General features: G+C 39.3%; 1 long non-coding RNA gene across 1 annotated transcript; it reads right to left on the reverse strand.

Annotated features, from left to right (window-relative positions):
- Positions 1-26,478: 26,478 nt before the first annotated feature.
- On the reverse strand, positions 26,479-47,117 carry LOC141583739 (uncharacterized). The gene is made up of 3 exons (XR_012516607.1): positions 37,163-47,117; positions 33,950-34,044; positions 26,479-28,337 (listed from the first exon to the last, which is right to left on the reverse strand). It is a non-coding gene; the product is annotated as an uncharacterized LOC141583739 (long non-coding RNA).
- Positions 47,118-67,487: the final 20,370 nt, after the last annotated feature.

Raw genomic sequence — 67,487 nt, forward strand, 5'->3', positions numbered from 1 at the left:
ATAAAAGAGTACAACCACTTTGGAAAACTATTTGGAGCCTGGTGTGGTAACTCAACACCTATAATCCCAGTACTTTGAAAGGCTGAGGCTGGTGGATCACAGGAGGTCAAGAGTTTGAGAACAGCCTGGCAAATATGGCAAAATCCATCTCTACAAAAAAAAAAAAAAAAAACACACACACAAAAAAATTAGCCTAGCATGGTGGGGTGTGCCCCAGTCCCAGCTACTTGGGAGGCTGAGGCAGGAAGATCACTTGAACCCAGGAGATGGAGACTGCAGTGAGCCAAGATCATGCCATTGTATTTCAGCATGGGTGACACAGCACAACTCCATCTCAAAACAACAAAACAAAACAATTTGGCAGTTTCTCACAAAATTAAACATATACCTGCCATATAACTCAAGTATTCCACTCCTAAAAATTTAAGGAAGAGAAACAAATATATATGTTCACACACAGACATCAAAAAATCTTCATAGCAGCTTTATCTGTAATGGCAGAAAACTAGGAACAACCCAAATTAACATCAAATAAATGAATAAACAAATTGTAGAATATCCATACAATGAAGTGGTACTCAGCTACAAAAAGGAAATTAATGATACATGCAAAATGGATAAATCTCAAAATCATTATACCATGTGAAATAAGTTACATGAAAAAAAGTATATATAGTATTTTTCTATCTATATAAATCGTAGAAAACTCGAACATTAATCTATAGTGGCAGGAGGCAGATCAGAGATGTTGCCTGGGAAGGTTTTGGAGGGAGGAATGGGTTCCAAATAGGCACAAGGAAATTTTGAGGGATGGTGGTGATGTTCATAGCAGCTTTATTTACAATGGCAAAAAACTAGGAACAACCCAAATCAATATCAAATGAATGGATAAACAACTTGATGATATAGATAAAGATGGTGGTGATACAAAGATGGTTTGTTTTCTAGATGTAGTGATGATTTAACAGATGGATTCATAGGTCAAATCTGAATTGTACACCTTAAATGTGTATAGTTTATGGTACCTCATTTAGCTATCAAGTATAACGACAAAAAACATCTCCTTTGTGAATGTCTCTTTCTCTGTCTCTTACTTTGCTTCCTATATAAATAGGATGGACACCCACTAACAGCATCTTCATTTCCCCTTGAGGAATATGCTTTCCTGATTCTCACTCCTTCAATTCCTGCATTGTGGCAAGCAGGACAGCCATGTGACTCAGTCTTGGCGAGAGGAGGATATCTTTCTAGCCAGAGTGATCGTTAAGAGACGAGGTGTACCCTAACCTTGGCCAATGACATCAGACTAAGGAGTCCTGAATTAGGATTTCTCTTCAGATCACAGAGAAAGAGCCTGACTTGGAGTGTGAAAATGTAAGCATGGAACTGCAGGCGGACATCTGGTTCCACCAAGGGAAAGCCTGCCTAAAATGGAGCCAGCACAGAGGAGAGATGGCAAGATACCATGGGAGCTGCTGAGTTCAGATGTGCCTGAAGGCAGACCTATCTCTGTACTTTCAGTTCTGCAGCCAGTACATTTCAGTTTTCATTAAGCCAATCTCAGCTGGGTTTTTTGTCACTTGCCATTCTCTCCTTTCCCCCTGGCCAAAGAATGATGTATGATGTCCATCGGAAAGTATTACATATTTGGTAGTTTTCCCATCCATGAAAAACTGATGGGAATGCTTAAGTTATTTTAAAACTCACTAGTTAACTCTTCTAAAATTTGGATGGTGGTAAATGAACAGATGATTTGACAAGCCAGAGAATGCTCATGGTACAGTTCCCTCTGCTCAATGTATCTTAAGATAATCCTAGAAAACATGAACACAAGAAGCAAAATAACTCTTATTAGCTGTGTGACTTTAGGCAAGTTGTTTAACCAGAGTCTCAGTGTCCTCGTTTTAAGAGAAGGCTAATGGCAGTATCTACTTCTTGGGTTTTTAGGACAGTTACATTAAACTATGCACATAAAGTCCTTGCCCTAAAGTAAGTCCTCAATAAATATTTGTTGTATTACTCTAAGACGGTAGTAATCTTTACCTATACTAAAAAGCCCTAATGGTTCTCCCTTCTCTTAACACAAATCCTATAAATTCTTCAAGTCCCACCACCTCCTCCAGGAAAATCTCCCTTGATTACTTTAATACACAATGTAGGGATTTTTTTTTCCTGGATTTCCAAGCCATTTACTACAAATGTGTGTCTGATACCCCTATCTTATTTTGTCATAACTCAATTTCCATGGTAGGCTGGAGCAAGTTCACATTAGATCGTTGGTGTTAATTACTACATTTTCAGAAATTTTTAGAGGCGATTCTTAAATATCCAATTATTTAAAAATTAAATTACATAAAATTATGGATATAAATTATATTAAAAACAAACGTAATACCCAAAACATAATACTTTGTATTATTTGTATGACATTTATGATATTTTACTATTATCTATGCTCTTGAAGTTATGTCTGTTATGTGTATATAGAAGACACTAAAATGGAGTGTTACTGTGCACTGCATTCTAACTGAGTTCGGTGTCATCATGTCGGCAACCTATAACTTGCAATTGGTCATGGCAGGAGAATGCACACCTTAGAAATAAGCAAATGCTGCAAATCAGGATTCTATACTCTACATTTTTTTGAGACACAGTCTCACTCTCTCCCCAGGCTGGAGTGCAGGTGGTGTGATCTCAGCTCACCGCAAGCTCCACCTCCTGGGTTCAAGCTATTCTTCTGCCTCAGCCTGCTGAGTAGATGGGATTACAGGTGCATACCACCATGCTCAGCTAATTTTTGTATTTTTAGTAGAGGCGAGGTTTCACCATGTTGGCCATGCTAGACTCAAACTCCTAACTTCAAGTGATCTGCCCACCTCGGCCTCCCAAAGTGCTGGTATCACAGGTGTGAGCCACTGTGCCCGGCCTCTACACCCCGACTTTCTGGTGCCAGTTGTTAAACATTTAGAGGCACACCACTGGTTTTAGCTTTTGTACATTTTAAGTTGTTCCAATAGGTTGATTCGCTCTTTGCTCATAAGAATGTTTCACATTTGTCTTTGCCCTCTGTTTTTTCCAACATATACAGTGGATGCTAAACATTTTGCGGCTGATAGAAGCCTAGAAAGAGGCAGTCATTTCACGAAGACAGCTTTGGTATATACTATTAATCTATCTGACCTTACGCATTTACAACTACCTCCAAGCACACACCAAAAGGCCTTGCAGGTCTATCACTGCTGGAGTTGTAAACAATGGGGAAAATGCCAAACATGAAAATAGAGTAAAAATACTACAATGGAACAGTCAAAATGAACACATACTGATAAATCCTTACCTGCTACAAAGAGCTGAGATCAGTCAAATTCATGTCACAGGGAACTGGTCCAAAACATCAGCAATGTTTCACTTACAGAAAAGAAAAATGTAGGTGCACAGAGGGCAATAAAAAAAGGGTCTTCAAATAGCTGAAAGGCTATTACAAAAGAAAAAGACTAGGTATGTTCTGTATTGCACTAGACAATAATACACCAGAATCAATGTTTAGATGTTAGAGAGAGATACATTTTTATATAATGAGGAAGAACTGTCCTACAAAGATGGCCCAAGGTGCAATGGTCAACCTCAGGAAGTAGGCAAATTCCTGCTCCAGTGTTACTCAAGTACGAGGTGTGGCATACAGCAGCAATTTAACATTTTTACATGAATGAATGAGTGAATGGGCTGGCAGTGGTTCTCAACTGGGGCTACCACTTCTTCATAGAGGGTGTTTGGAAATGCACTGAAAGATGTTAAACAATGCAGGGTAAGGATTACTACAACACAAAAGGCTAACAGCATCTCTATTGAGAAATATCGAGCTAGACAAATCCTGGAGGGAATGTTTTACTCAAAGATCAACATTCAACCATGAAGTGTTTACGAAGTGATTGGCAAGTTTCAAGCACATAGCTAAACCTTTAGAGTTAAAAGGCTGCACAAGATAAAGTTTCTTTTTACAAGAGGCTCAAAACTAATGAGAAAGAAAAAGTAAGTAACCAATTTCAAGAGAGTGAAAAATAGCTAATCTAGAAATCTGAAAAGGCATTGATAGGGCAGAGGGCTCCTCTAACTATTGGAGTATGGGGCAGTTCAAAGGATAGGGAGGTCTTGAAGTTGGGTTTTGTAGAATATGTATAGGAATTCACCAAGATGGAAGAAATTCCAGATGGAGAAAACGCTAGGAGTTAAGGAACAGAAGTATGAGAAAACATGGCGCTAGAGGTTTGAGAAAGCAACCCACGTAGAAAAGAATTATTTTTGCAATAGTTGCATTTGGGCAACTAGTATATTTTGTAAACATTCCCAAATGCAGCATACTATGAGAACCTAAGCAATGTTTGAGTGAAGCTTGAGAATGGGCACTGGTGAAAAATGAGATTGGGGAGTTGAGAACATGTTCTTTGCATCCCTGGGAATTTTTGACTTTTTAGAGGAGAGGGGAAGAGTTATCACTGGGTTACCATAGGATGAGCAGAGACCAAGGCCCTCATCTTACACCACTCTCCTCCTTCTCTCTGCTCCCTCTGCTCCAGCAACATGAGCTTGTTTTCTGCAGCTTGAGCTCACAGCTAAGCTTATTCTCTCTTCCAAGTATTTACATGTGTTCTTCCCTCTATGTAGAGCATTCCTTACCAAGCTTGAGGTCTCATCTCAGTAGCACTTACTCAAAGAGGGCTTCTCTGTCCACCCTATCTAAAATAGCATCAACTGAAATGTTCATATTCCTTCACTTTATTATTATTTGTCTTCACAACTAAAATGCAAGTTTCATGAGAACAAGACTGCCTCTGTCTTTTTACTTGTATAGTCCAGAACTATGGGTACCACTAGGCCATTTACTCACACCTGGCCATTTCAACCTATTACCTGGGATGGTTAGGAGACCCCACACCACATTATACAAAGAAGCAGCTGATGTCTAGTGATCTAAAAACCTGAATGAGACTAGAAAAAACTTGGCAAACATGTGCTTTGGGAGAAAGTTGTGGGGCCTGGGATTTTCAGCCCCAGTAAAAAGTATTCCCAGATGGTACATCCTCTTTTCAAATGTCTGGAGGTGTCATGTGAAAGAAGGGCTGGAACTGCTCTGGATGATATCCAAGGAGAAAGACCACAGGGTAGAAGCCAAGTGAGAAAGTAAGATTTCAGCTCCACATGAGAAAATAGTAGCAGGCCAAGCAATAGTCAAAAGTTCACAAGGGCCTTTCAAAAGGTTCCTGGTTCTCATAAGCAGAGTTGTTTAGGCAGAAGCTCACTAACCAAACCAATAGGGATGGAAAACTCAAGCCTTAGCTGAGAGAACAGACCAAATAACTAACATTTGCATGTCACTAACTGCATGCCAGGGGCACTCTTTGAGGTACATGACAATTATTAACTCATTTAATCCTTACAACAACCTGGGAAGGCAGGTGCTTATGTTATCATTTTACAGCGCAGACTAAGACACAGAAGTCAAAGAACCTGACAGAGTTCACCTTGCCAGCAAATGGCAGAGCCAGCTTTTTAAATGACCTTTAATGTGTCCTCTAAATTTCACAGTAATTTTTTTATGCCTCAACTAGAAATGAGTTACTATCCTATTTTTATCATCTCCAGGGAAAAAGCTTTCCAAAATGTCCAAATGTGACTGTCCAGCACCATGGGGGCTCAGACTGTAGGTGGCACGTAGCACTGTACTTCAATACTTGCATAGAACAGTCATTCGGAAAAGCCATGCTAAATGAGGGACTCAGCCCTTGGTGTAGCATGCATTTCTTTATTTTTGTTGTCTAGCTCCCCATAACCTTCAGATCCACAAGGATTTTTGTTGTTGTTGTTGACTGCTATATTCCCAAGTGTTAAATAAATATTTGTTGAAAATAGAAAGGAAAGAGGAGAAGGAGGAAGAAAGTCAGTATCTTCAAGAATTCTCCACCTTGGACTCTGCACATTAGCTTCTTTGTGGACCTTTTCATTTGAACATATCAAGAGAAAGAAACCACTAGGACCCCAGATCACAGACACACTAAACATGTAGCTTTTGTGGTTTTCAAAAGAATCCATTGCAAATGGTTTGGTTTCTGGGTTAAAAGAAAAACAAAAACAAGCATTCTTCAAGCAAGGTAGCTGAAGCACAGATAAAAGTAGAGAGTACATCTCTGGATTGCTGTCAAAATCCCATTCTGATTAAATGTAATAAAAGAGAGTCAATACTAAAACGTTAATAAAATGCTGTTTTTCCCCTAGTCACTAGCATCTAATAAAGGTGTTTTGATCCTATTTATGAAATAAATTATATTACTTAGTACTCAAAGGTGTGATTTTGTCTGTGGGAGGTAATCATATTCTAATTTAATGACAGAGAGGAAAAATCATGCATGACTAAAATAACTATAACACAGGCTATCCAGCTTTAAGAAGACTTACATCTTGAAAGGGACTACAGACATGCCAATGCTTGTTAAAGTATTAAAATTAACATGTTTAAATTTTTTCATTTACTATATATTCAGTGTGCCTTCTTCCAGATCCCATAAGCCCACACTATCTTTCTCATGAATATTTAATCTTTTTTTTCCCTGGGAAGTCAACTCCACAACCACCCCTCCAGAAAAAGAACTGTAAACAAGGCTGAAGGGAAAAGTGAGACAGGGAGATGAGGCGAGAGCAATGCAAAAGGACAGATGGCTAAGAAAAGCAGAGCATCCCAGAGTCACCCTCAAAGGAAGAGAGAGACAATTAGAACCAGAAGGGAGCAGACTCATTTTGGAGGCATTTAAGGTTCTAATACCTTCCCCAAACAGAGAAATGGGTTCTATTTTGAGGCAAAGGGGAGGCTTATGAATACTTTATAATGTTTGCATTAGACAGCCTATGTCAGCATGAATAAATTGCACCCTTTGGGTGAGTAAGCCACTCCCTGGTCAGTGGTTAGAAATTTTAAATGTCTTCCCCGAAGCGAACTTCCTGGGAGTAGTTGAGTCACCAACTAAGGTAATTTAGAGGCAGACAGAAAACCTTTAGTGGAGGAATAATGAACTACTTTGCATGCATCCATTAGGCCCAAGAGTAAAGGAGGCCTCCCAACAGGGTTGAGCAGAAAATCATTAGTGCAGCCAAATTTTGAACTGTATGAAAACAACTGGGGAAGAACCTAAAGGGTGAACTCTCTCTTCAACCACACCAACATCATTTTCTTCCTTAAGCTGGGATGGCATAACTGGGATGTGATTTTGTCAGAAAACAGTTAGGGGTCAGCAGGGTTAAAATTCTAATAATTGAATCAAAATTTCTGGAGAGAATTCCCTTGTCTAATACTTGGGCAACCATAACTGAGGCCATCCTGCTGTACAAGCACATTTTTCTTTGAATTGAGTAAAGGGAGTGCTGGGCCTGAGTTATATAGGAAATCCATACTTTCCTATAAGATTACTGGGGGCTAACTAAATTTTATGCCTAATTAATTTCATTAAAATGACATTTGGTTGGAAAAATATTTTATAGTTTCGGTTCCCCCAGAACTAGATCAAGAGGAGAATATTAGAATGCAAGTGTGAGGCGATTTGGGGCAACTCCAGCAAAAACATGAGACAGGAAAAGGGAAGTGAGCTAATAAAAGGTTCATTGTCAATAAATTACCACAATGGACAAGTGGAGCTTCATCTCATTGGGGAATTCTAGGAAGTGGCATAGAAAATGTGCCTCAAGGCTGGGCACAGTGGCTCATGCCTTTAATCCCAGCACTTTGTAGGGAGGGGGGATCACTGGATGTTGGGAGTTCAAGATCAGCCTGACCAACATGGAGAAACCTTGTCTCTACTAAAAATACAAAATTAATTAGCTGGGCATGGTGGCCCATGCCTGTAATCCTAGCTACTTGGGAGTCTGAGGCAGGAGAATCACCTGAACCCGGGAGGCAGAGGTTGCAGTAAGCCAAGATCGTGCCATTGCACTCCTGCCTGGGCAACAAGAGCAAAACTCTGTCTCAAAATAAATAAATAAATAAATTAAATAAATTAAATGTGCCTCAAAACTTAACCCACCTGAGAGAGGAAGTATAGTCATATACCAACTCCCATTATGGGATGCTGGGGGTGGGATAAAGCCTTAATTGTCCAGCACTCTCCAACCTGCTGCCTGCCCGAGGGTGGAGGAGTGGGTGGTGGTTGAGGGAAAGCTGAGTGGGCTTCAGCAATCATGGAAAGCACTTAAGGAAAGAGAAACTGGTGCTTGCACCAAAAGTCAAGCCCAGTGTGCACTGAAATGGCAGAGGTCTAGGGCAGCAAGAGCAGATGCTTCTGCAGGAAGAAAAGTCAAAAACAAAGTAAGTTCCAGTGGACTACAGCGAACTAGAAAACATGGGCTTTCAGTGTCACTTACAGATAATGACATTTGTTACAGGCTTCCATCAAATTAAAAAAAGTTACTTATATACCCCCAGCAGCTGCAGCCACACAACCACCACCACCCAGTGCCCAGAAAGCTTAGGTGGAAGACAAAGCCGGAGTACTCTGCTTAATAAGGGGAATGGAACTTACAGTACCCTAAGGGAATTTAGGAAAGAAGACAGGGAGCCAGATGCCTAGGAGCCTGGGTACTATGTGAAAGTTGAGGAGGAAAAAAACAAAAATCACCATCCCTACTCTCCATTCTGCTCTAGGAAGAACAACTATGTATAAAAGACTGGAGAAAAGAAATGTATAATAGAGCATTTTTAACAGTTTCTTGTTTCTTAATGTGAGATGTGCATAAGCATAAACAATAAACTTCCTCTCCCATCTATTCTTAAAAATCTTCAGTAAAAACCACATTATCCACTAACACTTTGGTAGGAGGTGACTCTAGAGGCACTTGGAAAGTTGCCATGCTCTACATCTGAGGTAGGCATTGACAAGGGGACAGTGGACATTCAAGCTATATCCCTGTTCAGAGCACTTTTTTTTTTTTTTTTTGAGACAGAGTCATGCATTGTTGCTGGGGCTGGTGTGCAGAGGCGTGATCTCAGCGCACTGCAATCTCCGCCTCCCAGGTTCAAGTGATTCTCCTGCGTCAGCTTCCCAAGTAGCTAGGACTACAGGCAGGGGCCATCACTCCTGGCTCCAATATACCAGAGCTCGAAAACAAGTGAGTCACTCACTGATTCAGTCTCAGGTGGAGATTTTGGTATTTCCCCCCAAATCCCCCACCAGATGTTTTTAAAACTGGAACCAACACTAAACTTAGACTTCTGGGGATAAAATCCCCCAAAAGTTTTACAATGTTGGGATAACCACCCAGCTCTAATCAGTTACAGTGTGTATTAAGATTGCCACAATCCCCACCACTTTTTGTTTCCCAAATATTATACTTGCACTGATTTTTCCTTTCCTAGCAAAACATATGTCTAGCAAACATGGAAAAAGGAAAACTACTGCTAGCCAGAGAACTGTATGATTCTAGAACAAAAAAGAATGTATACTTCTCTGTGGAAATAAAGAACAATCCTAAGTCTAAAACAAAAAGTGTGTGTTGTGTATAAAGTTTTTGGTGTCCTTGAGATTGACCTTTATGCTCAGAAAAGATTAGTCTGAAGGCACTTTGGTTTTAAATATTAATACTTGATTTTTCAGGTTATAAATTTAAAAGTCTAAAATAAATTTAAAAGTCTCCTTTTTCCTTAAGCTTCTCATTTCAGCTCACAAATGTAATTCTGTTTATAATCTAGTAAAGTTCAGCAATTGCTTTTAAGGGTACTTACAGGAATATTTAGCACCATTCATAAATAGTTAATTAAACCTCTTCAAACATTTTTAAATTCATTTATAAATTTAATATATTTGATTTTCTTTAAGTACTTCAATTGTCTGACTTTAAACCTTCCTGGGTTATTAAGTAAATCTCTGAAATCAAATTAATTAAATTTATAAATATGGTAAATCAAATTCTTTTAAATATTCCAGCACTGTAGGTCAATTTAGTAATATTTCAACCGAAAACCATAAGCCTAAATCAATTACTCAATTATGCATTTTATATTGAAATTATGAGGCTGGTCTGTTTAACAGAATCAGTTCTCTTAAGCATTACAAAAACTTTAAATACCAAATAAACATGGATTCCTTTTTAACACAAAAGCAACCTGTGTTAGTTTTGATTCTCTCAAATACTGCTGTATTTAATTTAAACTTTTATTCTTTTAACTCCCTAGTAAAAAGAGATGATGACTGCTTTCCCAACTATGAACACGATTGTTGATTTTGACCAAGTTATTAGAGTCTTGGCAAAACTGATGGGAGATCATGAGCACTATTTATAGTCTATGTGAGGGACTTCAAACTAAAGTTGGTGGTCACTAGGTTCCTAAGATTTGAGTCACACTGTAACCAAACTGCAACTGAGATTAGAGTCTGTAACTGTCACTCAGGTAGCTATACCACTTAACTGAATTGTATAGTTCTTTGGCTCTTAACATATATAACATATGTCTCCCCTTTTAAATCTAAATACCTGTGATATAATGGCAGAATACTCACCTTTTCATGTATTTCCCAACTCTGCCCTACCATATAATGTTCATTATGGACATTAAAATGATAATGTCCAAATGGATTCCTGACACTTCAAACAGACTGTCTATTTGGTCATGATATCCAAGACAGTCTTACTGACAATGCTATGTGGACAGACCACACCAAGTCCCCTCTACTTTCCAGTTCCTGGTAGGTATCTGCTATGATCACCTGTGAGATACACCGTACTATCAGATTGGAAATCCAAAGGCTGTTAACGTATGGACTTCAGGCCAACTGTATAAGCACTCGAGTTAAAAATGAAAGGAAGGGATGGATGTATTGTTTAATGATTTTGAACTTTTTAGATGTAACCAACACTTTAGATAATCTGATAAATGTTATGAACCTGCACAGAAACACACAAACCCTGTAGTTTATAATGTCCAAAATTTTGTGTTTCCTCTGACATTCACCAACAGGTATCATGATACAAGGAACAACACAAAACCTTGGACTAGATGGAACTTTAAGGTCCTTTTCCCAACATGGTCCTGAAAAAAATAATCTATCAAAGTGACATATTACAGAGGAGAGATCAGAAATTTGTTTCAGAGGACTGGTTTTCACAGTGACTGATACAGGGCTTATCATAATCAAAGCAGAATAAAGTTCAATGGAGATTCAATGGACTAAGTTTTCTTTTTTTTCCAAAAAGTTTTTGTAGTCTGTCCTAATTTTCATTGACATGTATGTCAGAAGTAGGGTAGAGTGAAAAAGTGACCTACAAGGTTAGAAAATATAATTTTATTCAGCTTGGAGATGTAGCAGTGAGGAAAATTTTAATGATGAGTATTTCAAGTATGTAAAGGGTTTTTAAGATAATAAGCTTATTCTCCATTGTCACTGAAGATAAAATATAATTTCAAGATAATAGAACATTTTGGGTTTTGTTTGGTTCGTTTCGGACGAGTTACTTAAGATAATAATGGAAACAACTTGTCTGGAAATCACAACCTCCAGTGTTCCTTATCTGTCTGGGATAATTAAGGACTGCTAATCAGCAAGGGGAAGAACCACATGTTTTGTGAATGAATGAATGATCTCTTCTTTTCAAACTGATAAGTCAACATATTTCATAGCAAATTATGTGGTTTTTCTGTTCGTTTCACCAGTTGTTTCATCTATACACCCTATGCTATTACATTTACTAACTAGAAATAATCCTATATCATATCATTGCATTTCTTAGAGTCTACATTTTATTTGTTAATATCAGTTCTGTTGAGTTTACATTCCCCATTGATAGCATAAGTTTAAAGAAAGAGTTAAAGCTACTTTAGAGTCTCTTTGTACCCTCTACGTGCTAAAAGCTAAAGGCAAACTTCTAACATGGTTTTACTTTCTGGAGTATTTTTGGAGGCGTAGTGGGTTTTGAAAGTATTTTATCTGTAGAGTCCCCCACTAAAGTCAAGCCTCCTGCATCAAACACATTGAAGTCTTGGGTTTAAGGTGGCTCTTAAACAGAAAACAAAGCTCTCATGTATGAGGCCGTCAACAAAAGCAACACACTTTCTTTAAAGCTTCAGTTCAATGAATGTTTGCCTTACAGGGAAAGATCTTTTTGCTTTTTAAGACTTTTTGACTCCAATGCTTTCATTTTAAATCACCAAAAATTTGCCTTTATTGTTGTTGCTGGAGATGGGACTCTCCAAGGTGCCTACAAAAACAGTGAGGTTGTAGTGAATTGAAAGGCAAAAGGCTTGAACTCCACGACCATGGGTAACTCCTTATACCTCTATGGTAAGAGGTAATGGGAGTAAGATATATAAAAACGGATAGACCTAACACCATAAAAACCCTAGAAGAAAACCTAGGCAATACCAATCAGGACATAGGCATGAGAAAAGACTTCATGACTAAAACACCAAAAGTAATGGCCACAAAAGTCAAAATTGAAAAATGGTATATAATTAAACTAAAGAGCTTCTGCACAGCAAAATAAACTATCATCAGAATAAACAGGCATGGGAGAAAATTTTTGCAATCTATCCATCTGACAAAGGACTCATATCCAGAATCTACAAGGAACTTAAACAAATTTACAAGAAAAAAACAACCCCATCAAAAAGTGGGCAAAGGATATGAACAGACAGTTTTCAAAAGGAGACATTTATGCAGCCAACAAACATATGAAAAAAAGCTCATCATCACTGGTCATTAGAGAAATGCAAAATAAAATCAGAATAAGATACCATCTCATGCTAGTTAAAAGGATGATCATTAAAAAGTCAGAAAACAAAAGATGCTGGAGAGAATGTGGAGAAACAGTAAAGCTTTTACACTGTTGGTGGAACTGTAAATTAATTCAACCATTGTGGAAGACAGTGTGGCAATTCCTCAAGGATCTAGAACCAGAAACACCATTTGATCCCGCAATCCCATTACTGGGTATATACTCAAAGGATTATAAATCATTCTACTATAAAGACACATGCACATGTATGCTTATTGCAGCACTATTCACAATAGCAAAGACTTGCAATCAACCCAAATGCCCTTCAATGATAGACTGGATAAAGAAAATGGGGCACATATGCACCACGGAATACTATACAGCCATAAAAAAAGATGTTCATGTCCTTTGCAGGTAGAGGGATGGATGAAGCTGGAAACCATCATTCTCAGCAAACTGACTAGGAAAAGAAAACCAAACACTGCATGTTCTCACTCACAAGTGAGAACACATGGACACAAGGAGGAGAATATCATACACCACGGCCTGTCAGGAGGTGGGGGTCTACAGGAAGGATAGCATTAGAAATATCTAATGTAGACGACGGGTTGATGGGTGCAGCCACCTACCACAGCATGTGTATACCTATGTAACAAACCTGTACGTTCTGCACATGTACCCCAGAACTTAAAGTATTAAAAAAAAAGTGTGTAAAGAAATGGATAGACAGAATGGAGGGAGTAAATGTCTTTGGAAGTCGGGCAGCTATCATAAAAATGTGACTTTGGAGACTGCATGCTTCCTCTAATGGCATTCAAATCTGAATTTTTAAAAAATGCAGCAAAAAAGACGTCCATAAGGTGGATTAAATCCGAGCATTCTGAGGTGTTTTTGTCCCCTCCTACACTAAGATTCCGGATCTATAAAGAAGTTGGCAAATCTCCATGGATCTTCTCCTTGTAGAAGTGGCCTAGAAGTAAAAATAATTTCTATGAAGTTCCTCAGTGCTGCTATAACCAAACCTGTCAATATGTTAGTAAATGTTTCCATTTTGCCCTCGCTTTAAGGCCAAGTCCCTTTTTTCAACACCGCATATTTTCATAGAATACTCCAATTACCAATTGCGAAAAAAATGCTTCATACTTATGCTCAACTAAAACATGCCATATACTAGAACTTAAAGTCAGAATATGCAAATCCATAAAATAAAACAAAATGACAAGTCACCACAGGAGATATATTTTAGTTCAATCATATATAAAAAACCAGAAATTATGCTAAGCTGGCAATCACTAAAAAATGCATGTATTCCTCTATTCATTCATCCAATTATCCACTCACTTTCAAAATTCAGTCATCATATACTGCAGTCCTATTATGTGCTAGGCACTGAGGATAAAAAGATGAAAGAAACAGACATGTCTTTCAAAAGGATACTGCCTGGAGTCTCACAAGAGACATAGTGTTGATCACAAGACAGTGCACTGGAGGATTACAGACGCCATTTTGAGCAAAGAGAAGGTATCCCTTGCTCAGATAAGGAAGGAGATGGGAGCTCTAAAGGTTTCTTGAATAAAGAGTTTTAAATGATAAGCAGGAGACCATTGGGTAAAAAGGAGAATAGTATTTTAAAGCTAATAGTTGCTTTTCACATATAACAACAAAACATTCCCAGTATGTAAAAATTTTCCACGTGTTTTATATCCATCAAAAACTCAGATCAGATCTCAGGCAGCACACAAAATTCTCTCTGAAGCTCATGGAAAGTTGGCATGATTGTTCCGAACATGAGCCCCACTGATTCCTCTGATGGCACTGGGGACATACAGTGCAAACTCCATGACATCTCAAATACATGTATCTTGGAGAAGACAGCAGTTAATATCTTCTCTTTTCATTCCACGTTCGTTGCGCGCGCACAGACGCACACGCGCGCGCGCACACACACACACACACACACACACACACGTGAACTCACTCTTATTAAAAATCCTGGAGTCTTAAAAACCTATCCTTGTAAAGGAACATTCAATGGCCCTTTCAACCAGTGAACTAAATTTAAAAGAAACTATCTTAAAATAGTTATACATACACTTAGCAAAGAAGATTAATTCTTGACACTCCTTCCATATTCCAAGTGAGCCAGAGGAGCTGTACCTTTATCCTTCCTCCTTGCTGAAGTTACTTTTGTTTTTAGCTCACTGTACTTTTATCAGTAGTAATTGGGACATTCTTCCTACCAGGGCTTAGCATTTTCAGATTTTTTTTTGTAGGTACTGATTTAATGGCACTGACATTAAGGTTTCTATCCACTGGGTCACATAAAAGCCAACTAAAACAGGCTGCAAAAGAAGAAAAGTGTTGAGTATCAAAAGGAGTGGGTGGGCAGGAAGAGGACTGTCAATGTGCTTACCCCGCTGTAGAGACATGATAGCTGGTGCTGGCTCTAGCTATTAGCACAGCACGTTGAAGGTCTACTGAGGATTTCTATTGAGGCTCCTTCTGACGGGATAAAGCTCAGGAAGGAGGAGAAGGCTACAGTCTATCTTCTTTCATTTCGCAAACACTGAATCAAATATTCCCATCTCAGTAAAATAGCAGAGACACAGACCAATCTCCAAATCAGCTTTCTGAGTCCTTCCCAAAAGGTTCCCATCGATTTAGCCACCCTGGTGAAACCTGAGCATTGCTATAAAAAATACAGATTCAAAGAAAGACACAGTACTTTGAGGAGGAGAGAGCAAAGCTATGAGGTATGACCAAGAGTAGAGTTTTTAAGCCAGCCTCGAATCAGTTGCTGCCTAAATTCGGTGGGAGCCAGACAAGTATTTGAGGGAAGCAAGCATGGGAAATGCTTAGAGCACAGAGAGAACCAGGACAAAGTGGCAAGTCCAGGCCCTATTCAAGGGGCAGCCACTCTTCAGCTCTAGCCCAGTGTTTGGCCATGACAGCATGCAGGTCTAGTATGGGAAATGTGATATTTCAAGAGATGTGAAAATACAAATTTTACTGTGAAATCCCCCAATTTTGAAATGTTGGCAATGAAAATAAAAGTCATTCAGGTCAAAAAACACACCTGGTACTAGATGCAGCTGAGCAACCACTAGTTTGTATCATCTGATCCAAATTTTAAAGTTTGGAGATCATCTCTGTAGCAGAAAGTACCATAAATTAGAGACCCTACTAGAGCTTAGGCACCTGAACTAATGCTACTTTTTTAAGCCAGAAGGGCCCTACGGGGCATTACCAGTTGGCCTTGGATATAAACAAATTTTATGTTTTCTTCTCTCTTCTCAAAGCAAACTTAACATTAGGTTCAAAATTTCCAAGGAAGAGAAATAAAAAGTGAACTGATGTTGATATTCTGGCTTTCTTTTAAAGGTTTTAGAGGGCATGTGGGACTAGTAAGTAGTTTGCATTTGATCTCTAGTCTTATTTATTAAAATAAACTTGCCAGTTCTTATTTATTGAAATATGTTTGCTCTGACTCTCAGATGGCTTACTTTCACAGATATTAGGACTGAATTATCTGAGTCTCCTGGTAAGTATTGTAGATAAAATGAGGGTTCTTTAACCTGGCTTTCCTCAGCATTTCAGGGAGTTTTAAGAACAATTTTATTATACAAGGACATCCTAGGTGAATTTCTTGATGGTCAAAAGGAGTTCAGGGCTAGAAATTACATCCTAAGTCAGACAAACGTTTCATAACCACAGGGCCTGCTTCTTCAAAGTGGGCAGTCAATGAGCAAGGATAGAAGGTGCTCTGTCCTGGGTAGGCAGGGGCAGCAGCCTTCCCTTCTTAGAATCTCCAGCCAGTGCAGAGCGTGGGGGTAAGTAAGCGGCCTGAAGCAGTGGAGGAGGATGAATTCATGCACTCATTCAGTAAATATTTATTTAATGCCTACTGGAAGCCAGGTATTATTCTAGGTGCTGTGAATAACTGTTAAGTAAAATTTCTACCACCATTAAACAAAATTCTAAATGAACAGACACATATTATAATGTTGGACAGTACCCAGTGCCACGAGAGAAAGGAGAGAACTAGGAAGGATAAACAGTTCAATATGATAGGATAACAAGGCTGCTTCTGAAATGTTTCCCTAAGGGCTCCTAAGAGTTTCCTGAATAAGAGGAGCACGAAACATCAATATACTTTAGTATTCATAACTTGGTTCACTATGAGAAAAAAAGAACACCAATTTGAAATCCAGCCAAATTGGCTAACACTTGTATTTTTAGGCTGCCTTTAATTCCTTATGTCTCAGTTTTTTTACCTGTAAAATGGCAGTAATACCAGCTACTCATCTCAAAGGATTAAATGTAGACTACACATGACAACCACCCAATGTGCTATACAGTGAGCTCGGAACAGAGTCAGCATGGTGCCAGCCACATCGTGACTATCACTGGTACCTAGCACAGTGTCTGCCTCCAAGTAGTTACTCAGCTCCTTTTCCCTCCTCATCTCCCTTAGAGGGAGGCACAGGGTGGTTACGAAGTTGCACATCTGTGTTCCACAGCAGAGATGCTGGGGTTGAAAAGCCCTAAGCAGATCTTTTGGAACCAAAGGAGAAGAGTTTCATATTATCAGCTTTTTTCCTTTTTCCCTTCCACACCTATTTCATTCATTTATTTTTGGAGAGACAGGGATCTCACTATGTTGTCCATGCTGGTCTCAAACTCCTGGCCTTAAGCAATCCTGCCTCAGCCTCCTCAATAGCTGGAATTGCAGTCATGCGCCACCATGCCTGGCTCCTTTCCACACATATAGTTAAAATGTATATATTAATAGAAGAATTAGCAACTTTGGACAGCATTTGATGGACCATATTATTTCCTTCAGATAATCTTTCATGGTCAAAAGAAACTTGTTTCCATAAAAAAAAAAGCTATGAAAAAATAAACACTTTTGTTAAATAGTTGTGTTTTAATCCTTTTTTGAAATAGTATGGCTATAATGGGTCTTTACAATGATTTATACAGGTTGATGACTGCCAAAAAGTCAAATAAAATTTTCCAAAGCAAAAATAACTCTAGTAAAATGAATGAAATACTTTAAACATATATTTGATGAATAAATTTTAACAGCATTTGAATACTGCCTGCCAGATTTTTCAAAGGCTGTTAAAAATGGGTTCCTTTAGCAATGCAGGTAAGGGAAAAATGAGAAATTGATTTCAAATTAAGTTTTTAAACCGCTTTTTCCACTGCTGGTGCCACATCTGTGCTCTTTAGATGAAGACTCAATACCTCCTTTGTGAAGTGGTAGCTGAGGAGATTCTGCACCCCCTGAGGCTGATGAAAAGCGCAAGAAGGGAATGAAGACTGAGAACCACCATCACATTAATATGAAGGTGGATGGGCAGAATGCATCTGTGGTGTAGTTCGGTATATACCACTTAGTAAACTAATGAAAGCCTACTGTCAATGAGGCAGATCAAATTCCAATAAAGGAAACAGGCACGCCTGCACAGTTAATTACAAGGATGAATATACAACTGAAGTGTTCCAGCAGCAGACACGAAGTGTCTACTAGCAAATGAACCTACTACTTAACTCCAGAACGCTCTTCCTACAGATCATGAATACAGTCTCAACTAGAAAACTATAATTTGGTTTTACCACATCCTGACTACTGTAGTGTTCTCTACTCTTTTATTTTCTTCTTCCCTATTCCTTTATTGTATATAAAGTGACTTGTGTATGTGCACAAGCCCCATACTGCTTTTTTTTTTAATTAAATGGCCATTGATATTTTTTGATGGACATGAAATGGAGATGAGATGGTGAAAAGTACTGGTTCTGTGAAAATGCACCCTTTCTTCATTAGTTGCATGTTTATTCAGCTCTCATTTTTATATTCCAATAAATTATTTTGTCCTCAGTTTTAACAGCAATAACAACACAAGTCCTTCCATATCTTTGATTGACTCAATTGGAGAATTTAAATGTTTTTCATTCAGTATTGTAAAACCAAAACCAATTTTATAACTTTTTATATCTAGCTGTTACATATAGGGCAATGTCTTTAAGTAGGAATAAATTACTCCGAAAAAATGAATCCTCCATAATGTTTCCTCCAAGTGTCTTGTTTAAATAAACTTCTTGTTTAAAAACAAATAAATAAATTTGCAAACTTAATCCCACAGCTGCTTACCTACATTTGGCCAAAAATGAATCAAATTGGTTTTTTTCACTCACAATTACAAAGAGGGTATGTGCTTATCTATGGAAAAACTACCTCTAGAAAGTCTATTTGAGAACTGATAAAAATAAACAATCATTATTTTATGAAGAATAATTAATTTATAAGTGTGCCATACAGCATATAGCCAGAATATCTGCAAATTTATTCTAATTTTTTCAAATTAATTAAATGTATTAAACCAGAAGCTGAATAAATCACATTACAAAAATTAATGTTTCTAGACTGAACATATCTGTGGAGAAACGAAACCTGTTAAACTCCATATGACATCACAGACAGAAGGCAAACAAGATCAGGGCATCTTTGACTTGAAACAATAAAACTACATTACATTATTCGTTTTCACCATCCCATACAGAAATTACAGGTCGGATTTGCCTTAGAGTAACCAGACAAGGCTTAGATACGTTTTGAAAACCCTTTGTTGATTAGTATTCAAACTTTCAGCAATATCCAATATAAGTTCATGCAAATATAATCCTTTGGACCACTGAATTTAATGATGTAATCTGGAGGTCTCTTGTTCTCCTTTTTTATCCACAGTGCATATTTTACCTTTACTATATGTACATGTATATATGTATATACTATGCCTAATGTTTGTGGCCTGCTTCCTTCAAAAGACTATAAGATCCACAAGGGCAGGAATCTGTATTGTTTTGAGTGATATGTCCAGAACACTTAGAACAGTGCCTAGTGCAAAGTAAGCTTTCAATAAATGTGTTATCTAGATGAATTCAAATGCTTTATGACAGTTTATTATTTAAAGCAACACAATGGGTAGGTTTTATGGTAAGATGAGATTTTTTTCCCATTAAAAAAATGTACATTTATTTTCCAATTATGAGCCTGTAACTTTCTCTGCCAGGTGCTCTTAAAGCAAGTCACAAGAAGAAAAAAATAAAAGGTCATTAAACCACTATGTGGGTATGTGGGTACAGAAGAAAAGGGGTCATGGTAATTGATTTCACATCCTCATAACCAGTGATCTCATATTCAATAGCTCTAGGCCAACAACTTAAAACTATCAGTGTTCCAAAATACTTGCAGACACACAACCCAGCCCAGAAATCAAAGCATGCCATTGCGACATTAATGCAATGGGCAGGCTTCCCGCAGGTTACAATCTCTCACCTCAGAGCATTTGTTAGTTCACAGTCACAATTTTATCTATATTTATGTTCACTTTTTCTCTTTAAAGGCAAAATGCAAAACACCTATGCTGAACACTTTCGAGTATAAATATAATTCCAAGGTACAAAGTTCTCCTCTGGAATAGCCCTTTCTCTTTCATTTTGACTTGATCATCACATCATCTATTTTTCCAGCCTTCTTATAAGGAAACATGTACCAAAACCTCACATATTAAAAATGATCTTCTAATCCAGGCTCTGACATATCCTAAGGCATATAATATACGTTCTTGAATCCTCAGTTTCCTTGTATGTTGAACACAGCCAATGCCATGCAGAATTGTCAAGGTTTAGAGTTGCTGAATGCAAAGTCTTGACTGCAGTTCTGCAGTGTAGCACTGTGGCATAATATCTATTCAGACAAGAATTTGTATTTTTGTAACTGCTTTAAGAAGCAAAATTTTGAGCTGAATTTCTTCCATTATAATAATGGAGCCACGCCCTTGATCTGAATTCTGCAGCCTTTCCTGGGGGTTAAAAGAGAGCAGAAAGTAGCAAGGGAAGAGGGTGGGATTCCTGCCCTCTTACTCTATCCAGGCTTGGGTTTAAATAATACAAATGGTTTGATTAAGGAGAGGGAAGAGTTAACCTTTCTTCACTTGAGGAGGCAATTATGTGCCCAAGTTAATTTTCCAAATAAGACTATACGGTACCTGGAAAGGGTAAACCAAATCCTTTGGCTTAAAGCTTTGACAAATGATTGCTATACTTAACTTGCTTTTAAAATAGACCATGTTAATTTCAGTAAGTCACTCGGTGACAGCCAATGTAGACCACAACAAAGGGCACAGCAGAGAATGTCAGAACTGTGTAAGATCTCTGGAAGGCATGTAAAACTCTATGAAGATCCCTACCTCATAACAATTAGTGTTGGACATCTGTCCACTTTGGCATATATGGGCTTAGGCTCACATTTAAGTTCTGAATAATGAGAAAATATAACATTCATATATCCAAATGTTATAGAACAAATTCATATCCATCACTCAAATGGAAGACTCATACTAACTCTATGGAGGCTTTTTCTCTTTAACTGTGGGGAAGTAAAGTGTCCTCCTTTCATTGGAGTGGTATCACGGCAACTTCAGTGCTGTTCTATCATGCCTTCAGGCCACAGCACATTCTAACGTCCAATCTTTGTGACAAAGCACTGGAACACAGTCACCAGCCTCCTCAACAGATGAGCTGCAACTCCCCTGCAAAGCAACTAACCAACCATTCTAAATTCAAGTCATCAAAGAAAGTTTTCTGCTTAAAATGAACTTCAAAAAGGTGAGTCACTCTTTTTCACAGTCAGCAAGTTTCCTAGGGGTAGAAAGAGAGGGAATGATCACTTATGCATCAGTGCTGAAAATATGGGCTATGTCTGTCTTGACGCCTTTCAAAACAAAAGTATTTTAGTAACTGCAGCCACAGATGTCAAAAGACACTCTCCAGGATCATCGTCATCACTACAGAAATTGATAAACCTTCAGTGAGAATGCATTCATGTGCCAGTCACTGCCCTATGCACTTTGTAAGATAAGCATCATGTCATTTACCTAACCACAACCCACTGATAGTATTATCCCATTTTTCCAGACGAAGAAATTCAGATTTAAAGGGGTCAACTAGGCTACTGAAGAAATAACTAAATAAAATAACTCAGGCTCCAGGAACCAAGTTCTCCATCTCATTGGCATCCTAGTCATAGTAGGTCTGGGTTTCTACGTCTCAGTCAGGCCTATCAAATCTGAGTCCTCAATGAGCCCTTCTATCTTTTGCTGTCATAGCAAAAGTGCAGTAGCGGTAGCGGTGTAACACCACTTCTGCTAGTTAAACTGTAGCCACTACATCTTCCATCTCGGGAGGAAAACAGAAACTAGACCAAATATCTTACCAGAGAGAATTCGAGATAAGAAATTAGTTAAATATTGTTGTGGAACTGTAAAAGTAAACAAGGAACACTGAGGCAATGCAGGCATCAAAACCACAGAAGCAACCACCCCACCTAGGGAGCGTAAGGAGGAGGCAGGGTAATTAGAATCTGGAAGTCTGGAGGAGGAACTCTAGAGAGTTGGGCACCAGACTTCTCAGGAGCTGCCCAGCAGGTACTGGGTATATCAAAATGAACTGAAACTGAAACTAACCACTGCTGCCAAGGTAAAAACAGGAGCTTCAAATATATAGTACTAAGAACAAATGCTGCTCTTCTCTTCTACTCTCCCAGTCTTCTTCTAGTGCAGCTAGACGGAGAATCTAAGGACTTGAAGAACCAGCTTCAGGGACCCCCAGTTCAAAAACAAAGCTAAGTACGGAAGGGTAGGTTTGAAGTTGGACACAAAGTTTAAGTAGTAATTAGCACACCTCCCGTTAAGGCAGGTGTGCTTGTAAGCAGAAAACACAGGCGGGCTGCAGGAGCTCAGCACCAAACATTCTGTCCCCTTGGCTGATGGTGAAGTGTGACCCCTAATGATGCCCACCAAAAAGACTCTTCCCATTTGATCTGGTCCCCATTGAATGACTCCACGAGGGGAAGAAAATCAATCTGGATCATTGCCCAGAATGTGTGAATACTGTACTGAGAATTTTATCATGTACATTCTAATATTTAATCTTTAAAAAATAGTTCTGCCATCATGCAGCACAGGCATTAGGAACAAACACCTTGCTATGCAAAATCAATCACATGGTAAAAACCACAGGGCTTATGGGAAAACGGGGGCTAGGAGTTTAACACTCACAAACTTTGATAGTGACATAGAGGAACCTAACAAAAATAGCACAGTTTTATACATATTAAATGATCAAGAAATACATAAATGCCACAGTATGTATGTATGGAACTTCATGAAACTCTATCTTGAAAAAGGCTCAAAGTTTGCTTGTGGGAGTCGGTGGTGAGTCGAGCTGCACTCTAGCCTGAGTAAAAGAGCAAGACCCTGTCTTAAACAAACAAACAAACAAAAATAAATTAAAAAAGAAAAAGGCCACACTCCTTTTCTCAGGCCAGCACAATATTTTCTCATTTAAGATATATCACTTGACAGTATGATGTCAAGGTAGTAGAACCTGAGGGCAGCTTTCAGTGCAGTTTTACCCATAACCTTTTCCAGGTGGGAGTGTAGTGCACTGGTATGAAATGGCTGGTGATCTCAAGCTTCTTTAGGTCAGTGTTTAACACAGAGTTGCTGAACAAAGGAATCTGTGTCTCTCGTACTTTCTCATAATTGCACTTCTAGATCCGAGTCATAGTGATCCTCAAAAGATGTCTGATAATATTTTGAATACATGAAAATACATGTCCCAACCCCTGTGGTCCAGAAACAAAACATAACATGAATTTCTAAGTTTGTTCTTCTATCCTTTGCCACAGTGATCTTTCTAAAACGCAAAAGTCAATAATGTCATTCCTATGCTTAATTTCCTTCAATGGCTCCCTATTATTCAGAAGATAAAGACCAAGCTCCTTAGCATGAAGGACAGACTCCTCCTAGATGTAGCAACTGTTTACACATCAAGCTTCATCTCCAGCTAAGCTCCTACCTAAGCTATGGTCCAGTTAGCTCAACTATGTACTTTCCCACACATAATTTCAGAGTCACATGAATTTGCTCACAATATTTCTTAATCTGAAAGGCCCATGTCCTCTATGTCTGCCTGTTCAACACCAAGCCACCATTTCACTCACAACCTTTTATGATAGAAATTTCTTTCCAATCCCCTCATGGTTCCAGGCAGAATGAACCACTCCTTTTGTGGGGCCCCACTGTACCCCATGCTAATTCCTCTCATGCCACTTTGCTGTGCGTATCTGATTGAAGGTCAACTCCCCTTTACAAAAAACAGAAACAAAATACCTCAAGCTATCTGAGGGTACTGGCCATGCCCCAGTAATCTCTGCATCCCTGGCCCCTAGCTCATTGCCTGGTAACTAAATATGTGATGACTGTTTACAGAAGGAAGTAATGGCTACATTATCATAGCAGGAAAAGAGTACAGCAATATAGATCAAAGACCTTTTCTTTCCTCCACCTGAAATCAAGAAAAGACTCTCAGTGCCACTAAATAAGTTTCCATGTAGAATAAAAACTAATGAATTGGTAAAAGCAAGGTCATTACCAAATATATCAAATGATTTTGCCAAGATGAAGATGGCCTGGAAACACCAAAGATGGAAGATTCTTGAGCACAAGAAACTCACTGATATTTTGCACTAAAGGCATATTGAATTAAATACAGGTAGTACTAAGTGGAAATTATACCACAGAAAATACTCCTGGCTGAATGATTAAGTGAGGTATCTGCATGAGAAGCTATGGTGGAAGACTGCTGTTGGTAATAAACACTTCTTTAAAGAATCTGAGGATTAAGAAAACTCAGACCCTGTAGTGTGAGTTTGACAAACTCTGTTTAAATAAAAGCAGCTAGGCTGGGTGCAGTGGCTCATGTCTATAATCCCCACACTTTGGGAGGCAGAGGTGGATGGATCACTTGAGGTCAAGAGTTAAAGACCAACCCGGCCAACATGGCGAAATCCCATCTCTACTAAAAAAAAAAAAAAAAAAAATTAGCTGGGTAAGGTGGTGCATGCCTGTAGTCCTAGCTACTAGGGAGGTTGAGGCAGGAGAATTACTGGAACCTGGGAGGTGGAGGTCGCAATGAGCCAGATCGCACCACTGCACTCCAGCCTGGGTGATGGAGTGAGACTCTGCCTCAAAAAAATAAATAAAATAAAATAAATAAAATAAAATGAAGCAGCTACTCATCCTGTTCCACATTAAGGCCAACTTAGTCAAAATACCATAAAAAACTTGCAGACACCAGATCTATGACACTGTAACTAACATGGGCTGTTTACCTAGAGTTTTTGTGGATCTACATTCTTCAAGAGATCTCTTCTATTCCAGAGTGACTCACATTTCCTGGGCAGCAGTGGCATGAATCATTAACCATTGTAACAGTATATACAATCCCAAGGTATATTAGGCATGACCCTCTTGAAAACACACATTCTAAAAAATCTTTCCAACAAAAGCCTACATTCCCCCATCATTTGGGTGGGGCACTTCTTATCACAAAACGGCGAATTCTGAGAATCATTTTCTAATAGCTCAATAACTAAAATGATACAGGCAAACCTAAAGGCAGGTCGTACTTATCCTCTTTAGGAACAATGACCACACAAAAGCTCTAGGTCTGTTTTTACCAAGTGCCTAAGGAAGATTCCCAGAGTACATCTCACAGTCACTTCAAACTCCGTATGCCCCAAACACCCTTCTTTTTCCCACAAAGGGCTGTCCTGGCCAATGATCCAATTTCCTATAATGGTATGATTACATTTGCCAGTTAAAATCCTCAAATCATTTTTCATTCCTATTTATCTCCTCTGTCACCAAATCTTACTTTAAATCATGGTGACAAACCAAAACATCTCAGCCTTCCCTTGACTATGTTTTAGAACTATAGCATACGTTACATAGTTAGTTAGCTATTCTCCAAAATGCATGCCCCTTTTCTACAATGTAGAGTTGTCAGGAAGTAACTGCCTGGTCAGAAGTTCTATTTCTTAGCCTACTACTTGCAATAAGGTGTGCTAGGGAATGTTAGGCCATGGAATGCGAGCAGAGATGATGTATACCACTTCCAGGCCAGGCCCATGAAAAACTTCCTCATAGCACCCCATATGCTTATCCCTTCTCTGCTGGCAGAGATGAAATTTGGTGTCTTAAGTGATGGTGGAGCCATAAAAAGAAGAAGCTTGGATTCTGGATCACCACGTGAAATAAAGTATTCTCTGTCCAGCAGCACTGATGTTTTACTGATACGCGAAGAAATAAATTTCACGTACTAATTCACTAAAATATTGGAGTTTGCTTTTTTACAGCACCAAAAAATCAAGAAGACTAGAAAGATTTAAAGTTTTAGTTAAAACCATCTCCATGGGCATGATACTGAAGGCTATGGAACTGCCCTCAACCCCAAGAATCAAACCTCTTGGAGTATACTATTCATTTTTGAAAATAATTATAACTAATATGTTGATTAAAAATAGCCACCATTTACTGAACTTTCCCTAGATGCTAGGCAGGGAGCATACTATGTGTTTTATGGATTTTTAAAAATCTTTTATACATATAGAATATGTATATATGTGGTATATATATGATATATATATATATGTTGTATATATATCATATATATGATATATCCTATATATGATATATATCTACCTTATAAGATATATATATATCTTATATATCATATATACAGAATATATATATATATCCATTTTACCAAGTTCCTAAGGATATATATATATATATCTCCTATAAGGTAGATATTGCTACTATGTCTCATTTTGTAAAGGAGAAAGCTTAGAGGTAAAAGGTGAGAGCCTAGGTTACACAGCTAGAAAGTTGCATAGCCAAAGCTCAAGCCCCACCGTCTTCAAAGCCCATGCCTCACCTCTTTGCTACTCTGCCTTCTCTAAGGAAAAAAGGCAAGCAAGATAAGAATATGATATAATGGCTCTTGTTCCAGTTACCACATGAAACTGCATTTTACAATATAAATGTAAATTTATTTTCTGCCATACAGAATAGGTAACTTGGTATATTGGTTAACACTACTAAAGAGTTGTATAAGTCTAGCTTCAGGATTTCCCAGCCCAATGGAGACAGCTGGATAACCAAGGTGTTTTTCTGATGCTCACTTCTGCTCTCCCCAGTCCCCAAGTCCAGCATTCCACCCTTTACCCCATGAGGACCTCACGTGGATGCATCACAAGTTACATCTGCACCAGCTATGACCATCTTTTCCTTCAACCACCCATTTTCAAATCCAGATTTGGGAGTTAGCTTTCCTAACAGCAGTCCCTCTCTAGAGTGTGGCCTAAATATCACTAAATTAACCATTTCATAATCATCAATTTTCTCCCTCTTTCCAAGAAAATCCAGCTGACAGTTAGCTTGCATCGTGCCTTCTAACCGTTGTGAGAAATGTATCAGATTCCAAAATAAATCTACCATGTTTTTCAAAAATTAATTGATCTTTCCATAAATTGCCTTATGACTGATCATTTTCCAAATTACATGCTGATGGGACACCTATTAGTCACTGACTACAACTTATCTGACAAACTGTTCCTGAAAAAGTATTCCCCAGAAGACAACAGGGGAGCCAATTTGTGAAATGGTAACCAGAGATGGCAGAGGCCACCTTTCAGAGGGCACTGACCTCTTAACCCACAAGAGGCTCTGCTCAGGTATTTTATGTGTCAACCTTGGCACAAAATATAATTTGCTGAGTTAAAATGAAGACAAAGATAAATTAGGCACTTCTATGAGAGCACTGAATTTTTTTTCCTATTGCTATGGTAACATTACTCCATTGTAGGAGAGGGAAAAGAAAGACTGGGCCTCAAAAAATAAGCTATAAAATCTGTCAATGATGTATCAAAAAGGATTTTTAAGATTTTCCTTTCAATTATTTTACTGCTAGAAATTTATCCAAGAGCAATAGTCTGTTAAATGTGCAAAATATGTACATATCAGATGCTTATAACATTTTATTAAAGTGTCAAATTGGAAAAATATATACGGCCAATAATTAAATAAATTACGGTGTTATTCATACAGTGAAATTCCAGAGGACAAGTATGAATTATGATGTAGATGAATACTTACTGATGTGAATACATGTTCACCTTGTCCCACTAGGTCAGTATGTGAGTTAAGGGGTAGTATATATCTTTTGACTGTAACATTTCCCAGGGAAAAATGTCTGAAGATATTTACATCGACATACTAACAGCAGGAGTTATTTCTAGTGAGAGAAATTTTGGGGGTGATTAGAAATGCTTGCCATGTGCTTTTCTGTGTTTTCTATAATGATTTTTCATTATTTGTGTAATATAAATGAAAGAAATGCAACTGTTGCTGATTACACTATTTATTCAAAAATATCCACTGCCCCTTCTTAGGGACCCTTTCCTAGTGCCTCTTTTTATGGGAGGAGTATAATTCTTGTCCCCATAGACATCAGGCTTAATGATGTGACATACTTTGACTATGAAATAAAAATAAAATATGAATGAAAGGGACACGTGCAACTCCCAACAGAAACCTTGAGACTTACCGTGCACTTCCATCAGTTTTTTTCCTCCATCCTGAGACAGGCATGCTCTACATAGGAGATGCTTTTTCAGCCTGGATAGCAAAAAGATGTGAAACAGATTTCAACTGACCTGCCATAGCCAAAATATGAGTAAAAAAGAAACAGGGTTGCCACAAGCCACTGAGATGTGGGGCTGTTTGTTACCACAGCATAACACGTTCTAAGCTGACTAATGAAGCAAATTTACCAGCACCCCCAACAAGACCAACCTAGGATTTAAATAATTATAACAGTCCCTCAGTTATTTCCAATTAGTGCTCGCGTTCCATAGCAAATTCAAATCTCTGTCACTAACATTTTTAAACTGTTATTTATGAAAAAGTTTATTGCTCCCAGCCTCCCCTTCTTTCTTCCTGCCTCCCCACACCCTCTCAGAGTCTTGGAGATTATTCCTTTGCCTTTCATGACTGTTTCTTTTAGACCTTCTTATTCCCTCTGTAGTCTATTCCTTCTCATTCCATGTCTGCATATGGTAGCCATGACCAATGATACTACCCTTCAAACCTCATTTTAATATTTACTTATTTTAAAGAAGTTTTCATTTTTAATACTTTTTAAAATTTAGTTTTTAATTGACAAATATAATTGTATTTATATGTATATATATGTAAACTATATGTATTATATGGGTACACTGTGATGTCTTGATATATGTTTACACTGTGGAATGATTAAATCAAGCTAATTATTAAATCCATCACCTCACATACTTATTTTTTGTGGTAAAAATATTTAAGACCTACTCTTTTTCAGCAATTTTGAAATTTACAATGATTATTTATATGTCACAAATCAAACTTCGTTATACACTGTTGTGGGATTCATGTTCCCTAAACACAACTCTGCAATTTACCACCACTAGTTCAAGGCTCCCAGCCCATTAGCCTAGAATTCAGGAACTATTTAATTCTTCAAGCTCACTACCCTCCTAACACAAACTCTCAGCACCAGCCAAACTGTTTCATTATTTCCTCTGCATACCTCCCACATTCCAAGATTTGAGGCTATAAAGATGACGGCAATACCCTTAACACTCTGGAGAAAGGTTATAGTGATGGTAGAGGAAATAATTTAATGGGTGACTGACATACTGCAAAACAGGTAGCACAGCCTTGAGGTACAAGTGGCAAAGTAAACAGACTGACAAGAAATGGTGATAATTGCCAACAATTCCTCCCATCCCTGAACACACAAGACCTTTTTCCTTTCTCAAATCTAGCCTGGCTTTGTGACTTGTTTTGGCCAATAAAAATGCAGTGGAAGTGATGAGAAACTCCCAAGAGGTTAAGAGACCTGGTGGTTACCACTTTCTTAGAGCCCTGAAGCCAAGCTCTAAGGGATTCCAGGACAGACTACTGAAGGATGAATGGTCACATGGCGAGAAGCCCTTAAGGATGTGGCCATCTGGGACTTATCTGCTCCAGCCAGAGTTTCCAGATGAATGCTACCTCAGTGACCCCAGCCAAAAGCACATGGAACAGAGTAACTGCTCAGTTACCCTGGTCAACCCAAACACTTGGGAGGAAAAATAAATCGTAGCTCTCTGTAATGATTTGTTTCACAGCAACAGATAACTACGACCAAGGTATTCTCCTTAATTCTACCCTGAATATAGTATCACTCAAGCCTCTAGAGAGACAGTGGTCTTTGAATCCCAAGAGACAATACTCTGTTGGCACAGCGGTAGCACTGAGGAGCCCTTAGATAACTAAATGGGCAGTGAATTTAAATGGTGGCAAGAGAGGTGGGAATGCACATGAAGTGGGAGAGGAAAATGATGATAGAGGCCATGTGATAAGTACTGCCAATAGACTAGTCCGTAAGATATAAATAGATGAAAATCTAGGGGTGGTAGAAGATCGCGGCTGATGGTGTGGGCAACAGCCAGTACAATTTGAGCTTTTGTTTCTGTGGCTCTACTGTTTCCACAAGCTAGGAAGCAATCAGAAAGAGTCAGGTGGTATTAGTAACACCTAAATCTATTTCTACCCCTCATATCTGTCATACTGTGGTTAATAGGAAAGGACATAAATCCATCATGGGCAGCAGTACAAACCTACGAACCTCAGAGCACTTAAGCCGCAGGTGGCAGAGACTGCTAGATGATCATCAAACTAATTTCTTCCTGTTCCTGGGCACACAATCAGAAGACATTCCCCAGCCTTTCTAGCAGTTGGATGAGTCCATGTGACTGAGTTCCCACCAACAGAACATGGATGGAAATGATGCACACCACTTCCCAGCATGGCCAGGAAACACCTCCTCACTCTCCTGCTTACCTAGCAACCTTGGAAATTACATGCTGATGGTCACGGAGCCTCAAGACAGAAAGACCGAGCGTGGGTCTGTGATCTACTGCTTGCAGGAGAGCCACCACCTAAACCAGAACCGGTGACTGAAAAAGTGGTGTACTACTAAGATCTGGGCATTTATCTTTTATACCCTTATAATACGTCCTAGATGCACACATGGCAGCAACTGAGCATCTATACCTGAAAATGTTCTTCAGTGCGAAGATATCGCACAAGGGTCTCCAGGTGTTTTGAAAAACTGTAATATAGTAATGAAAGTCCTTAGCTATTTTCGATATTCGAACTGCCTAATGAAAATTCTACATTTAGGTTTCCAGGCTAAAGAAAACATCAAGCCTCTTTGCTTTTGGCTGGGATGCATCACTTGAGCTAGCAGCACTGGCCAACTCATGCTAGTGAGGAGCCTGGAGGTGCAGAATGACCAAATAAATACCTCTGTAAAATGAAGCTTGTTTAATCAACAAAATCTTTCATTACATTAAATAATAGAAGTGATACCTGTTGGTACAAAGATTTGGAATCACTGCTCTCACATACCATACTGATACAGTTGGGTCCCTTCACGTTATGTTTTTTTGTGAAGGAAAATGGGCATCACAACAATTAACTATTATATAAAAACAGATTCAAAAATTGCTAAGATGTCCATGAATAGTACTTTATCTTTCTGAAAGTACCAAGAATAGATCTGGCTGATGCTATTAACCAATTGGATGACTTTGGACATGTTACTTAAATCTTTCTGAACCTAAATTTCCTCAATGGCAAAAAGAGGCTCCTTTCATTTGCCTGCAGTGGCCTTCAGGCTTGGGGGTCACTAGCATTAGCAGGAGTGCTTGTTAAAGAAGACCGCTGGGGCCCACCCGCCTTCCATTCACCAGGTCTGGATGCGGTGTCAGAATTTCCACTTTTAACAAGTACTCAAGTGTAATAGGGTTCTTCAGAGAATCAACTCTGTGTGTGTGTGTGTGTGTGTGTGTGTGTGTGTGTAAAGGGAACAAGGAGAGAAGGGAGAGACTGACTGATTTCAAGGAATTGGCTCTCACAATTATGGGCCTGGTAAGTTTAGTATTTTGCAGGGCAAACCAGCAGGGTGGAAGTCCAATAGGAGTCACCATTTGAGACATCAGTCTGAAGACAAACTCAAACAGAATTCCTCTTTTCTGGCTTTCTCAATCTTTTCTCTTAAGGCTTTCAACTGATTGGATCAGGCTCACCAGAATTATGAGGAGTAATCTGCTTTGCTTGAAGACTACTGATTTAAATATCAATGACATCTAAAAAATAACTCCATAGCAACACCTAGAGTGGCGTTTGAGCAAACAAGTGGGCTTAATGGCCCAGTCAAATTGACACCCAAAATTAAACATCACACCAGGTGATGCTGAAGTCCTGGTATTCCTGAGAGCCACTGCCCTACAGGACAGCCATGAAGATAAATAAGCCAAATCAAGTAAAATTATCTAGTAGCAAGGGGTTTTTCAATTACAATGACCTCTTCTACTCCTCCTTTTAGGCTTTTAAATTTGTAATCCATCAGAGATATCATGTTTTCACTCCCTGAATATTTGAGAGAATATTTTTGAAATAAGTTGTAAAAACGTGCCCTTGTGGCTGCTTCCTAAATCTGATTACCCAATTTCTGGATTATACACTTGCTTTTATTACCTGAGCCCCTTTTCTATTCCGTAAGTATAAAAATCAAAAGTTTAATTACATTACTGAAATCACCAAATCTCAGATTTGACAGACACAGACACTAAAACAAGGTTAGTATGGCTTTTCATCCACGCCTATCATTTCTCAAACCTTCATGGACAGAAACAAAGAAACTTCAATTTCAAAATTAATGCTTATATTCTGACCAGGCGGTTAACAATTACACGTTACATAAATGGAGTGAATAATTTTGTATGTTGAAAAGTTGTAAAATGATGATATTAAAAATGCTAATTTATCTTAGAGAGCTGTTTCCTACTAGGATTACATTCTTGCCTTTTTTTTTTTTAACACATTTTAAAAATCTGCACTTCACAGCAGTTAGGAAGTAGCAGAATCTGGTTCTGATTTAATCAGATAAGAACTAATTCAGCTTCAGGCCATAATGACACTTGGTGGGAGAGGTTGGGAGGCTTTCACACATTAAAAGAAAAAAAAAGAAAAAATACAAATCTCTTTTACTCTTCCCTTGAACTTTCACTCTGTTTGATACTATTCCTAGATTTTAATTCCAAATTCCCCCAAGGGCAGAGAAAAGCCATCTAATGTGTTAGAATGTAAGACATCTTTAATAAAGTTTTTATGATACCAGAATCAAATGAACCACTTTCTAAAAACTGATTTTGGCAAGGGTGGCAACAAAAATATTTATATAGAGACATACATCCACACACACCTCCATCTATTCATCCATCCACACACACAGACACACACATCTTTTTTTGACCAACCAAAGTCTTTTCTTACCAAAAAAATTTGAATATCCCTTATCTAAATTATTATTATACTTCACAAATTTTGTTCCACAAAGTTCCATGTTACAGGCATTAGGAAAAAAAAAATCAATCAGCTCTAGATTTAACGAGCTCCATTGTTCTGGAAAGCCTCTGATACTTTAATACACTAATATGTGTTGAGACTTTTATTAAAACACGTGTGTGTGTGTGATTGCGTGTATTCACTACTTCCCAAATTTACTTGTTCATGAACTTTTTTTCCTTCTTCAGAGTATCTCTCAGCATTTGAGTTCTACTAAAAAATGCTAGAAAATGGCTTAAAGATGTATTCAGGAAGAATTTACACTAACAGTTGATGGACTTCTACTCAAGGAAATGTCTATAAACATTACACTCTGTAAATTCAGGTCAATAAGGCTATGTCTTCAACCGAGAAAGAAAGTTGAATCTAAGCCTTAAAAATGACTCCACTTCTTCAGTTTTCCAGCATTCCAAAAGACCCATTTCTTTACAGTAGTGATGACGGTGTTTCAAATCTGTCTGGACAACTGATACAATTGCTAAACACTCTAGGAAGACCACAAATGTCATATGATAAAAGAACTGAAAATATCAACACTAGTCATTTCTAAGTTAGGATTATGAGTTTCTTCTTCATACTGTTTTGCATTTTATAAATTCCCTAAAATGAGCTATACTTTTCTAATCAGAAAATAATATAAGGATCATTTTTAAAGATAGTCTAACATATTTTCTTCTCAGGGAATATTTCATAACATAAATAGTTACAACGCCATGATTTTTATCTTCATAACGAACCATACAGAAAACCTAGATCAGAAATCAAAACATCAAAAATGTCCCAAAAGTGCTAACCTTGCCTCTGTTTTATCATGGTATACGAGTAGCTCTTCATTAAGGAGAATCTTCACTTTCACAGGAAATGCCCAGCAGACTATGTTTTTACCTACCTAGAACTCAGACAAGGAAAAAAAAAAAAAGGAAACCATTAGCATTATAGCCAACAAATTGCTTTAAGAGCAGTCACTACTTACGGACCAGGTTCTATTGTCTGTGGTAGGCTGGATAATGATTACTACCCCCCACCCCCATGTGATAACCATGTCTTCACTTCTAGAGTCAGTGAATATTACCTTATATGTTTAAAAAGGATTCTGAGAATATATGATTAAGAATCACGAGACGGGGAAATTATCTTGGGTTATCTGGATGAACTCTAGATATAGTCAGGTGTGTCCTTCTAACAGGGAAGCAGAACGCGATGTCTTGACACAGGAGAAGGCCTGTGGTCACGTCCTGCCCTTCAGCCGGCCCTGTACTGAGCCCGTGGGGCTCCGAGGCCAAGAGCTCTGCGGAAACTCTGGAGAGGAAAATGCCAGGGAGGGGTATGGCACCCTCCGCTGGGAGGCCTGGAGACCTGGGAGGGAGGAGAGCCTCGGGAGGAGGACTCACCGACCGTGCGGTCCACATCCGCTTCCTCCTCGCCCCGCCCCCTCCTCCGCCCCTTTGCTTCCGGCCGCCCGTCAGCAGCGGCCCCGCCTGGCACAGGTCTCCAGAAGCTGGTGCTCCAGCAGCTGACGGGCACGGCAGCCGCCCTGTGTCTTCAGGTCCTAGCCGCCCTGTGTCCTCAGGTCCTGTCCCCGAAGTCAGGCGTGTGGCCTCTCTGGGGCCCTCAGGCAGGAGGGGAGCCCCAGGCACGTAGGACAGGAGCTGGTGGCTCCTTCCTGGGGTGCCTGCCTCCCCGGGGACGCCTTCCCAGGCCACCTTCCCTCTCTCAGGCTCCGTGTGGAGATAAGCAGGGGTGGCGGGCTTTGGAAAGGCCGGACCCTCCTCAGCGCAGTCCCCACCTGGGGGCCCCCACTCCTGGGAGGGCTCCTGAGGGCCTCCGGTTGGAGAGGCGCCGGGCAGAAGGGGCGGTGCTGAGGAAGACTCGCGGTCAGTGGGACGGGGGAGCTTCCGGCTTTCTCCCCCAGGCACGGCCCGGAGACCCCAGAGCCCCGTCTGCAGGGTCCAGGCCCCACGTGTGTGCTCAGCTCACTGACCCGGCACCTTCCAGGCACCTTCCTCGCTGGCCCGGAACTGTCCACCCCTCGGAAGAGGCAGCCATAGCAACAGGTTAGCAAGGGCGCATGAATCACTTCAGACAGGGAGCATCGTCCCGGACAAAACGACACTGAAAGGACACCCCAGGCCGCCAACACAGAGATGGGAGCACAGCGGTGGGCTCACATCGTTGTCTTCGCTTGCTTGTAGCGATGCAGCCGCAAGCCAAGAACGGGGGCAGCCGCCGGAAGCCAGAAGAGGTAAGAACACATTCACCCTTAGAGACTGTGAGGAAAATGGCTTCCAGGAGGAAACGTGGTTCTGTGAAAGCACTCCTTTTAGCCCAGGGAAACCACTTCAGAATTCTGGCCTCCAGAACTGTGAGAGAATTCGTTGTTTTCAGCCACCAAGTTTGTGGTAATTTGTTACAGAAGCCATAGGAAATGAACGCAATACCCCAGTGTCAAGTAAACACGTGGTATTGACTTCTACGAGGCTGGGAAACTGACTTTCTGGTTGACAGGGTCCTGAAGACAGTCCCCACCTTTGGTGACTATTCCTCTGCCCTGGTGCAGGGATTAGAAAGGCAGTGGCTTGCAAGCTCTGAGTGTGGTTCCTTTTAGTTGCACTGTTGAAGTGTGTTAACTAAATCTGAGAGATGTGAAATCCGGTCATGTGAAACTACCTGGGACAATGTCCGTTTATTATTAAACACATCATTCCCTAAGATTCTTAGTTTATGTTTAAAGTCATCTCTCTTGCCAGAAAATTACTCAAACATGCATGACACAATTACATCCACACCTGAGTCCCAGAAAAAATAAAAAAATAAAAAATAAAAAGCCCCACTAATCTAGAAACTAGAGAACTTTGTATATAGGAAACAGTGAGAGACAACTCACTAAGCTTATTGATTAAACTTTGTAAAAATAAAACATATACTGTGGGAAACATCGGCTATTGAAGGAACAATTGCTGTACTTGTGAATCAAATTCATCCCGCTTAAGAGCTCCATTATCTCCAAGTAGTACCAAAATGGAAGAGAAGTTATCGCATTTAAAGGTTTAATTTAAATTTAGGTCCTTCAACAGCAAGTTCAATGATTTATCATACTGATTGAATTCTAATTCTCTTACAATGTTGAATTCTAGAAACCCATTTCCTTCAAACATTAGTACCACTGAGAAACATACTTATAGGAACTCCTTAATCCTGCAAAAATAATGTAACTTATGCATCATTTCACTGAACAAGGTAGTGTTATTGTCATATAGTGATAAAACTAGTGGCACTATGCCAAGGAGTACCTTGTACATAGGAAGCATGGTATTTTCTTCAGGTAGTCTTCTGGAAAACCTGACAAAGTATTGATGGCTTAATATCACAAATATGGAATTAATTATATATAACTACTAAAAAACACAGTAACAATCTAAATAGCTCACTTTTCTTCAAGAGGGACTTAATTCCCTTTCCTAATACTTCACTCTATACCATATTCGACATAAAAGTGGCTTATATTACTTGAACTAGGGAGTTTGAGACCAGCCTGGGAAACACAGGGAGACCCTGTTTCTACAAAAAATTTAAAAATCAGCTAGGTATGGTGGGCATGCACCTGTGGTCCCAACTACTTGGGAGGCTGAGGCAGGAGGATTGCTTAAGCGCCCCCAGGTCAAGGCTGCAGTATGATCGTGCTGCTGCGCTCTAGCCTGGGTGACAGAGCATGAGCCCGTATCTTTCAAAAAAAAAGAACAACTGAAAAGCCTATTACTATCTCAGTGTAAAATAATGGGAATTCAAATCTGAACGTCAATTCCAAATAAAGGTTGTAGTAGAGTCTTGCTAGCTGTTCAAAATCCGTTTTGTCTTCTTCATGGGCACACAGCTAGACTAGATTTCCCAGCTTCACCTACAGTTAGTATTGAACTAAGATTGTGCTCAATCAAATGCAAGTATAGGGATGTGCATTGCTTCCTGGCCTGGCTCATATGCCCCCAACGAACAATTCTCCACATCCTTACCTTTCTCCACACCAGCCTCAGGAGCCATGTGCTGAAGAAGGCTGGCAGAGCCACACAATGGCAGAAGTCTGGAGGAATAAATATATATGACTGGCACTTATTCCTTGCAGTAGCTAGCATCAGCTTTACTGATACATTGGTTTTGCTTGATTTGTTAACTTATGCATTGATTCAGTTAAAACAAAAACACGGCCAGGCGCGGTGGCTCAAGCCTGTAATCCCAGCACTTTGGGAGGCCAAGGCGGGTGGATCACGAGGTCGAGAGATCGAGACCATCCTGGTCAACATGGTGAAACCCCGTCTCTACTAAAAATACAAAAAACTAGCTGGGTGTGGTGGCGCGTGCCTGTAATCCCAGCTACTTAGGAGGCTGAGGCAGGAGAATTGCCTGAGCCCAGGAGGCGGAGGTTGCGGTGAGTCGAGATCGCGCCATTGCACTCCAGCCTGGGTAACAAGAGCAAAACTCCGTCTCAAAAAAAAAAAAAAAAAAAACACATTAGGTACTTAAAACATGACAGAAAATAAACAAGTGACTCAACTCAAAAATTCACCAAGTAAAAGAAACAATGTAACTAGACAAAAATCCAATGTTTCATGGTCCTGAGTCCTATGAATGAAATGTGTACAGAGTTTTGGAAGTTTTTGTGGAAATAGGAGCATGAAGCTAGCTTAAGTTGCTTCTTGAAGTACAAACATGGCAGAAGCCTTTTCAAACATAGGAACGAGCACATGCAAAAGCCGCAAGGTGCCCGAGATTGTGGGCCTTGTGGTTATAGAATGGTGTCAAGGAGTAAGAGATGGGGCTCCATGTACAGGCAGAAAAGCCCTAACTGCAGAATTGGTACTCTCAGCAACACCCTTCACACAGTAGTACCACTGCCCACTCATGTTAGTACCTTTGCTGGAGAGACTAGACTTTATCCTGAAGGCATTTCCTGAATGGAAAGTCACAGTCTGGGAGGTACAGAGCTGAAAGTGTGATTTGGGAAAAACAACCAAATACTAGGTACAGAACATGTTTTTCCCCTTATGGGATGGGGTACTTAAGGAAGGCAAAGAACCAGTAACAGGTAGATCAAGTTCGCAAGCTACTGAATTATTACCTCTCAAATCAAAGGTTTTGTACATATGACTTTTAACCCACATTCTAAAATGTACCCAGGGTAACACTTTCCAAAAAGGACATATTCAGTAGGCAAATCACTCCTTTACAAATCTAGAAGCTTCATCACTTTTTATACATTCCTATTAGACATTAGAGAATTTCTATCTCATGACTCACTCTAAATTCACTTTGAAGGAGAGAAGAAAAAACAAACAGAAAGGACAATAAATGCAAAGTTAATATCCCATCTATCCAGAGCTTAGCTGTCAAGCAACAATACCCAGGAGAACCATCTAAAAAGTGAAAAGGTCTCTAAGAGGTGAAGACAGATGTCATACTGGTTAGTGACTAAAGACGCAGCACTTTTCCCCCAGGAAAAAAAACTCAAAACCTTATTTTGATATTAAAATGGTGTGAAAATCTCTCAAAAGCTTATTTTGATAAAGTTGTATAGAAAAGCTAAGTGACCAGATTTGTAAAAAATGAAGCCTTTTTTAGAGCAGTTTTAGGTTTACTGGAAAAATGTGCATAAAGTGCATATACCCCTCCTTCCCACCCTGATATGTGTAGTTTTCCCTACTATTAACCTCTTGCATTAGTGTGGCATATTTTTAAAATTCGTGAACCACTATATACGATTAAGTCCACTGTTTACATTAGTGTTAACTCTATGTTGCATGTGCTATGGGTTTTGACAAATGCACAGCGTCACATACCTACCTTCACAGTGTCATACAGAATAGATTCACCACCCTAAAAATCCCTTGCCTACCAATTTATCCCTCTCACCCCCTGCAACTCTGGAAATCACTGATCTTTTTATTATCTCTATATAGTTTTGCCTTTTTTCTAGAATGTCATATAGATGGAATCACACAGCATGTAGCCTTTTCACAATGGTTTCTTTCACTTAGCAGTATGCTGGATCCTCCATGTCTTTTCATGACTGGATAGTATGTTTCTTATCACTGAAGAGTACTCCATCACATGGATGTGCCATAGTGTATTATCCCTTCAACTATTAAAGGACATAGTGATTGCTTCTAATTTTTGCCGATTATGAATAAAGCTGCTATAAACATTCACATGCAGGTTTTTGCATGGATGTAAGTTTTCATTTTGGTAAATAACTAGAAGCTTGACTGCTGGGTTGCATGTTTAGCTTTCTAAGAAACTGCCACACTGTCTTCCAAAGTGACTGTAGCATTTTACATTCCTACCAGCAATGAATGAGTTTCCCTTGCTTTACATTCTCACCAGCATTTGGTATGATAAGCGTTTGAATTTTAGTCATTCTAATAGATGTCTAGCAGTATCTTATTGTTGTTTTAGTTTACCTAACATGTCGAGCATCTTTTCATATAATTATTTTCATCTATATATATGATTTGCTAAAGTATTCAGATCTTTTGCCTCTTTTAATTGGGTTTTCTTATTGTTTAATTTTAAGTGGTTTTTAAATACATTTTAGTTAGTAGCCCTTTGTCAGATAATGGGGTTTTGCAAAGATTTTCTCCAAGTCTGTGGCCTCTCTTTTCATTTTCTAACAGCATCTTTTGCAGAACAAAAGTTTTAAATTAGTAACATCCAGTTTATCGACTTTTTTGCCCATGGATCATGCTTTTTGTTGTTGTATCTAAGAAGTCATCAGTAAACCCAAGATTCCCTCTATTTTATCCTAGGTTATCTTCTAAGGATTTTATACCTTACGTTTTACGTTTAGGACTATAATCTAGTTTGAGCTAATTTTTGTGAAAGGTTTAAGGTCTGTCTCTAGAGTCCTCTTTTGCAAAAAATACTCAGTTGTTCAGAACCATTTACTAGCAAGACTGTCCTTTTGCCAATAAATTGCCTTTGCTCCTTTGTCAAAGATCAGTTGACAGTATTTGTGTGAGTCTCTAGTGTCTCTATTCTGCTGCACTACTGTCTATTCTTTCACCAATACCATGCTGATATAATTACTGCAGTTTTATAGTAAGTCTTAAAGTCAGGTAGTGACTGACTATTAATAAGAAAGGGGAAAAAAAGACCCACCATAGGAAGGTTGGTGGTAGCTCATTAAATATATCTACCTGGAGAGAACAGAAGCACCTAGAAGTTGAGACTGCTCCATGAGTCCAGATGCAGCCCAGAGTAAAGACAATGCAAAGCAGAGCACTCAGCTGACCACTAATGAATCAGATGAATGCCATTTTAAGCCAATGAGATTTGGGTTTTTTGTTAATATTACATAACAGCCTATCTCGGCCATGAAATCCTGATCTCGAAATAATTCCAATCACTTTAATGAAGCAAAGTCACTTTTGATCTCTGAATCCTTCATCAAGAACAGAAAAAATAAGCACCAGCAATGCTCCTATAAGTGTAACCATTTAACATTAGACATAGTACTTTTAAGAAATAAGAAGTAAAACCTTCAGCTTTGGAAGATAGAGATTAGGCTTTTAGATAGTAATTATTTGGAAGTTAGAGGGCCTCTGCATCTAAGAAACAGCTTTTAGTTTGAACCTCATTTCAGCAGGGACTCTTATTACCTGAGAGAGTAGAATATAACTTCTCACACTACTGTAGGGAGGCTGAAGCACGAGCAGGAAATAAGAGCAGAGGGCAGGCAGAGCTGCCACGTAATACCAAGACAGCAATTCGCTGACAAGCAGTGATGAGTTGCATGTATCTGTGAAGAAAACTGGATGTAAATCACAAGTGAGCAACTAAACAGACTTTGGACTTGAAGAAAGTTTTGGCTACTTTCATTAAAAAAGACTGAGAAACCCATGCAAGGAAGGTAACAGATTCCAAAAAAGACTTGCGGGGAAGAACAAGACCACTGCAGGACACACAGGACAATCAGCAGAACATCAGAGGGGCAAGTAGACTGGCCCTAAAGGAATGGTGTCCACCACCAGATCCTTTGTGAAAAAGAGCTAAAAGTTAATACTACATCCCATACTCTGAACTGTGTTATTTTGTGGATACTCACATTTCAATACACAGGACACATTTTCAATAATAATAGAGTAGGCCATTGGCAAACTAGGATGTGCAGTCCAAATCTGGATGTTAACTGTAAATCAAGTTTTTCTGGAGCATGGACACACCCATTTGTTTATGTATTATCTGTCTGTTTCAGCACTACAACAGCAGAGCTGAGCAGCTACAACTGAGGCCAACCGCTTGCAAAGCCTCAAGTATTTACAATCTGGCTCTTTACAAAGAAAAGGGTTGCTGACCCCTGACCTACAGAGTATGGATTTAGTCATCCAATAAAACTTTTTGTTGTCTTTGAGAAACTTCAAGTTTTAGAACACACTTCTACTACCTTTATTTTAAACGTCCTATCTGTCCACCAAGGTCAACATTCTTCTATCTGTGAGAAATTTACAAAATTACAGAATAGATGGAGGGAAGCTTCCGGGATGCTGTTCTCACTGTGTTCCTAACCTGAGGGTCCGTGACATGGGCACTTCCAAAGTGTGAAAACTCATCAAGCTGTACACTTATGTGCACTTCTTTTGGGTATATATGTATATTGTACTTCAGTAACTTTTTTTAAAAAAAAGAATGTATATCTCATCCCTTATAGAAGAATTTCAACAGGCAGCTTGTATCAACTACCTCCCACAGTTTGGACTCCACACTAAGTATTGAAATGAAGAAACGCAGAGTGTACAGTTGCAGAGCTCTGCAGAGTAGACGGGCAATATATATAACAGCACACAAATAACTATATACTGTCAAGTATGTAAGCTGCAGGATTCAATTATAAGCTCATAAAAATCCAACTAAACTTAGCTCAGGCAAAAGGGAAATTCACTGGCTCAGAGATTCCAAGGAAGAGTTAAAGCAAACTAGGAGCAGAGAAGCATCTAGGCCAGTGGTTGTCAAGTTAAGATTATTTTTGCCCCCCAAAGGACACTTGGTAATGTCCAAGACAATTCTGGTCATCACTACTGGGGGAGTGCTAGAGGCGTCTAGTGGTAAAGGCCAGGGATGGTGTTACATACCCTACAATACCTATGACAACAGAGAATAATTTGGCCCCAAATGTCAACATTGCCGAGGTTGAAACATCTTGATCTGAGTCTTTGTTATAAAAAGTGTGGTCTGTTGAAACAGCAGAGCTTTTAGCAGCATCTTAAAGTAGGTCAGAAATTCAGAATTGTGGCCCTACCCCACATTATTTAAATCAGAAGTGCACAGGATCCCAGGTATCTTTTGAGCACAGGAAGGTTTGAGAAGCAGGACCCTCTGCTCCTACCACATCTGGAGTCAGGTAATGACTTTGCCAGGCATGTTTCTCCCTGCGTGACTTCCCATCTCTTGCTGCAGATGAGATTCTGCCTCACGCAGGAACTTTGGCTGCTATAGGTTACAAAGATTCACACATCTTATCTCCCCTTCCATGCGAGAGGTGCTGACTCGCTTCCTCAGGTGCTGAGTTTACCAAATTTTAGGTGACTTTTATAGCTATAAAGGAAAATAATAGGGCACTATAAGAAATCTACCTGGATTTGGGATCAGAAAAGCCAACGCTGAATATTTAAGCTGATTTCTGAAAAACAAGGACAGTTGGCAAGCAAATTAAGGCGTTTTGTCAAATATTTACTGAGCACTTATGTTCCAGACACTGTTCTGGACCTGGGAATGTATCAGTGAAAAGGACAAACTCCTTATCCTGCCCTTGAGTTTATATTCCACTGCACTGAAGCAGACAAACACATAAACAAAAAGAAAGTATAATATAATTACAGAATGTGATAAATGCTGGCAGAGAGGGAAGCAGGCAAAGCATCTGGAGAATAAGTGATAGAACACCTAGGGCCCAAGGATAAATATGTTAGGAAGGATTCTCCAAATGAGGTAAGATTTGGAATGAGACCTGAAGAATAAGGAGTTACTCAAGCAACCAGGGGAAAGGTATTCTACAAAGACAGATTGGCACATGAAAAGGCCCTAAGGAGTGTGAGCTCGGCAAGCTCTGGCATAAGGGCAGGGTTGAGGGGGTGGGGGCAGCAGAGGGGGAAACCTGAAGGTGCAGGATGAGGGAAACAGGCTCCTAGTGGTTAGCTGTAAAACGGGCCTTTGGCAGGAGAGTGCAATGATTCCAACTGAAGCAGCTCCTGGCTGTAGCTGCCTCAAACTGAATCTGGGATTTGCCATTTATAAGAAGTATGACTAGGCCAGGCACCGTGGCTCACGCCTCTAACCTCAGCAATTTTGGACGCCAAGATAGGTGGATCACTTGAGGCCAGGAGTTTGAGATCAGCTTGGTCAACATGGTGAAATCCTGTCTCTACTAAAAATACAGAAATCAGCTGAGTGTGCTGGCACATGCCAGTAGTCCCAGCTACTTGGGAGGCTGAGGCAAGAGAATGTCTTGAACTCATGGGAGGCGGAGGTTGCAGTGAGTCGAGACTGTGGCACTGCACTTTAGCCTGGGCAACAGAGTGAGACCCTGTCTCAAAAAAAAAAAAAAAAAAAAAGAAGTGTGACTATTTAATAAAGTTGTGAGAATTACAAGTAAATGTGAAGATACCTTACAACAGGAGTTGGCCCAATCTGGCCCACTGCCTATTTTGTATGGCATGTAACCTAAGAAAGTTTTCTGTTTACATTCTAAAACGGTTACATTTTAAATGGTATGTAAGTACCTACCTCATACCCTTAATTTTGCCTCTTAACGACACAAAGCCTATAATATTGACTATGTGGCCCCAAGCCTGTACACAGTAGGTGCTGAGGAGGTGGGAATCAATGCTGCCAGCTACCATCTCAATGGCTATGACTCCCTGCCAGGCATTACCTGAGGCTCTTTACCTTATACTTCCCCAAATAACCATTATCCTAATTTATAGTTAAAATGCAGGCAAGTAACATGAAACACAGAACTTTAATTCTAGAATTAAAGTTTGAGACCAGCCTGGTCTCAAAACCCATGATCTTTCAGTCTCTCATGAAAACCACACAATTAAGCCCTCTACTAATTCATCCTCCAAGCTAGATACTTTAATCCCCTCTATATCTGACATAAAGACAATAAAGATGAAACTGAATCAATTTATATCATGATGCGTATTGTATGACCAAAGCAACGAGAGGACTGGGGATAAGAAAAGGAGGTAGCTGATTTTGAGGGTGGTACTTAAACCAGTTTACGTCCCTCTTTTTACTTTTATTTTCCCAATATTCTATAGTAAAAATTACTTTGGTAATAAGAGAAAATATTTATTTTTATAAAGAAAGCAGAAGTAATCAGCCTTACCCAGAGTAGCTACATTGTACTTTTTAAAGACAGCACTATTTTGACAGCCAAAAAAGACACTTAGGAATACAGCATTCAAGATCATGTCTATGAACTTGGCTTGAAAAAAACCCTCTGCTAAAATACAACCTACCATCTGTACAATGTATTCAAAAATGATTACCATAGTATGAAAAAATAATGCTGGAACAGCAGAATTTTTTTTTTCCATTTTTTAAGAACACTTCCTGCTCAGTATTATTTTCGGATTCTTCCATGAGGTATAAGCAAAGGCAAAATGGAATCTCAGGTCAAGAAGATGGAAACAGAAAGTAAGCAGAGACAAAAAAGGAACATTAAATACTCTTTACTAAAGATGTGACACTGCTCTAGAAATTTCACTTGAGCCCAAGAGAGAATCTCTGCATGCACCAACGTCAAGAGCTACACTGGGAAACCTCCCATTTCTGGCTTCAAAAGTGAAAGCCTGGGTCCTACTCACGCTATCTCAGCTATCAAAAGCTATAATGCCATTTCTCTGACAGCAGGACTCTCACACTCTCATGTCACTAAAGGTGAATCAGGAGAGCTTACAGTTGCATGGAGCTCAGAAAGGCACCTCTCAGAAGATGGTGTAGGGAGTGCCAGGCAGCATGGAGCACATTGCTGACGGCCTGTGACAGCAGCATATGACTTTATCACTGACCAGAGTGCCTTTTTGCACAATCTTTTGACTCTTGTAATCCTTAATAAAAATAAGGGAGTTAGGCTGAGAAGCCCTACCTAAAAGTCATTCTATGCTTTTGAGATCTTAAATCATGAGGTCATGTTCACATCTGTGTAAGTACATTCTAATGACACTATCAGTTTTAAGAAATTGTATCCAACCATAAATGTTCAGATTTTTTCCCCAAATAAAAAAAAATTAAGTATCAAATTTATACCTATTAGAGAATATTTACCACACTGGCAGAGGGCCTCAAAGGACTCAGCAATGTTCTTTTTGCATCTGAAAGGCAGGCTGGGTGACTTTTGCTCCTATCTTGTCAGTCAGCACTAGAGGATGCCTGGGGATGGGCTTCTGCTTGTAGAAAAACTTGTCCACACAAGAGGTGATCAAGAGAATGACCTCCAGCTGCCTAGGGCAGAATAGATGCTTGGGACCTGACATATAACTTCATCTCCAGGGCTAGAAGAGTTGAATCAAGCCAAGATACAATTCTTGGAGAACATGAACCAAAAAAACAAAAAAAGAAAAGAAAAAGAAAAAGAAAAAGGTTAGGTCTGAGCTACTGTCAGCACTCCTTTCCTGACTCCCTTCTGACAGTTTGCCCCTCTACTCTCAGGATGCACAAGCCCTCACGCTTGTTTTCCCTCCAAAACGGCCCAGGTGGTCCCTTCCAAGGCAGAGGAAACCTGTGGAAACCCCAGCATAACAGGAGGCTTTGTTCATGATTATCACTGATCACCTCTACCAGCTCTCCAATATTAGGAAATGCCTTAATTGGCTTTTGGAAAAGGTCAAGGCCCTAAGGCTGGCAAACAGAGTGCTCCTTTAATAAGTTGCCTTTCTTCAGTCCACAGAGAAAAAGAGAGAAATTCACACGTGGGACGGCATCCTTGCCAAGAGGTATCTAAGGGTTAGATGTGCTGGACATGTAAATACTAGCATGTTTTTCCAGAGACTGCTAAATAAACTAGCACAGAGGTCAGCAAACCTTTTCTGTAAAGGTTTTCTGTAAAGATGATAAATATTTTAGGTTTTGTGGGCCATATGGTCTCTGTCGCAACTACTCCACTCTGCTGTTCTAGGGCAAAAGCAGTTATAGAAAATACATAAACGAATGAGCATGGCTGTATTCCCATAAAACTATTTATGGACACTGAAATTTGCATTTCATGTAATTTTTGCAGGTCAAAAAATATTCTTTTGATTTTTCTCAACCATTTAAAAACATAAAGATAATTCTTAGCTCGAAGGCCATACAAAAACAGGAGTCTGCAGTTTGACAACTCCTGACTGAGAGGATGAAACAACTCATATTCTGTATCTTACCACCAAAAATGCAACATGCAGAACCTTTCTTCATAAGCTCCTTTATACTTGATTTATCCCTGTACGCTCCTAAACCCAATCCTCCAAAGTATTCCTCCAACAGGGTCCACTGTCTCCATTTCCTTGTCTCTGCTCCTATCATCTCTCCCATGGCCTCCACCTCATCTTGTACAATAATCTTACCTCCAAAGTAGTCAATATCCAACCATAGTGACGTACTTTGAAAAGATAGTAGAAACGGCATCCTCACTTCTTGTTTAAGCTCCTTTAATAGTCAATAGCCTACCCCCCAAATATAATCAGAATAAACTCAATTCTCTGTGCCAAGCCCTGCAAGGCCCTGCCTCCCTAACTTTGTTATCCTCTTGTCTTTGACTCTATGTGATGGTTCATTCATTTTATGTGTCAACTTGATTGGCTTAACAGACACCCAGATATCTGGTAAAACATTATTCTGAGTGTGTCTATGAGGGTGTTTCTGGATGAGATTAACATTTGAATCAGTAGACTGAGTAAAGCAGATTGCCCTTTGTGTTAGTCAGAGTTCTCCAAAGAAACAGAACCAGTAAGATGGAGATTTTATATATATATATATATATATATATATATATATAAATCATATCCGTATATCCACAATGAGATAAGGAATGGACTCACATGATTACAGAGGACAAGTCCCACAAGTGGTTCAAATTATCATCTAAAGGCCTAAAACCCAGGGATGCTAATGCTGTAAGTCCCAGTACAAGGACAGGAGAAGACTGATGTCTTCACTCAAGCAGTAAGAGAGAGAGAGAGAGAGAGAGACATATTAATGTTCCTCTGCCGTTTCGTTCCAGTCAGGCCATCAATGGATTGGATGATACCTACCCTACACTGGGGGGGGTAATTTGCTTTCTCAGTCCACCAATTACAATGATAATCTCTAACAGAAACACCCTCGCAGATACACCCAGAAATAATGTTGAACTAGGTATCGGGGCCTCTCTTACATTAGCCATTAGGTCAATTGACACATAAAACTAACCAATACACACTCCCCAATGTGAATGTGCCAATCAGCTGAACCCCTGAATAGAATACAAAGGCTGACCCTCTACTGAAGAGACTCCTCCTGCCTGACTGCTCTTCAACTAGCATGTTGACCTTTTCCTTCCTTCAGACATGAATATTGGATCTTTCTGGGTCTCAAGCACTCATGCTTCTCAGGCCTTTGGACTCATGGTATTACTATACCACTGGCTGTCCTGGGTCTGGAGCTTGCACTCAACTTGTGGATCTTGAGATTTGCCCACCTCCATAAAAATTGGTGTGAACCAATTCCTTATAATAAATCTCTTTATACACACATACACACACACAAACGTGTGTGTGTGTGTGTGTGTGTGTGTATGTATATAAAAATGTACATACCTAGATACGTATCTCCTATTGGTTCTATTTCTCTGTGTAACCCTAATATAACCATAAACTGTCACATCATTTTTCTCAAACTTCTTCAAACACATTAGGGCCTTGGTATGTTTCCTTTTTCATGAATCTTTATCACTATGTTGTTACCTTCTCATTCAAGTCTCAATTTCAGTAACTCTTCTCCTAATATTATTTGAAAAATGGCTTCCTCTCACTCTTCACCAATGATTCTTCAGCTCAGCCTCTTATTTTTGTTCCCTTGAAAATACTTATCAACGCTTTAATTATTTTTATTACTTACTCATGCCTGTATTCCCCCACTGGAAGGAAAGCTTCACGAGGGTAGGCACCACATATGTATTATTCATTGTATCCTAGAACCCTAGGGCAGAGCCTGTCACAGCAAGTTTTAATCGATGTTGGAGAATAAAGAACAGCCCAGAGTTTAAAGCCCCTGCCTTCTTTGGAACTTCCATCCACTTTCAGAAAATGACCTTGGCATGAACAAGCTGATGCTGGTGATGATAAAGGCCCCCTTGTACCCTACTCCAGTAAAGTGATGCTTGCTCCCCTATACCACTGTGGAGGTCCTCTGCCATCTTAATGCTATTCTTGCTCTCTGGACCCATCAATGAAATGAGTACTTACTGTCACAAGGGCTGTGCCTTACTACTTAACTGGGTATTCACACTGGTGCTTATGTGACTCATAGCAGGGACTTCCCCCCCATCCCCAACACCAGGCTACATGCAGCTTGAAGTCTGGGTACCATGATAGGTCTTACAGGTTTGCTGAATGAATTGACTTACCCATTTCATTTCCTCAGTGGCACCAAAAACAGAATAACCATGAGTAACAGTGGTGGATCCGTGGTGGGAATAAACATTAACAGGTACAAACTTTCGCAAGAGCCTATGCTTAGAAGTGGAGAATTAAAATCAACTTCACCTTTCCCTCATAAATACTATTTTTGTCCTATTATTCATAGCTACCTTTGGCAGGTTCCACCCAATCAGTGCTTGCTCTCTGTTCTTCACATTGGCCCCACGAGGAGAGCTCATATTTCCACACAGCATGGAAAGCAAAGTGAAAGCAGGGCAGGAATTTGCTGATTGGTCTGTGGTCTGTTCACGAAGCTGACAAGCTTCTCACTGTTGTGGTTCCACTAGTCATCTGATTCTCTCCTGCTTCACAAAAGGCAATAGGAAGAACATCTTTAATTCTGGTAGAACAGTCCGATCTTGGTGCATGCCACAACTTAATTGAAGAGAAAATAACCTGTCAGCACTAGTTATGTGAATTTGTCTCCATATACCTCAAAGTCCCCAAACGGGGCCAGTCGCAGTTATCTGAAACCTGCCAGCAAGCTAGGGAACTGGGTCCTGGGAAATGTTTTTGGACTAGAACTGCTCTATCACAGGAAAAAATCTAGAACCTAAAAAGATCTTCAGGCTGTATATGTCTGGGATAATAGTCTGCTCACCCAGTTCTCATGTGCATAAAATGTGACTGGAGTATGAACCGTGTTCATTTCCTGTACAATAGTTTTTCTTCCCAAGTAGGGAGTCCCCTCGTACCTGCTGTACTGAAAAAGGCTTAATCCTTTTCACTTCAGCCATGTGAATTTCACACTATAATGGGCCAAGTTTTGGGAAAACAAAGCAGTTATTTTATACCTGCCCAACTTTCTGTTCACACAGGAATATCAGTGGTGAAATCTCCTTGAAAAAGATCCTTGATTTTACAATTACATCTGCACACTTTCCCACTGAATATAATTCTCTTCACAAAGCCACACCTTGAGGTGTAAACTTGAAAAGAGCAACCAGAGCTAAACTGCAGGCATTCTTCTTTCCTAGTTCCAGACATCCCTATGTAGGCTGTTTATTTTTCAGCTTTCTGATATAATGTTGGGTTGATATGTCTGTCATATGACAGCAAGAAAACCAATTACATGAGTCACGCTCTAAAGTGATCAAATGCTGGCCAATGAAGCCAGAGCTGCTTTTGATTCATTAGAATTCATTTTTCAGCCATGCATTTTTACAAGGCAATGTAGTTCAGTTGGTATTGCTGTTTTTATATACTTCTTTATTTAATTCAAAGTACATTATTTGTAACATACTGCTAAAAAGTCACAAAGTGAAGGAAGGCATTAATTGATTGTTCATCTCCTAAAGCTTTATTTCCACAATATGTGGTAAGTGCTAGAAAAGAAGAAACGTCTCAATTTGCCCAAAACCTCCAACATGGCTTTCTAATAAGTAAGACCACAGGGTAAAAGCATTCCTCAGCATTTGACTAGTGAAGACTCCCACAGCTGCTAAGATTAGGTTTCTAGCAGGACTTCCCACTCTCTCCTCAACTGCATGAGTGAAAAAATACAATGGTCTCAGCTTGATTCCAACTATACTTTATTTCCTGAACTTACAGTTTGGTTTTCTTTAGGATAAAGCTGTTTAAAGTCAATTGTAGCAACAAAAAATAATGACAATGTCATGAATATTCTTACTGAAAAGCTGTGCACCTTGCTTAGGCACTAAATTTACTGTCAGTCTACCCAAAAAATATAGGGACACAAGAGCTGACTGACGTAGCAAGAAATGTCTATTTTAAGAATCAGAAAAGGTGGTTGTTTTCCAAAGTGTCATTCGTTATGTGGATAGTAAAATAAACAGTTTTCTATGAGCAAATAAGTACAAGGTATACAGAGTTAAATAAAAGTTAAATGGGTTACCTTTCTGCAGCATTTCTGAGCTTTTAATATTCTGACATGTATTCAGAATTTTAAAAAATTTCTTACTGAATTTTTCTCATAAAATACAACATTTTGTAGGGCTAGTGTTGCATGAAACTTTTTGAATCTTTGGAATAAGCCACTTAAAAATGTCTGAAATATTTTACTATCTTTACTATCTTGGACACAGGATTCTACCTTTCTATCATAAGGATATTTTATATAGAGCCATCTATATACAACACAGTAAAGCACAGTGAGTATGCTTCACAATGCTCTTTGGTATAATTACTGTTTCCTACCTTGTTGATCAGGCAATTCTGGTAAGGGCCTTTTTCTTCAAAACACAAGGTGATTTGACGAAAGCATGAATGAACAAAAAGAGGGACTACATAGACGTGTGACTGCCACATCTGTTAGCAATGCATTTGGTAAGCCTTCCCCTGTCACTATATATATTCAGAAATAATGACAAAAAAATGTAGTTCCTCTGGGCAAATGAAACGGAGGTGCAAATTAGAATCACACCTCCAGTCTCATTTCAGTATCACTTCTTGTCTGGATAAACAACACTCACTCTCACTCTCCTACTCATGGCAAGTAGCCACTGTTAACACTTGCATTAGGGATCAGTCACAACAAATTACAGTTAAGTTTCACACCGCACTGCAGGAGGCAGCCTGGGCCCAGGAGAGCATAAGAGTAACACTGGGCTGCATTACCGATTATGAGAAAACTAGCGTTGGGGCTGAAAAGGCCCCTGTGCCTCAGTCACACGAAGTGGTTAAAATTCTAATACTCTTAAGTGGTATCTTAGTATTTCTGTGTATGGTGGTTTATTATTCTCTGTGGAGAGTAACAGTAGGTAGCTGCTTGCAAAATGGGTGATTTTGATCACCAATCATTTTCAAGAACACAAGAGATCAGTGGTACTCAACTGTGAAATCTTTATTATATAATGGGAAACTGCCTGTCTGGATTAAAAACACAAACAAATTTCACTTCAAGATGATTGTGTGAGACGCTAAACTTTCAGGATGTGAAAAGTATCTACAGACTATGAGCCACAAAAATATCCATGGGGAAGATGAGAAAAATAAGGACTAGAGACACAGTTCATACATGAATTCCCCCTATCTAGTTGGGGGGCAGAAGAAAAATGGGGTTTTGTAAGCTGGATCCCAAGACGCCTAGTTTATTGTTTATTCAAGTAGGGCAAAGTCTACTTTTTCAAGTGAAAGACAAAGGTAAATCTGAATAAAAGTTCATCAAATGCATGTAATTAATCTCTTCTAAGTAACAAAAAGTAAAATAAAATTGTAAACCTTTAAGAAGTTGTGGGGTGGGCACGGTGGCTGTGCCTATAATCCCAATGCTCTAGGAAGCAGAGGTAGGAGGATCGCTTAAGCACCCGGGAGTTCAAGGTTGCAATGAACTATGATTGTGCCCCTGTACCCCAGCATGGGTGACAGAGCAAGACCTCGTCTCATTAAAAAAAAAAAAAAAAAGATTCAGCATAAATATGAGAAATAAGTAGAGCTAAACAGTCTTTAAGTGAAGCAAACACAGATAAATTCATTCACCATCAGACTTGCTCCTGTTGGAGGCATATTACTTTCTAGGGCACCTCTGAAGTTTTCTGAGGGTTCCTGACATCTCAAGATGAAGGAGCAATCAGGATGCTTTGTGATATTGAGCCAGGTGATTTTCTGAGATCTGGGAACAGGATTTGTTTGATAATTTAGCAAATTAAGATGGAGGGTGTTGGAATTCAGTCAGGGTAGTTGGCAAAATATTAAGGGAAATATTAGGGAAAGTTATGGAATATAGTCTCACACCTTTTGGAAGGCTGAAAGGTAAAGATTAGGGATAATAGAAGTTTATCCCGCATTGCATTGTCTCTAACTGGCTTGTTTACTCATGTAAACTTTGTGCTGGATGGCCCTGGTGTGGGGTGTAGAAGGGGAATTACCCATTAATGGTGTTTGTTCTGGGAACCAAAGCTTTTATCATTTGTAAAACCACTCTTTTAATCATGTTACTTATCCACAAGCCTGTTGACTTAGAACCTCTGTTATTAAATCTGTACAGCTAGTAAGAGGTTAGGTAGCTGCAATCTCCCTCCGAGAGTAGCTGACAACCTTCCTAGCTCACTCATTCACTGTACTCGGTATATGAGTGTATTTTATTCATCTGTCACAGAGTCAGGGTTTGCAGGACAGACCCCCCACAGGTAGTGATCAACATCTTGGAGGGGAGTTTTTTTAAAATGTCCTTCAACACCAAGTAAAACATGGTTGGGTTTATGATGGTTGTAGTTCTCTTTTCTATGAAGTTCCTGTCGATATGATTTAGGTATCTGTCAGCCCCTCCAGAAGTAGAGGAAAATTAGAATCGATCATTTCGATGTCCCCTCATCCATACATTCTGGGACATCCATTAGCATAGGTGTCCTTTGTGATTTATAAGAAATTCTTATTGGGAAGGGCTCCTTATAACCCAATATCCACACATTGTTATTAATAACTCTCAATAATGGCATCTGTCATGTGCCAAACATAACACTAAGTACTGGATATGCATTACCTAACTATCCCTTCACAACGAATCTCTAAGGTACGTTTTATATGTTCATTTTAGATGAGGAAGTTGAGGCTCAAAGATTTAATTCAGTCGTTCCAGGTAACAGAGCCAAGAAGTAAACAGCACAGATTCATTCCTGGCCAGTTTGGTTCTAATAAGCATGTGCATACTTTTATTGAGAAACTACTAGGTAAAATGAGGAAAACAAACACAGATAACGAAGACATATGTGGTCAACATGTTTAAAGCTTAGTGAAAACAGAAGTGTGACCCACTAACCATGATAAAGGCACTACAACAGACTTTAGACCAAGAGGGAAGAATTCAGAAGGTTATGCTTGAAGTAAAGCTTGGCAGAGAGAAAAAGGTTCTCTTTTCTCATTAAAATCCTCCTCTCCCTTCCAGGTTCATCAGGGATTCATAAGCACGAAAAGGACATTTAAGATGAAGAAAAAAATGTAAGGGGGTGGAAAATGAAGCTCACATTTATGAAACTGCAAACTATCTAGGTTGGCTGAGGTGTAAGCATGTGAAAGGAACTGTATAGGGTAAAACTAGAAAGACAAGATTGAGGTAGTTTTGTAAGCAAGAATTCTGTGGAATTGTATTAAACCTCCTCCACATTACTGCCAAATTCCATCGACATCTATACTTCCATTTTCTTGCAAGTCTCTTCATTTCAGTTCCATAGGCATTTTCCTTTCCTCTCCCTTGTTCTACTGCAAAGTCACTTGGTCTCTAAGTCCTCTTCCATCTCTCTTGAATTCTCCTTCAAATACAGCTCAAACTAAGTCACTATTTCTCATCTACAAACCTGGCCTCACAAAGAACACTCATGGACCTCTATAACTTGGTCCCATGCCTTGTCTATCAAGATCTGGCCCCCATTCATATCTGTGAGCCTTGCCTCTCACTATTCCCTCCCTTGTCCCTGACACTAGTTAAAAGGAACTATTGGGAAGTTCTTAAACTCTCATCTCTTCTTTCTTACCTCTGAGCCTTTACATAGGACCACCTCTGCACGTGGAATGCCTCTCCTTGCTCTTCATATGTGCCCAGCTAATTCCCCTTTGTCTCCAAGTCTCAGGTGATAGGTTCTGTCCATCAGGAAGACATGTCTGTCTCCTCACATCTAAGGTGTGCTCCTTTGCTTTCTATGCACCTTGATGCACTCACTCTCACCATTCAGTATTGCAAATGCTTTTCTACTTGTCTTTTTCATTTATTACCTTAGGCAGCTATTGAGCATCTGCCATCTCACACAGGAAAAAAACGAACTATTTTCTATTACAAGCCAATACTACTGAATTCACTCATATATTACTCATTTTTCAGAACTCTTCTTCAAATTCTGAAGAAAAATACTAAAGAAAAACTATGCATTCACATAATTTTGTCCACTCTCTTCCACTTACTTCCTCTGCTCTTAGATACCTACCTTAGCTATTGGCCCCCTTGAGACCTTAACAAACATCCATCAGTACGAGAGTGAGTCAACTTAATATACAAACAAGTACCACTGCTCCATGTACCATTTTCAAGAGACTATTACATAAATTTCATTAACCTCAGTTGGTACCAACAAGCATGCAAGTCCACTGGACTTGTACGGGAGAAAATAAGTTAGTATATTCATCTCTCTGTCACTACATTTCCTCACATTCTCTGTTCTCCATTCAGTCTTCTCTGTTGAGAGTAAATTCTCCTAGTGAAAACAAGTTCTTGAGTGCTCAAGGCACTGCGGGACTTTGAGGCTTCCATATATCTCCAACACTGAGAGGTTTATTTCAAGTGGGGGCACAACCAGTTGCCTGATTGTTGACTCATCCAATCAAAGAAAATTGATAAAACATTTAAAATGTTAATATTGCCCTCTAATCACCTGGCAAATATTCCTCTCCCTGCCACTTACTCCTCTCACAAATCCAAAGGCAAATACCAGACACATCAAAAGCAAGACACTGGCCTCTTTAAACTGGGAAGATAAAGCAGAAGAACTTTCAGGTGGGCACAATTAGCACCTCCCGAGGGAGAAGAGAGATGGGGAAATGATGCAAAATATTGTGCATACACTTAACTGGTATTCACATTCCAGCTTGCGAACAATTTCTAATTCACTTGCCTAGATAGTTAACCATCAGTCTGGATGTAAAGAATTCAAGCCCAACCAAGAAACAGGAAGCATAAGTTCTGTCACAAGTGTGTTTATTTTGGTGGCTCACATCTGCAGCTTTTTCCCCCTCAATGTATTTTTTTCAGAACCAAACTAGGAAGGGAACAAAGTTACTGGGCCTAAATCCATCACTGTGATTGTGATATGCTGAACCACCCACAGCATCATGAGAAGGAAGCTATTAGTTTCATGCTGAAGAACTCCAGCCCACATAGGGGCAGAATCTAGAAGTAAAGGAACAGTCTATTCAGCATGATTAACTTTATTCAGCATCCCCAACAATGTCTCAGGGCTGATCTAGTCACACAGTTTAAAAGCAGCATATCTAAAGGGATGTGTTCTGGTGGATGTTCCAAGGTACCTGATGTTCCACCGGGAGTCCTGCAGCAGCAGGAGATCTTCTTGGTGCTGATAACGTTACTGCTAAATAACTAGAACTGCGAATAGAGACTGAACACTGTGTAGGTGCAGGGCTAAACTGTCTTAAACCAAACTTACAAAATCAAAGGGTGTGGTTGTCACAACAGCAGCCTTGTCAACTGCATTGCACGAACCCAAATTCTTGGATGGGAAAATCTCTTCTACAGATTGAGTTCCTGTAATCTAGGGAAAGGGTCAGCAAACTACGGCCTGCAGGCCAATTCCTGCCAGCCACTTTTTTTGTAAATGAAGTTTTACTGGAACATAGCCACATTAACTTGTTTAAATATTAACTACTGTGGCTTTTGTGCTACAGTGGAAGAGCTGAGTAGTTGTATAGGGATCATATCGTCTATTACGTGGCTCTTTACAGAAAAATTTTGCCAATCCCTGGTCTAGAACAGTGGAGCATTCACCAATTCTTGCTCTGCAAAACCTGGTTCTAGATCAAAATTATTTTGTCTTAATGCTGCAGTTCTCACTGAAGATCCTAGTATTTAAGGCTTTGGGTTGGCCCCCAGACATCCCAACCCTCTGCTTGGAAACACTATAGGAACAGGTCCAGGTGGCAACCCTGCAAATCTGAACAGATGCCTATTTTTCTTCTGCCCATGAGACAGATGGTCCTCAGAGAGGGGGAGAAGAATTAGTCCATAAGAGAGAATTCTCTGTGCAGCACTAATTTTGGAAATGTATCCCTGATCCATCTGGCCAAAGAGGATTCCTTAGGAGTACCTTTGCTATTCGGGTTTGCTTAACATTCAGGAGGGAAATCCTAAGTTCCAAGGCTAGAACCTCAAATATCTGCTCTCTGTCAAAATGTTAAGTACAGCCCTTGAGACAAGAAGTCTCAAGTAATTATGACAGAAGATGATTATAAGGATGAAGACAAGGATGGCTACCTACTTATTCAGGGACTCCTTTTCAGAGAATTTCTTCACTTTCTCTGAAGTAAATTTTCCATTAAGTGAAAAATACCAATATTCTGCTACATACAGAAAGCAGGAAGAACAATATTTTTTGACTTGCTAACAACAGTAGCTCTCCTCTAGATGTAACAATGTTTCTCCTTCTCATTAACCACCTTAACTCATCTTTGATATCCAGACCTTGTTATTCTAATGAATATTTTCCCCTGAGTAACAAACCATAAATCTGCAAAGTTAATTAGGACTCGGATCTCTCATTTTCCCCCATTTCATTCCTAACGCTTGGCCAGTGGTGTCCAAGGGAGAGAATAGTCATGGGTTCTTAGTTTCTGTATATGGTTGGGCCAGTAAAGCCCCTTCCTCGTCCCTTTTTTCTGCTTATCACTTGAGACAGAATCTAAAAACTACACAAAAATAGAATGGAATGTCTTATACTTTCTCTTTTATAATTAATTGGTAGAGAGACATTTAAAGTGTGCATATACTTAAAAATATGATTTATCCAGGCGTGACATGGACTCAGGCGGCTAAAAGCCTAAAACAAAACAAAAACAACAAAATAAGCAATAAACAAAAACAAAATAAGATGGGTTGGACAAGCATGCTAGCATAGCAGGGGTGCCCAATCTTTTGGCTTCCCGGAGCCACACTGGAAGAACTATTTTGGGCCACGCATAAAATATACTAACACTAATAATAGCTTATGAGCTTTATAAAAAATTGCAAGAAAAATCTCATGTTTTAAGAAAGTTTATGGATTTGTATTGGGCGGCATTCAAAGCTATCCTAGGCTGCATACAGCCCAGAGGTTGGACAAGCTTGCTATAGAGGGTTGGTTCTCTTCAGGCCACAAAGAATAGGCAAGAGACAATATTAAGATCAAACATAGGGGGAAAGTTAGGCAACTAGAAGCACAAGCATTAAGAAAAGCCAACTGCTGGCGGATTCTGATTATTCAATCTCAGGGATGGGCTTCTGAAGATGGACTTGGATGTAACTGGAAGAGTTGAGTAGTTAGCGATCACATGAGCCTACCATTTACTACCTGGATAATCTGAGTCCTCATTTATAAACAAAATAAGATCATAGTTACTGTTGTTGTTATTGTGAAGACTGAACGAAAAATACATAGAATTCATTTAATAGTGCCTGAGTTAAAACACAGTAAGTCCTTAATATGCACTTAACAATCATTACTGAGCAAAGTTCCTTCTAAAAGCATAGTTGCTGTTAGAAGCAGAAACAAAGGTGGAGCAGAAAAGAAGTAACAAGGGAAAGATACCTTTCTTGACTTTCTTCTGAGTCATGTACTTGGAGACAAAGGAAAATTCTTAGTGCTTTTGGTCCCAAAACGCTGTTATGGCCATACCTGTGACCCTGACAAGAACCTTCACCCCGTTTCAAACATTAAGGGAAAAGACAATGCTGCTTCACATAATGCAGGTCTCTGCAGATGATGCTGTGCCACAGAAATGAATCCAGAAATAGTTACATCCCCAGCACTGCTACACGAGTTGTAAAATAAATGTTTCTTAGACAAAGCATAAGTAGCTGTAACGTTAGGAAAATAATATCAGTGATCCTAACATGTTAAAGGCTTAAATTTAGCCTCACAATGTTTTCTTAAGAATTAATATACTATCTGTTTATAAAATTTAACTCTGTACTTTTCTACAACTGTTAACACCTTCTACGTGAGGTCCTAGAGATTGTAGACACAAACTGTAGGAACAGAGACCATGAACAAACAATAAACCAAGAAACAAGAGTTGATTTCATGACAACCAGGTTGGGAACAAAACTGACAAATGGAAAGCAATACTTGATTTGTAACTAGAAGCAAATGGGTAGCGAGGACAGATGACAGAACACAGCTGTGATGACTTCTAGCCGCTGATAATCTCATAAAGCTCACCTCTGGGGCAACTTCCTGAAAGCAAATCAAGATTAACCCTGCTCCTCGCAGCAGATGCTTCTCTTTTTCCAAGCTCCATGGGTTTAGGTTACATCTGAGCTCACTTTTACCCATGTTGCGAGCTAATTACAAAGAATCCAGAAATGTAGGAACGAACTGGGAATACTGTAGGCTGCTTCAACAAACCTTAGCACCATCTGCTGAAATATTAAGATGCTTGTTTAAAAAGTTGGCTGTCAGAGAAGGAGGTCACAGCACAGACAGTGGGGAAGTTCTCTTAAATAATTTCTTTTTACTTCTCTTTCCTATATACAAGCAGTAGGGCACTAAGCCAAAGGTGAACCATCCATACTAGACCATATCTGCTACCTTCTCCTGGTCCAGGTGCCAGCAGGAAAGAACTTAGAGAGCCTTGGTCATCAAAAGAGAAAAGATACCGTCAAAAGACTGTAGCATGTTTGTGAATTTCAGTGAGCAACAACAGTCATTTGGGAAAACAGAATGGAGTGTCTTAAACTCCTTTTCCCTTTTATTATTAGTTGGAGAGAGATATTTAAAGTGTACATATACTACTGAAGGAAGACATCATATAAATATGATTTTATCCAGGTATGACAATCCCTTAGTAATCTGAAACTTGTGAGATTTGCGGGTTCCCTTTGTAGGTTAGCTGTTTCTCAAACAGAAGCAGCTGAAAAGAGCCTCAGCTTTGTAGACAATGATCAGGCCAATGGTCAGAGTTCCAAGGGGCTTACGGAAAGCAAAAGAAAGCCTTGCATCATTTAATGTCAGTGTTAAAAGGCCCCAACAGAATCACACATTAGTAATAGTAACAGCAGCAGCTAACATCTTTTGAGCATGTACCAAGCACTATGTTAATGGTTACATCGGTTATTTATTAAGTCTTCCAACATTCTCAGGTAGGTACTGTTGCCTCATTGTATAGAGGAAGAATATAGATGCTTACAGAAATTAAGGAACTTACCCAACAGCTTATCAGTTTGGAATGGGTAAAGCTGGTACAGAAGCTAAGCCGCTGACTACAGAAACTAATTTCACTTGTAACCATGATACTGTATTGACCATGTACTGAGATTCACGTAAGCCCCTTACACAAGCAAGTTTCATAAGAATATGAGTAGTAAAGTGGAAGACAAGGATCTTCTAAGAGCTGAAAAACATGCTTCAGGTAGACCGCAAGTGGAGCCAAAGTAACTGGAAGGATGCCAGGCAGCACAAGTTCATGGGTCTTCACTCTTGTGTATCACTATTACTGGCACTAGGCTACTCTGCGTATCTGCTTTCCCTTCTATTAACTTGTTTCTATTCTCTGTAACTGACCCAAGTCACTCATCGGCTAGGCTACAGATTGGCTGTCCTTGAGTTAGGTACCAATGATTCAATTAACTGAGGTCAGGTACAAGAGTGGGGGTCTGAAGGGCTGCTGAGGGCCCTGACTTCAGCAGAAGTTATGGGAAAGGCAGACACCTATGGAAGGGGCCATAAGAACAGTGAGCTCTATGCTGCTTATGTAGTACACAAAGCAATTCTGCATCATTGTTTGTTCTCTGCTTCACATTTCTGGCATTTACAGAGATTATTTATATCCAAAAGCGCACACAGATGACTTTTCAGTCCCAGCGGTCTATGTGTAGTTACTACATAGCATAGTATATACATACATGAAGATTTTTCCTACTACAAAGTACAGAGGACTAACAAAGACAGGTAACTTATGAAATTTCTCTCTTCCTTCTTCACTCTTTGTTTCAAAGTCCTGTTTATTAGAATTAAAAGGTGCATGGTCCTGATTTCCACTTACCAGGAGGCTGGTCATTTTTCATCATTACGTAGAGGGGTGGCTCCAAGTTTAGCTCAACCATCTGTCGTCCCTCGCAAGCCTGAAGGATTCACAGCAGGACGGGAAGAGTTTGCCAGCCCTCTCAAGCAGGCTCTGAGGGCAGGGTTGACAAGTCACTTCCCAAGCCTAGGTGGACCAGACAGGAAGAAAAGACCCATACATATGACTAGACAGAGCCAGACACACAGAGATAATAGGTCATCCTAACAGCAAAGCTGGCCTCCAGAAAGAAGAAAACCCACCATGCAACAATCACTATCAAAGCCACAGGTATTCACATGGCATACTTCCATTGAACTCCAAATGTCTCTAGAGCAAAAAGGTTAAAAATGTTCTTGTGCTAAGTAAAACCTCCTTTTCATGCAAACAAGAATTAATCACATAAACATTACATGGTGACATAAGCCAAAAGATCAACAAACCTTTATAGTAAGTACAATCAATCCACTGGAAAAAATAATTACTGTTCAAAAAAGCAGGAATTTTTTTTTTCCTAAGAAAATTTAGCTCTGAAGATACCCCTAACTCTTAACATACTTCATCCAGGTGGTGCTCAGCTCTGCATAGCTTCCTACAGGAGTCAGCTTAGAAAGGATGAGGGGGGAGTACAAATAAAGGGGGATTTTACAGCCCTTTTTATGAAATGTTAAAATCCTGAAATATTACACGTAATTTCTCCAGACTCTTTTAAATATGCTTTTAACAAACTGGTAGGACAGGCATGAGAAAGTATATGAGGCTCGAAGTAACCAGGAGCAAATGTAACCCCAGGCTCTGCCATTTAAAGGCCTTTGTTACATATAGCAAGTCCTCCACAGTCTCTTGAGATTGAGATTCTTACCTTCTCACCAATGCCAATGAACATCTTAGTACCTCCCTATCTATCTCGCAAGGTTCTGCAGATCAAATTAAAATGTATATTCAAAGATTTACAACCCTGAAATAGTCATCATTGTTAATGGTGGCATGGACTCAAATTTATTTTATCCAGCTTTCAATAAAACAGGGTACACAGTGAGAATGGGTTCCAAAGGCTGGGTTAAAACCCCAAATTTAAATCTTAGCTCTCCAAATAAATCTTGGGACTCTACTTACACTCTTGTTTCCTCAGCTGTAAGACTGGAAAACTCAACTCATTTTGTAGAACTATGAGGGGGTGCACACAAAGCAGGGCTAACAATAGCTACTAAATGAAGTAACGGCTTTCTTCTTCCAATCCTGTGGTCCTTTGCAAATAAATCTTCTATAATTATCCAATGACTTTATAGTATTATATTCTAAATATATATGTAATACGAAATGGCCAAAATGAATACAAAACTTTTCCTAGGACACATTTCCCAGAAAATATCCAACCTTTTCAATTCTTAATGTTGTTCCAAAAAGCACACCTTTGTAAGTTGAAACAAAATAAATTTACAGGCAGTAAAGCTTTAAAAATCCTGACACCTGTCATATAGGAACACCCTCTTTTAGCAATTACTTTATATTATCTATAAATGAGTTACTTTTTATTAAAGGAGATAAGTGAAAATTATGGGCAAATGAGCAAAACATCACATACCCGGGCTTTACCCACAAATCTAAAAAGTAGAGTTTGCTAAGGGATGCATCCACTGCAAGTAGCAACTTCTTTCCCTTCCATTAACACATATCAAGTACTTGATGCAAACCAGAGGAGATAATGATTTAAACACTACAGAAAAAATATCCTCTAGAAAAACTTACTTTTTGGATGCGTATAATTTTTGGGGTGTGTATGCCACTGCTATATTAGGATTTTACAACAGAAACAAGAATATGTGTCAACTCAAAGGAGTTTTCATTTTGACAAGAACACAAACATTACTATTAAACTCATCCAACATCCAAATCCTCCTGTTTCCCGTCTTAAAGATTTAGCAGTCTTAAAGGCTAAGGGCCAGTACTTCCTGACCACACTGATCAACCAAAGGGCTGGCAACCCTTGAATGTACCCGCGATCTCAGTGTATAAACACACAAAAACACCTTAAGGCAAAGTAGGAGGCGGCCAAGCCTTGGCTGCTTGAGAACTGCCTGAAATCAATTTAAATACGGAAAAACCAAATGTCCATGTCAACAGCCGGGTTCTGGTATGTGTTGGCTGTACTTAGCAAGAACAACAACATTATCAAAGTTCTTAAAAGTAGAATTTAGAAAAGCAGAGATATGCAATTTGTTTTTTCATTTTAATGGACAAAAAGCACAGCCCCAAGCCAACCTATTAAATGGTTTATTGGAAACTGCATATCATTCCCTGGCCTATTTATCTATAAATAGATTTTTACTTCTAGTAACCACAGAACAGTTTTTTCCATCAACCACAGTACTTTGCAGAGTAACTTTTAACAAATAAATGTGGAACTACTGTAGACTCCACCTCCAGCCCCTGGTAAAAGTAACCACAATTGGTTGCAAAGGATCTGCTATAGTTTGAATGTCCCCTCCAACTTTCATATTGAAATTCAACTGCTATTGTGACAGTATAATAGGTAGAACCATTAGGGGGTGATTAGGCATTGATAGCTCTGCCGTCATGAATGAATTAATGCCATTATCACAGGAGTGAGTTCCTGATCAAAGTCAAGTTCAGCCTCTGCTTTGCTCTCACATTCTCTCTCGCCCTCTAGCTTTCCCCCATGGGATGATTCAACAAGAAGCCCCTACCCAAATGCTGGTGGCATGCTCTTGGACTTCCCAGCTTTGCAACCATGATACCAATAAATTTCTGTTCATTATAAGTTACCTAGTCTGTATATACCCAAAGGAATATAAATCATTCTATTATAAAGATGCATGCACACATATATTCACTGCAGCATTATTCACAATAGCAAAGACATGGAATCAACCCAATTGTTGATCAATGATAGACTGAATAAAGAAAAATTTAGCAGATATACACCATGAAATACTATGCAGCCACAAAAAGGAATGAGATCATGTCCTTTGCAGGGACATGGATGGAAACGGAAGGCATTATCCACAGCAAACTGGTGCAGAAAACAGAAAACTAAACACCACACATTCTCACTTATAAGCGGGAGCTGAGCAATGTGAATAAATACAAACAGGGAAGGGAACACCACACACTGGGGCCTGTGTATGGGGAGGGAGAGTATCAGGAAAAATAGCTAATGCATGCTGGGCTTAATACCTAGGTGACAGGTTGACAGGTGCCACAAATCATCATGGGTCATGTTTACCTGTGTAACAAACCCATACATCCTGCACATGTATCCCAGAGCTTACAAAATTAAAAAAAAAAAAAATTACCCAGTCTGTGGTACTCAGTTATAGCAGCATAAAATGGACTAAGACACAATCTTAAACTAATTGAGTTCAACCACCTAAATGATACTTGGAATATCCCAGCCCTGGGGGCCATTCAACCATGCTACAAGATGTCCAGGGAAAAGACAACTCCCAATGCATGTACCCCAGGCCTATAAAATCAATTTTTGGGCCCAGGAATCTATGTATACATGTTTCAACAAGCCCTCTGGGTCAATCTTTAGAATGTTCAACAAACACTGCCTCACAGCACTTCTTCTCAAACTTCAATGTCTGTATGGATCAACCTGGGACTTCTGTTAAGATGACTATGGCTCAGTAGTTTAGGGGTAGAAGCTATTATACAATGAATTTGCCTAAGTTTCCAAAGGATATCAATGCTATTGATCCATAGACTATACTTAGAACAAGAAGACCTTGAGAACAGATTCCATTGCTCTTATTCTACCTACTGTAATGATTTATTAGCAATCTAATTTGGCAATCAAGATTATGTGATGTTGAAGGCAATATGGTGATAATTGGACCACTGTCTGAAATACTGCACATTTTATTTCAAAAAGTCCGTATCATTCATGTTTATCCATTTCATTTTAGAGAGTGAGTGCTACTGTAAAAATGTACTTGAATATTTCCAGGTATTATTTCATTCACATACTACTCAGTTTCTAAATCACAGCTTGGTACCTGGAGGTCTGTGGTTTTCTTCATACAGAGTGCTCAACATTAGTCAAGTCAATCACTTTTCCTTTACCAGAGTTCCTCACCTGCCAAATGAAGGCATTTGCATCAACTAATCCACAAGACTTATTACTCCCCATGGGTAATAAGTTTTTCCATGAACAAAAGGAAAGAGCAAAAACAGAAATACCCACAACTGCCACCAAGATAATTTTCTACAGATAAAAAGCAGTTAAGATAACTCCCTATCTTGCCACCAAAAGAACAAATGCTATCTTGTCTTTGAAGGTAGAAAAATAAAGATTTTAATCTGAATCTTTGAACCACTGAAGCTTGCACAAGGTTCCCATAGCACAAGACAAAAAGATAATCTGGGTTCTATTCCAAAAAGTTAGACCCTGACCATGCTTTAGTCAGGATACATGCTTTAGTCTTTTTCATTCGCTTACCTAGAAACAGATCTTTCCATCTTACTCTGTGATGATGAAAGAAGCTAAACCCTAACTCCTTATTCCAATCGGGGGTTGTTCTGTCTTCCCAAACCTCGGGTTTTCCTATCTGTACAATGGGGACAGTATGCACCTTTCAGAATTATGAAAATTAGTAAATAGGTCATGGTCTACATTCAGCAAAGGAAAGCCATAACAAGAAGACAGTTTTATATAAGAGTTTGACACTAAGAGAAATATCTTCCCAAGTACACCCAAGAACTCCACACTAACACATAACCTCCTGATACTGTTTTATGATTCTCTCAGGATTCAACTTTGGTCAATAAATGGTGTTAGTCAAGCTATCAACTCTAAGCAGACAGTATTCTACTACTAAGAATAAATTCGAGCAGGCCAGGTTACTTCCTGGCTATTAACATCATAATATTTCCATCAAAAAGGAGGAAATTACAAAGTCTTGTATTAATAAGTGTACACTAAATACCACTCACCTGGGTCTCTTAAGAAATAGAACCCCAGACATTTCAACTTTACATTTGTCTGATTTTTATTGACACACACACACACACACACACACACACATACCCCATTTCAAAGGACCAGTTTATATACTGTCCAAGAAGGAAGACATTATAATTAACTGTTTATATCACTAGAGAAACATTCACACTTAAAAGACGTTCTTATCCAAGGACAACAGAAACAACACGTAGCAGTTTACTAAGTGTGTACACTTGCACTTTCTCTTGAAACACAGTAATTCCTTTTCCGTACTTTTCCTGGAGTCACTGTTTTATAATTTAGGCATATTTTCAACCCTGATACACGCTCAAAACAAATCCAAAATGTCAAAAAAACACAAAAAACCAATACAAATATTATCAGCACTAACTGATAATATAACTTTGATAGATATAATAAATTTTAGAATAAGCCAACCTCACACCCAATTATGAGTAGGTAGTAACTCCTCAGACTTCAGTCTCCCCTTTTATGTATCCTACATCCATTCTGAAAGCTCATGATACTCAAGGAACTGTGGTAGATATAGAGGGAACAGAACACTAAGTTCAACTGCAAGGAAAGTATTGCTCTAAGAGATTTTCCAGTCTAGAAAGCTGAAACATGAATTTTCACTAAGTTATGTATGTATTATAGCCTTCCCCTCACACACACAAAAAGCCCAGCTAGACTTTTTTTCCACGTGACGTATTTTCAGCAGTAAAATCAAACCACCTCACTTAAGTATAAAATTCAAATATTTCTATCAAGGCAACCTACAATTAACCATTATAATATACTGTGCTTTTAAGACTAGCTTAACAATTTGCTAACTGCAGTCCTTGGACAAGTTTTTAAACCTCTTTCAGTCTCATTTTATTCCTCTATAAAATTGTATTTGAGTATCTCTCTCATAACGTTAAATGAGATAATGCACATAAAGTACTTAGCACAGTGCTTGACCCAAAACATTTAGTCAAATACAGGTTTTCTGGGTGTCACCTGGTGTATCAACAGACTACCACAGACTTCCCAGACCCTGAAGAGGACACAACAGAGGAGGAGGAGGAGGAGGAAGAGGAACGAGCAGGGCAGGAACAGCTCAGATTTCCTATACTCTTTCCAGCTAACTCCAACCACAAATGTATTTCTGCCTTGGCTGAAAAAGCCCCGTCTATTACAAAGCCTGTCTGGGACCTACCCTAGAGCCACTGAATCAGAATCCAGGTGTGTCTGAAGCATCTGTATTAGTAAGTTCCAAAGGTGAGTTACCCAAGTTTGAGGGCCACAGAAGACAAAATGTTTTATAAGTGTTTCAATATTTGTTGAGACATGATTCAGCTAAGATCTGACGTTTCACTTTCAGCCTAATACAGCTGTCTAGTCTTCAAAACCTCAGGATCGCTGTCCAAAATTTCATTCAGAAGTCTTTCTAATGGAGTTCCTTCTGATTTACCTCCGCTCCTTGCCCAGGGCTCCTGCTCAATGTGGGGGAAAGGAGAGCATGATACGGAGGTGCCCTCACTGATCGCTTGACCCAGAGGTCTTGTCAGCCCATCTATCCTCACTCACAGCTCCATATCCTTCTCATCTCACTTTTCTGCATCTCTGATGGGTCCTTAACTAATTTATTCAAGATGATGCTACCACACTGCTTTCAATAAATTTATTATCACATCTAAGTACTGAAAAACACTAATAGACATACTTCAATTCTAATGTTGTTGGTGCCCTAGTCTATATTGGTTGGCTAGGTTTCCAAACAGATAAAATATAAATTTTCTCAAAGAAACAAAAAAATACATCAACAATTCACACTACCACTACAATAAATAAGTGTTCATTTAATCTTCATTAAAAGGAAAAAGGAAAAGCATTTCATTTGCTGAAATTCGCAATTTCAAATGGTCAATTGAAAACACAAATACTGTAGGAGACTATGGT

Source organism: Saimiri boliviensis, chromosome 2 (genome assembly GCF_048565385.1).
Source record: "Saimiri boliviensis isolate mSaiBol1 chromosome 2, mSaiBol1.pri, whole genome shotgun sequence".
Classification (NCBI taxonomy): domain Eukaryota; kingdom Metazoa; phylum Chordata; class Mammalia; order Primates; family Cebidae; genus Saimiri; species Saimiri boliviensis.